Consider the following 69,575-nt stretch of genomic DNA (forward strand, 5'->3'; position numbering starts at 1 on the left):
AGTGTGGTGGAGACAGGGTTAATTGAGGAGTTAGCGTCAGGAATGTGCTGCCTGAGATTGTGCGGGAGACAGATTCAATCGCGGCATTATGGTCTGAAATGCGCTTCCTGAGATTGTGGGGGTGACAGGGTCAATCGCGGCATTAGGGTCTGGAATGCGCTGCCTGAGGGTTTGGTGGAGACAGGTTCAATCGAGGCGTTAGTGTCTGGAATGTGCTGCCTGAGAGTGTGGGGGTGCCAGGTTCAATCGAGGCGTTAGGGTCTGGAATGCGCTGCCTGAAAGTTTGGGGGAGACAGGTTCAATCGAGGTGTTAGGATCTGGAATGTGCTGCCTGAGAATGTCGGGGAGAAAGGTTCAATCGAGGTGTTAGGATCTGGAATGTGCTGCCTGAGAGTGTGGTGGAGACAGGTTCAATCGAAGAGTTAGGGTCTCGAATGCGCTGCCTCAGAGTGTTTTGGAAACAGGGTCAATCGAGTCGTTAGGGTTAGGAATGCGGTGCCGGAGAGTGTGGGGGAGACAGAGTCAATCGAGGCGTTAGGGTCTGGAATGCGCTGCCTGAGAGTGTGGGGGAGACAGGGTCAATCGAGGCGTTAGGGTCTGGAATGTTCCGCCTGAGAGTGTGGTGGAGGCAGCTTCAATCGAGGCGTTAGGGTCTGGAATGCACTGCCTGAGTGTGTTGTCGAGGCAGGTTCAATCGAGGAGTTAAGATCTGGAATGCGCTGCCTGAGAGTGTGGGGGAGACAGGGTCAATCGAGGCGTTAGCGACTGGAATGCGTTGCCTGAGAGTGTGTGGGAGACAGGTTCAATCGAGGCATTAGTTTGTGGAATGCGCTGCCTGAGAGTGTGGTGGAAACAGGGTCAATTGAGGCGTTAGGGTCTGGAATGCGTTGCCTGAGATTGTGGTGGAGGCAGGTTCAATCGAGGCGTTGGGATCTGGAATGCACTGCCTGAGAGTGTCGTGGAGACAGGTTCAATCGAGGCGTTAGGGTCTGGAATGCGCTGTCTGAGAGTGTGGGGGAGCCGATTCAATCGAGGCGTTAGTTTGTGGAACGCGCTGCCTGAGAGTGTGGTGGAAACAGGGTCAATCGAGGTGTTAGGGTCTGGAATGTGCTGCCTGAGAGTATGGGGGAGACAGGGTCAATCGAAGCGTTAGGATCTGGAATGTGCTGCCTGAGAGTCTGGGGGAGACAGGTTCAGTCGAGGCGTTAGGATCTGGAATGCGCTGCCTGAAAGGTTGGGGGAGACAGGTTCAATCGAGGCATTAGGATCTGGAATGCGCTGCCTGAGAGTGTGGTGGAGACAGGGTTAATTGAGGAGTTAGCGTCAGGAATGTGCTGCCTGAGATTGTGCGGGAGACAGATTCAATCGCGGCATTATGGTCTGAAATGCGCTTCCTGAGATTGTGGGGGTGACAGGGTCAATCGCGGCATTAGGGTCTGGAATGCGCTGCCTGAGGGTTTGGTGGAGACAGGTTCAATCGAGGCGTTAGTGTCTGGAATGTGCTGCCTGAGAGTGTGGGGGTGCCAGGTTCAATCGAGGCGTTAGGGTCTGGAATGCGCTGCCTGAAAGTTTGGGGGAGACAGGTTCAATCGAGGCGTTAGCGTCAGGAATGCGATGCCTGAGATTGTCGGGGAGAAAGATTCAATCGAGGCGTTAGGGTCGGCAATGCGCTTCCTGAGAGTGTGCGGGAGACAGGGTGAATCGAGGAGTTAGGGTCTGGAATTCTCTGCCTGAGAGTGTGGGGGAGACAGGGTCAATCGAGCTTTTAGCGTCTGGAATGCGCTGCCTGAGAGTGTGGTGCAGACATGGTCAATCGAGTCGTTATGGTCTGGAATGCGGTGCCTGAGAGTGTGGTGGAAACAGGGTCAATTGAGGCGTTAGGGTCTGGAATGCGTTGCCTGATAGTGTGGGGGTTCCAGGTTCAATCGAGGCGTTAGGGTCTGTAATGCGTTGCCTGAGAGTGTGGTGGAGACGGGGTCAATTGAGGAGTTAGGATCTGGAATGCACTGCCTGAGATTGTGGAGGAGACAGGTTCAATCGAGGCGTTAAGATCTGGAATGCGCTGCCTGAGAGTGTTGTGGAGACAGGGTCAATTGAGGCGTTAGGATCTGGAATGCGTTGCCTGAGAGTGTGGGGGAGACAGGGTCAATCGAGGCGTTAGCGTCTGGAATGCGTTGCCTGAGAGTGTGGTGGAGACAGGGTCAATCGAGGTGTTAGGGTCTGGAATGCGTTGCCTGAGAGTGTGGGGGAGACAGGGTCAATCGAGGTGTTAGGGTCTGGAATGCGTTGCCTGAGAGTGTTGTGGAGACTGGTTCAATCGAGGCTTTAGGATTTCGAATGCGCTGCCTGAGAGTGTGGGGGAGCCTGGTTCAATCGAGGCATTAGTTTGTGGAATGCGCTGCCTGAGAGTGTGGTGGAAACAGGGTCAATTGAGGCGTTAGGGTCTGGAATGCGCTGCCTGAGATTGTGGTGGAGGCAGGTTCAATCGAGGCGTTAGGATCTGGAATGCACTGCCTGAGAGTGTGGTGGAGACAGGTTCAATCGAGGCGTTAGGGTCTGGAATGCGCTGTCTGAGAGTGTGGGGGAGCCGATTCAATCGAGGCGTTAGTTTGTGGAATGCGCTGCCTGAGAGTGTGGTGGAAACAGGGTCAATCGAGGTGTTAGGGTCTAGAATGTGCTGCCTGAGAGTGTGGGGGAGACAGGGTCAATCGAAGCATTAGGATCTGGAATGTGCTGCCTGAGAGTCTGGGGGAGACAGATTCAATCGAGGCGTTAGGATCTGGAATGCGCTGCCTGAGAGTGTGGTGGAGACAGGGTCAATCGAGGCGTTAGGATCTGGAATGTGCTGCCTGAGAGTCTGGGGGAGACAGTTTCAATCGAGGCGTTAGGATCTGGAATGCGCTGCCTGAAAGGTTGGTGGAGACAGGTTCAATCGAGGCATTAGGGTCTGGAATGCGCTGCCTGAGAGTGTGGTGGAGACAGGGTTAATTGAGGAGTTAGCGTCAGGAATGCGCTGCCAGAGATTGTGGGGGAGACAGATTCAATCGCGGCATTATGGTCTGAAATGCGCTTCCTGAGATTGTGGGGGTGACAGGGTCAATCGAGGCATTAGGGTCTGGAATGCGCTGCCTGAGGGTTTGGTGGAGACAGGTTCAATCGAGGCGTTAGGGTCTGGAATGCGCTGCCTGAAAGTTTGGGGGAGACAGGTTCAATCGAGGCGTTAGCGTCAGGAATGCGATGCCTGAGATTGTCGGGGAGAAAGATTCAATCGAGGCGTTAGGGTCGGCAATGCGCTTCCTGAGAGTGTGCGGGAGACAGGGTCAATCGAGGCGTTAGGATCTAGAATGCGTTGCCTGAGAGTGTGGGGGGGACAGGGTCAATCGAGGAGTTAGGGTCTGGGATGCGCTGCCTGAGAGTGTGGTGGAGACAGGGTCAATCGAGGCGTTAGGCTCTGGAATGCTCAGCCTGAGAGTGCGGGGGAGACAGGGTCAATCGAGGCATTAGGGTCTGGAATGAGCTGCCTGAGAGTGTGGGCGAGGCAGGGTCAATCGAGGCGTTAGAATCTGGAAAGTGCTGTCTGAAAGTGTGGGGGAGAGAGGTTCAATCGAGGCGTTAGGATCTGGAATGCGCTGCCTGTGATTGTGGTGGAGGCAGGTTCAATCGAGGCGTTAGTTTGTGGAAAGCGCTGCCTGAGAGTGTGGGGGAGACAGGGTCAATTGAGGCGTTAGGGTCTGTAATGCTCTGCCTGAGACTGTGGTGGAGACAGGTTCAATGGCGGCATTAGGGTCTGGAATGCACTGCCGGAGACTGTGGGGGAGACTGGGTCAATCGAGGTGTTAGGGTCTGGAATGCGCTGCCTGAAATTGTGGGGGTGGCAGGTTCAATCGAGGCGTTAGGGTCTTTAATGCGCTGCCAGAGAGTGTGGTGGAAACAGGGTCAATTGAGGCGTTAGGGTCCAGAATGCGCTGCCTGAGAGTGTGGTCGAGGCAGGGTCAATCGTGGCGAAAGGGTCTGGAATGCACTGTCTGAGATTGTGTGGGAAACAGGGTCAATTGAGGCGTTAGTGTCTGGAATGCGCTTCCTGAGAGTGTGGGGGAGACAGGGAAAATCGAGGCGTTAGGGTCTGGAATGTGCTGCCTGAGAGTCTGGGGGAGACAGTTTCAATCGAGGCGTTAGGATCTGGAATGCGCTGCCTGAAAGGTTGGTGGAGACAGGTTCAATCGAGGCATTAGGGTCTGGAATGCGCTGCCTGAGAGTGTGGTGGAGACAGGGTTAATTGAGGAGTTAGCGTCAGGAATGCGCTGCCAGAGATTGTGGGGGAGACAGATTCAATCGCGGCATTATGGTCTGAAATGCGCTTCCTGAGATTGTGGGGGTGACAGGTTCAATCGAGGCATTAGGGTCTGGAATGCGCTGCCTGAGGGTTTGGTGGAGACAGGTTCAATCGAGGCGTTAGGGTCTGGAATGCGCTGCCTGAAAGTTTGGGGGAGACAGGTTCAATCGAGGCGTTAGGGTCTGGAATGCGCTGCCTGAAAGTTTGGGGGAGACAGGTTCAATCGAGGCGTTAGCGTCAGGAATGCGATGCCTGAGATTGTCGGGGAGAAAGATTCAATCGAGGCGTTAGGGTCGGCAATGCGCTTCCTGAGAGTGTGCGGGAGACAGGGTCAATCGAGGCGTTAGGATCTAGAATGCGTTGCCTGAGAGTGTGAGGGGGACAGGGTCAATCGAGGAGTTAGGGTCTGGGATGCGCTGCCTGAGAGTGTGGGGGAGACTGGGTCAATCGAGGAGTTAGGGTCTGGAATTCTCTGCCTGAGAGTGTGGTGGAGACAGGGTCAATCGAGGCGTTAGGATCTGGAATGCGTTGCCTGAGAGTGTGGTGGTGACAGGTTCAATCGCGGCATTAGGGTCTGGAATGCGCTGCCGGAGACTGTGGGGGAGACTGGGTCAATCGAGGCGTTAGGGTCTGGAATGCGCTGCCTGAGATTGTGGGGGAGGCAGGTTCAATCGAGGCGTTAGGGTCTGGATTGCGCTGCCTGAGAGTGTGGAGGAGACAGGGTCAATCGAGGCGTTAGGCTCTGGAATGCTTAGCCTGAGAGTGCGGGGGAGACAGGTTCAATCGAGGCATTAGTGTCTGGAATGCGCTGCCTGAGAGTGTGGTGGAAACAGGGTCAATCAAGGCGTTAGGGTCTGGAATGTGCTGCCTGAGAGTCTGGGGGAGACAAGGTCAATCGAGGCGTTAGGATCTGGAATGTGCTGCCTGAGAGTCTGGGGGAGACAGTTTCAATCGAGGCGTTAGGATCTGGAATGCGCTGCCTGAAAGGTTGGGGGAGACAGGTTCAATCGAGGCATTAGGGTCTGGAATGCGCTGCCTGAGAGTGTGGTGGAGACAGGGTGAATTGAGGAGTTAGCGTCAGGAATGCGCTGCCTGAAAGTTTGGGGGAGACAGGTTCAATCGAGGCGTTAGCGTCAGGAATGCGATGCCTGAGATTGTCGGGGAGAAAGATTCAATCGCGGCGTTAGGGTCGGCAATGCGCTTCCTGAGAGTGTGCGGGAGACAGGGTCAATCGAGGAGTAAGGGTCTGGAATGCGCTGCCTGAGAGTGTGGTGGAGACAGGGTCAATCGAGGCGTTAGGATCTGGAATGCGTTGCCTGAGAGTGTTGTGGAGACAGGTTCAATCGCGGCATTAGGGTCTGGAATGCGCTGCCGGAGACTGTGGGGGAGGCAGGTTCAATCGAGGCGTTAGGGTCTGGAATGCGCTGCCTGAGAGTGTGGTGGCGACAGGGTCAATCGTGGCGATAGGGACTGGATTGCGCTGCCTGAGAATGTAGAGGAGACAGGGTCAATCGAGGCGTTAGTTTGTGGAATGCGCTGCCTGAGAGTGTGGGGGAGACAGGGTCAATCAAGGCGTTAGGGTCTGGAATGCGCTGCCTGAGAGTGTGGTGCAGACATGGTCAATCGAGTCGTTATGGTCTGGAATGCGGTGCCTGAGAGTGTGGTGGAAACAGGGTCAATTGAGGCGTTAGGGTCTGGAATGCGTTGCCTGATAGTGTGGGGGTTCCAGGTTCAATCGAGGCGTTAGGGTCTGTAATGCGTTGCCTGAGAGTGTGGTGGAGACGGGGTCAATTGAGGAGTTAGGATCTGGAATGCGCTGCCTGAGATTGTGGAGGAGACAGGTTCAATCGAGGCGTTAAGATCTGGAATGCGCTGCCTGAGAGTGTTGTGGAGACAGGGTCAATTGAGGCGTTAGGATCTGGAATGCGTTGCCTGAGAGTGTGGGGGAGACAGGGTCAATCGAGGCGTTAGCGTCTGGAATGCGTTGCCTGAGAGTGTGGTGGAGACAGGGTCAATCGAGGTGTTAGGGTCTGGAATGCGTTGCCTGAGAGTGTGGGGGAGACTGGGTCAATCGAGGTGTTAGGGTCTGGAATGCGTTGCCTGAGAGTGTTGTGGAGACTGGTTCAATCGAGGCGTTAGGATTTCGAATGCGCTGCCTGAGAGAGTGGGGGAGCCTGGTTCAATCGAGGCATTAGTTTGTGGAATGCGCTGCCTGAGAGTGTGGTGGAAACAGGGTCAATTGAGGCGTTAGGGTCTGGAATGCGCTGCCTGAGATTGTGGTGGAGGCAGGTTCAATCGAGGCGTTAGGATCTGGAATGCACTGCCTGAGAGTGTGGTGGAGACAGGTTCAATCGAGGCGTTAGGGTCTGGAATGCGCTGTCTGAGAGTGTGGGGGAGCCGATTCAATCGAGGCGTTAGTTTGTGGAATGCGCTGCCTGAGAGTGTGGTGGAAACAGGGTCAATCGAGGCGTTAGGGTCTAGAATGTGCTGCCTGAGAGTGTGGGGGGGACAGGGTCAATCGAAGCATTAGGATCTGGAATGTGCTGCCTGAGAGTCTGGGGGAGACAGATTCAATCGAGGCGTTAGGATCTGGAATGCGCTGCCTGAGAGTGTGGTGGAGACAGGGTCAATTGAGGCGTTAGGATCTGGAATGTGCTGCCTGAGAGTCTGGGGGAGACAGTTTCAATCGAGGCGTTAGGATCTGGAATGCGCTGCCTGAAAGGTTGGTGGAGACAGGTTCAATCGAGGCATTAGGGTCTGGAATGCGCTGCCTGAGAGTGTGGTGGAGACAGGGTTAATTGAGGAGTTAGCGTCAGGAATGCGCTGCCTGAGATTGTGGGGGAGACAGATTCAATCGCGGCATTATGGTCTGAAATGCGCTTCCTGAGATTGTGGGGGTGACAGGGTCAATCGAGGCATTAGGGTCTGGAATGCGCTGCCTGAGGGTTTGGTGGAGACAGGTTCAATCGAGGCGTTAGGGTCTGGAATGCGCTGCCTGAAAGTTTGGGGGAGACAGGTTCAATCGAGGCGTTAGGGTCTGAAATGCGCTGCCTGAAAGTTTGGGGGAGACAGGTTCAATCGAGGCGTTAGCGTCAGGAATGCGATGCCTGAGATTGTCGGGGAGAAAGATTCAATCGAGGCGTTAGGGTCGGCAAGGCGCTTCCTGAGAGTGTGCGGGAGTCAGGGTCAATCGAGGCGTTAGGATCTAGAATGCTTTGCCTGAGAGTGTGGGGGAGACAGGGTCAATTGAGGAGTTAGGGTCTGGAATGCGCTGCCTGAGAGTGTGGGGGAGACTGGGTCAATCGAGGAGTTAGGGTCTGGAATTCTCTGCCTGAGAGTGTGGTGGAGACAGGGTCAATAGAGGCGTTAGGAACTGGAATGCGTTGCCTGAGAGTGTGGAGGAGACAGGGTCAATCGAGGCGTTTGGCTCTGGAATGCGCTGCCTGAGAGTGTGGGGGAGACAGGGTCAATCGAGGCATTAGGGTCTGGAATGAGCTGCCTGAGAGTGTGGGCGAGGCAGGGTCAATCGAGGCGTTAGAATCTGGAATGCGCTGCCTGTGGTTGTGGTGGAGGCAGGTTCAATCGAGGCGTTAGTTTGTGGAATGCGCTGCCTGAGAGTGTGGGGGAGACTGGGTCAATTGAGGCGTTAGGGTCTGGAATGCACAGCCTGAGAGTGTGGTGGAGACAGGTTCAATCGAGGCATTAGGGTCTGGAATGCGCTGTCTGAGAGTGTGGGGGAGCCGATTCAATCGAGGCGTTAGTTTGTGGAATGCGCTGCCTGAGAGTGTGGTGGAAACAGGGTCAATCAAGGCGTTAGGGTCTGGAATGTGCTGCCTGAGAGTCTGGGGGAGACAAGGTCAATCGAGGCGTTAGGATCTGGAATGTGCTGCCTGAGAGTCTGGGGGAGAGAGTTTCAATCGAGGCGTTAAGATCTGGAATGCGCTGCCTGAAAGGTTGGGGGAGACAGGTTCAATCGAGGCATTAGGGTCTGGAATGCGCTGCCTGAGTGTGTGGTGGAGACAGGGTGAATTGAGGAGTTAGCGTCAGGAATGTGCTGCCTGAAAGTTTGGGGGAGACAGGTTCAATCGAGGCGTTAGCGTCAGGAATGCGATGCCTGAGATTGTCGGGGAGAAAGATTCAATCGCGGCGTTAGGGTCGGCAATGCGCTTCCTGAGAGTGTGCGGGAGACAGGGTCAATCGAGGAGTAAGGGTCTGGAATGCGCTGCCTGAGAGTGTGGTGGAGACAGGGTCAATCGAGGCGTTAGGATCTGGAATGCGTTGCCTGAGAGTGTTGTGGAGACAGGTTCAATCGCGGCATTAGGGTCTGGAATGCGCTGCCGGAGACTGTGGGGGAGGCAGGTTCAATCGAGGCGTTAGGGTCTGGAATGCGCTGCCAGAGAGTGTGGTGGAAACAGGGTCAATTGAGGCGTTGGGGTCCCGAATGCGCTGCCTGAGAGTGTGGTCGAGGCAGGGTCAATCGTGGCGAAAGGGTCTGGAATGCGCTGTCTGAGATTGTGTGGGAAACAGGGTCAATTGAGGCGTTAGCGTCAGGAATGCGCTGCCTGAGATTGTGGGGGAGACAGGGTCAATCGAGGCGTTAGAATCTGGAGTGCGCTGCCTGAAACGTTGGGGGAGACAGGTTCAATCGAGACGTTAGGCTCTGGAATGCGCTGCCTGAGAGTGTGGTGGAGACAGGGTTAATTGAGGAGTCAGCGTCAGGAATGCGCTGCCTGAGATTGTGGGGGAGACAGGGTCAATCGAGGCATTAGCGTCAGGAATGCGCTGCCTGAGATTGTGGGGGAGAGAGGTTCAATCGAGGCGTTAGGGTCTGGAATGCGCTGCCTGAGAGTGTGGGGGAGACAGGTTCAATCGAGTCGTTACGGTCTGGAATGCGCCGCCTGTGATTGTGGTGGAGGCAGGTTCAATCGAGGCGTTAGGGTCTGGAATGCGCTGCCTGAGAGTGTGGTGGAGACAGGGTCAATCGTGGCGATAGGGACTGGATTGCGCTGCCTGAGAATGTAGAGGAGACAGGGTCAATCGAGGCGTTAGTTTGTGGAATGCGCTGCCTGAGAGTGTGGCGGAGACAGGGTCAATCAAGGCGTTAGGGTCTGGAATGCGCTGCCTGAGAGTGTGGTGCAGACATGGTCAATCGAGTCGTTACGGTCTGGAATGCGGTGCCTGAAAGTGTGGTGGAAACAGGGTCAATTGAGGCGTTAGGGTCTGGAATGCGTTGCCTGATAGTGTGGGGGTTCCAGGTTCAATCGAGGCATTAGGGTCTGTAATGCGTTGCCTGAGAGTGTGGTGGAGACGGGGTCAATTGAGGAGTTAGCGTCAGGAATGCGCTGCCTGAGATTGTGGGGGAGACAGATTCAATCGAGGCGTTAGGGTCTGGAATGCGCTGCCTGAAAGGTTGGGGGAGACAGGTTCAATCGAGGCGTTAGGGTCTGGAATGCGCTGCCTGAAAGGTTGGGGGAGACAGGTTCAATCGAGGCGTTAGGGTCTGTAATGCGTTGCCTGAGAGTGTGGTGGAGACGGGGTCAATATAGGAGTTAGCGTCAAGAATGCGCTTCCTGAGATTGTGCGGGAGACAGGGTCAATCGAGGCGTGAGGGTCTGGAATGCGCTGCCTGAGAGTGTGGTGGGGACAGGGTCAATCGAGTTGTTAGGATCTTGAATGCGTTGCCTGAGAGTGTGGGGGAGACAGGGTCAATCGAGGCGTTAGGGTCTGGAATGTGCTGCCTGAGAGTGTGGGGGAGACAGGGTCAATCGAGGCATTAGGATTTGGAATGCCCAGCTTGAGATTGTTGTGGAGACAGGTTCAATCGAGGCGTTAGGGTCTGGAATGTGCTGCCTGAGAGTTTGGGGGAGACAGGGTCAATCGAGGTGTTAGGGTCTGGAATGCGCTGCCTGAGGTTGTGGTGGAGACTGGTTCAATCGAGGCGTTAGGGTCTCGAACGCGCTGCCTGAAATGTTGGGGGAGACAGGGTCAATCGAGGTGTTAGGATCTGGAATGTGCTGCCTGAAAGTGTGGGGGACACAGGTTCAGTCGAGGCTTTAGTGTCTGGAAAGCGCTGCCTGAGAGTGTGGTTGGGACAGCGTCAATTGAGGCGTTAGGTTCTGGAATGTGCTGCCTGAGATTGTGGGGGAGACAGGGTCAATCGAGACGTTAGGATTTGGAATGCGCTGCCTGAGATTGTGGTGGAGGCAGGTTCAATCGAGGCGTTAGGATCTGCAATGTGCTGCCTGAGATTGTCGTGGAGACAGGTTCAGTTGAGGCGTTAGGATCTGGAATGCGCTGCCTGAGAGTGTGGTGGAGCCTGGTTCAATCGAGGCGTTAGTTTGTGGAATGCGCTGCCTGAGAGTGTGGTGGAAACAGGGTCAATTGAGGCATTAGGGTCTGGAATGCGCTGCCGGAGAGTGTGGGGGAGACAGGGTCAATCGAGGTGTTAGGATCTGGAATGCGCTGCCTGAGAGTTTGGTGGAGACAGGTTCAATCGAGGCGTTAGGTTCTGGAATGCGCTGCGTGAGATTGTGGGGGAGACAGGTTCAATCGAGGCGTTAGGATCTGGAATGCGCTGCCTGAGATTGTGTGGGAAACAGGGTCAATTGAGTCGTTAGTGTTTGGAATGCGCTTCCTGAGAGTGTGGAGGAGACAGGGAAAATCGAGGCGTTAGGGTCTGGAATGTGCTGCCTGAGAGTGTGGGGGAGACAGGGTCAATCGAGGCGTTAGGGTCTGGATTGCGCTGCCTGAGAGTGTGGTGGAGACGGGACAGTTGAGGAGTTAGCGTCAAGAATGCGCTTTCTGAGATTGTGCGGGAGACAGGGTCAATCGAGGCGTGAGGGTCTGGAATGCGCTGCCTGAGAGTGTGGTGGGGACAGGGTCAATTGAGGAGTTAGCGTCAAGAATGCGTTGCCTGAGAGTGTGGTGGAGACAGGGTCAATCGAGGCGTTAGGGTCTGGAATGTGCTGCCTGAGAGTGTGGGGGAGACAGGGTCAATCGAGGCATTAGGATTTGGAATGCCCAGCTTGAGATTGTTGTGGAGACAGGTTCAATCGAGGCGTTAGGGTCTGGAATGTGCTGCCTGAGAGTGTGGGGGAGACAGGGTCAATCGAGGTGTTAGGGTCTGAAATGCGCTGCCTGAGGTTGTGGTGGAGACTGGTTCAATCGAGGCGTTAGGGTCTCGAACGCGCTGCCTGAAATGGTGGGGGAGACAGGGTCAATCGAGGTGTTAGGATCTGGAATGTGCTGCCTGAGAGTATGGTTGGGACAGCGTCAATTGAGGCGTTAGGTTCTGGAATGCGCTGCCTGAAATGGTGGGGGACACAGGTTCAATCGAGGCTTTAGTGTCTGGAAAGCGCTGCCTGAGAGTATGGTTGGGACAGCGTCAATTGAGGCGTTAGGTTCTGGAATGCGCTGCCTGAGATTGTGGGGGAGACAGGATCAATCGAGACGTTAGGATTTGGAATGCGCTGCCTGAGATTGTGGTGGAGGCAGGTTCAATCGAGGCGTTAGGATCTGCAATGTGCTGCCTGAGATTGTCGTGGAGACAGGTTCAGTTGAGGCGTTAGGATCTGGAATGCGCTGACTGAGAGTGTGGGGGAGCCTGGTTCAATCGAGGCGTTAGTTTGTGGAATGCGCTGCCTGAGAGTGTGGTGGAAACAGGGTCAATTGAGGCATTAGGATCTGGAATGCGCTGCCGGAGGGTGTGGGGGAGACAGGGTCAATCGAGGCGTTAGGGTCTGGAATGCGCTGCCTGAGAGTGTGGTGGAGGCAGGTTCAATCGAGGTGTTAGGATCTGGAATGTGCTGCCTGAGAATGTCGGGGAGAAAGGTTCAATCGAGGTGTTAGGATCTGGAATGCGCTGTCTGAGATTGTGGTGGAGACAGGTTCAATTGAGCCGTTAGGATCTGGAATGCGCTGCCTGTGATTGTGTGGGAAACAGGGTCAATTGAGTCGTTAGTGTTTGGAATGCATTCCTGACAGTGTGGGGGAGACAGGGGAAATCGAGGCGTTAGGGTCTGGAATGTGCTGCCTGAGAGTGTGGGGGAGACAGGGTTAATCGAGGCGTTAGGGTCTGGAATGCGGTGCCTGAGAGTGTGGTGGAGACAGGGTCAATCGTGGCGTTAGGGTCTGGATTGCGCTACCTGAGAATGTAGGGAGACAGGGTCAATCGAGGCGTTATGGTCTGGAACGCGTTGCCTGAGAGTGTGGTGCAGACAGGGTCATTCGAGTCGTTACGGTCTGGAATGCGGTGCCTGAGAGTGTGGTGGAGACACGGTCGATCGAGGCGTTAGGGTCTGGAATGCGCTGCCTGAAACGTTGGGGGAGACAGGTTCAATCGAGGCGTTAGGGTCTGGACTGCGCTGCCTGAGGGTTTGGTGGAGACTAGTTTAATAGAGGCGTTAGGGTCTGGAATGAGCTGCCCGAGAGGGTGGGCGAGGCAGGGTCAATTGAGGCGTTAGGGTCTGGAATGCGCTGTCTGAGAGTGTGGGGGAGCCGATTCAATCGAGGCGTTAGTTTGTGGAATGCGCTGCCTGAGAGTGTGGTGGAAGCAGGTTCAATTTAGGCGTTAGGATCTGGAATGCGCTGCCTGAGAGTGTGGTGAAAACAGGGTCAATTGAGGCGTTAGGATTTGGAATGCGCTGCCTGAGAGTGTGGTGGAGACAGGTTCAATTGCGGCGTTAGGATCTGGAATGCGCTGCCTGAGAGTGTGGGGGCGACAGGGTCAATTGAAGCGTTAGGTTCTGGAATGTGCTGCCTGAGAGTGTGGGGGAGACAGGTTCAATCGTGGCGATAGCGACTGGATTGCGCTGCCTGAAACGTTGGGGGAGACAGGTTCAATCGAGATGTTAGGCTCGGGAATGCGCTGCCTGAGAGTGTAGTGGAGACGGGGTTAATTGAGGAGTTAGCATCAGGAATGCGCTGCCTGAGATTGTGGGGGACACAGGTTCAATCGAGGCTTTAGTGTCTGGAATGCGCTGCCTGTACTGTGGGGGAGACAGGGTCAATCGAGGAGTTAGGGTCTGGAATGTGCTGCCTGAGAGTGTCGTGGAGACAGGTTCAGTTGAGGTGTTAGGATCTGGAATGCGCTGCCTGAGAGTGTGGTGGGGACAGGGTCAATCGAGTTGTTAGGATCTTGAATGCGTTGCCTGAGAGTGTGGGGGAGACAGGGTCAATCGAGGCGTTAGGGTCTGGAATGTGCTGCCTGAGAGTGTGGGGGAGACAGGGTCAATCGAGGCATTAGGATTTGGAATGCCCAGCTTGAGATTGTTGTGGAGACAGGTTCAATCGAGGCGTTAGGGTCTGGAATGTGCTGCCTGAGAGTGTGGGGGAGACAGGGTCAATCGAGGTGTTAGGGTCTGGAATGCGCTGCCTGAGGTTGTGGTGGAGACTGGTTCAATCGAGGCGTTAGGGTCTCGAACGCGCTGCCTGAAATGGTGGGGGAGACAGGGTCAATCGAGGTGTTAGGATCTGGAATGTGCTGCCTGAAAGTGTGGGGGACACAGGTTCAATCGAGGCTTTAGTGTCTGGAAAGCGCTGCCTGAGAGTGTGGTTGGGACAGCGTCAATTGAGGCGTTAGGTTCTGGAATGCGCTGCCTGAGATTGTGGGGGAGACAGGGTCAATCGAGACGTTAAGATTTGGAATGCGCTGCCTGAGATTGTGGTGGAGGCAGGTTCAATCGAGGCGTTAGGATCTGCAATGTGCTGCCTGAGATTGTCGTGGAGACAGGTTCAGTTGAGGCGTTAGGATCTGGAATGCGCTGCCTGAGAGTGTGGGGGAGACAGGTTCAATCGAGGCGTTAGTTTGTGGAATGCGCTGCCTGAGAGTGTGGTGGAAACAGGGTCAATTGAGGCATTAGGGTCTGGAATGCGCTGCCGGAGAGTGTGGGGGAGACAGGGTCAATCGAGGTGTTAGGATCTGGAATGCGCTGCCTGAGAGTGTGGTGGAGACAGGTTCAATCGAGGCGTTAGGTTCTGGAATGCTCTGCGTGAGATTGTGGGGGAGACAAGGTCAATTGAGGCGTTAGGTACTGGAATGCGCTGTCTGAGATTGTGGTGGAGACAGGTTCAATCGAGGCGTTAGGATCTGGAATGCGCTGCCTGAGATTGTGTGGGAAACAGGGTCAATTGAGTCGTTAGTGTCTGGAATGCACTGCCTGAGAGTGTGGGGGAGACAGGGAAAATCGAGGTGTTAGGGTCTGGAATGTGCTGCCTGAGAGTGTGGGGGAGACAGGGTCAATCGAGGCGTTAGGGTCTGGATTGCGCTGCCTGAGAGTGTGGGGGAGACAGGGTTAATCGAGGCGTTAGGGTCTGGAATGCGGTGCCTGAGAGTGTGGTGGAGACGGGGTCAATTGAGGAGTTAGCGTCAAGAATGCACTTCCTGAGATTGTGCGGGAGACAGGGTCAATCGAGGCGTGAGGGTCTGGAATGCGCTGCCTGAGAGTGTGGTGGGGACAGGGTCAATCGAGTTGTTAGGATCTTGAATGCGTTGCCTGAGAGTGTGGGGGAGACAGGGTCAATCGAGGCGTTAGGGTCTGGAATGTGCTGCCTGAGAGTGTGGGGGAGACAGGGTCAATCGAGGCATTAGGATTTGGAATGCCCAGCTTGAGATTGTTGTGGAGACAGGTTCAATCGAGGCGTTACGGTCTGGAATGTGCTGCCTGAGAGTGTGGGGGAGACAGGGTCAATCGAGGTGTTAGGATCTGGAATGCGCTGCCTGAGGTTGTGGTGGAGACTGGTTCAATCGAGGCGTTAGGGTCTCGAACGCGCTGCCTGAAATTGTGGGGGAGACAGGGTCAATCGAGGTGTTAGGATCTGGAATGTGCTGCCTGAAAGTGTGGGGGACACAGGTTCAATCGAGGCTTTAGTGTCTGGAAAGCGCTGCCTGAGAGTGTGGTTGGGACAGCGTCAATTGAGGCGTTAGGTTCTGGAATGCGCTGCCTGAGATTGTGGGGGAGACAGGGTCATTCGAGACGTTAGGATTTGGAATGCGCTGCCTGAGATTGTGGTGGAGGCAGGTTCAATCGAGGCGTTAGGATCTGCAATGTGCTGCCTGAGATTGTCGTGGAGACAGGTTCAGTTGAGGCGTTAGGATCTGGAATGCGCTGCCTGAGAGTGTGGGGGAGCCTGGTTCAATCGAGGCGTTAGTTTGTGGAATGCGCTGCCTGAGAGTGTGGTGGAAACAGGGTCAATTGAGGCATTAGGGTCTGGAATGCGCTGCCGGAGAGTGTGGGGGAGACAGGGTCAATCGAGGTGTTAGGATCTGGAATGCGCTGCCTGAGAGTGTGGTGGAGACAGGTTCAATCGAGGCGTTAGTTTCTGGAATGCGCTGCGTGAGATTGTGGGGGAGACAAGGTCAATTGAGGCGTTAGGTACTGGAATGCGCTGTCTGAGATTGTGGTGGAGACAGGTTCAATCGAGGCGTTAGGATCTGGAATGCGCTGCCTGAGAGTGTGGGGGAGCCTGGTTCAATCGAGGCGTTAGTTTGTGGAATGCGCTGCCTGAGAGTGTGGTGGAAACAGGGTCAATTGAGGCATTAGGGTCTGGAATGCGCTGCCGGAGAGTGTGGGGGAGACAGGGTCAATCGAGGTGTTAGGATCTGGAATGCGCTGCGTGAGATTGTGGGGGAGACAAGGTCAATTGAGGCGTTAGGTACTGGAATGCGCTGTCTGAGATTGTGGTGGAGACAGGTTCAATCGAGGCGTTAGGATCTGGAATGCGCTGCCTGAGATTGTGTGGGAAACAGGGTCAATTGAGTCGTTAGTGTCTGGAATGCACTGCCTGAGAGTGTGGGGGAGACAGGGAAAATCGAGGCGTTAGGGTCTGGAATGTGCTGCCTGAGAGTGTGGGGGAGACAGGGTCAATCGAGGCGTTAGGGTCTGGATTGCGCTGCCTGAGAGTGTGGGGGAGACAGGGTTAATCGAGGCGTTAGGGTCTGGAATGCGGTGCCTGAGAGTGTGGTGGAGACGGGGTCAATTGAGGAGTTAGCGTCAAGAATGCACTTCCTGAGATTGTGCGGGAGACAGGGTCAATCGAGGCGTGAGGGTCTGGAATGCGCTGCCTGAGAGTGTGGTGGGGACAGGGTCAATCGAGTTGTTAGGATCTTGAATGCGTTGCCTGAGAGTGTGGGGGAGACAGGTTCAATCGAGGCGTTAGGGTCTGGAATGTGCTGCCTGAGAGTGTGGGGGAGACAGGGTCAATCGAGGTGTTAGGGTCTGGAATGCGCTGCCTGAGGTTGTGGTGGAGACTGGTTCAATCGAGGCGTTAGGGTCTCGAACGCGCTGCCTGAAATGGTGGGGGAGACAGGGTCAATCGAGGTGTTAGGATCTGGAATGTGCTGCCTGAAAGTGTGGGGGACACAGGTTCAATCGAGGCTTTAGTGTCTGGAAAGCGCTGCCTGAGAGTGTGGTTGGGACAGCGTCAATTGAGGCGTTAGGTTCTGGAATGCGCTGCCTGAGATTGTGGGGGAGACAGGGTCAATCGAGACGTTAGGATTTGGAATGCGCTGCCTGAGATTGTGGTGGAGGCAGGTTCAATCGAGGCGTTAGGATCTGCAATGTGCTGCCTGAGATTGTCGTGGAGACAGGTTCAGTTGAGGCGTTAGGATCTGGAATGCGCTGCCTGAGAGTGTGGGGGAACCTGGTTCAATCGAGGCGTTAGTTTGTGGAATGCGCTGCCTGAGAGTGTGGTGGAAACAGGGTCAATTGAGGCATTAGGGTCTGGAATGCGCTGCCGGAGAGTGTGGGGGAGACAGGGTCAATCGAGGTGTTAGGATCTGGAATGCACTGCCTGAGAGTGTGGTGGAGACAGGTTCAATCGAGGCGTTAGGTTCTGGAATGCGCTGCGTGAGATTGTGGGGGAGACAAGGTCAATTGAGGCGTTAGGTACTGGAATGCGCTGTCTGAGATTGTGGTGGAGACAGGTTCAATCGAGGCGTTAGGATCTGGAATGCGCTGCCTGAGATTGTGTGGGAAACAGGGTCAATTGAGTCGTTAGTGTTTGGAATGCACTTCCTGAGAGTGTGGGGGAGACAGGGAAAATCGAGGCGTTAGGGTCTGGAATGTGCTGCCTGAGAGTGTGGGGGAGACAGGGTCAATCGAGGCGTTAGGGTCTGGATTGCGCTGCCTGAGAGTGTGGGGGAGACAGGGTTAATCGAGGCGTTAGGGTCTGGAATGCGGTGCCTGAGAGTGTGGTGGAGTCAGGCTCAATCGTGGCGTTAGGGTCTGGATTGCGCTACCTGAGAATGTAGGGAGACAGGGTCAATCGAGGCGTTATGGTCTGGAACGCGTTGCCTGAGAGTGTGGTGCAGACAGGGTCATTCGAGTCGTTACGGTCTGGAATGCGGTGCCTGAGAGTGTGGTGGAGACACGGTCGATCGAGGCGTTAGGGTCTGGAATGCGCTGCCTGAAACGTTGGGGGAGACAGGTTCAATCGAGGCGTTAGGGTCTGGACTGCGCTGCCTGAGGGTTTGGTGGAGACTAGTTTAATAGAGGCGTTAGGGTCTGGAATGAGCTGCCCGAGAGGGTGGGCGAGGCAGGGTCAATTGAGGCGTTAGGGTTTGGAATGCGCTGTCTGAGAGTGTGGGGGAGCCGATTCAATCGAGGCGTTAGTTTGTGGAATGCGCTGCCTGAGAGTGTGGTGGAGGCAGGTTCAATTTAGGCGTTAGGATCTGGAATGCGCTGCCTGAGAGTGTGGTGAAAACAGGGTCAATTGAGGCGTTAGGATCTGGAATGCGCTGCCTGAGAGTGTGGGGGCGACAGGGTCAATTGAAGCGTTAGGTTCTGGAATGTGCTGCCTGAGAGTGTGGGGGAGACAGGTTCAATCATGGCGATAGCGACTGCATTGCGCTGCCTGAAACGTTGGGGGAGACAGGTTCAATCGAGACGTTAGGCTCGGGAATGCGCTGCCTGAGAGTGTAGTGGAGACGGGGTTAATTGAGGAGTTAGCATCAGGAATGCGCTGCCTGAGATTGTGGGGAACACAGGTTCAATCGAGGCTTTAGTGTCTGGAATGCGCTGCCTGTACTGTGGGGGAGACAGGGTCAATCGAGGCGTTAGGGTCTGGAATGTGCTGCCTGAGAGTGTCGTGGAGACAGGTTCAGTTGAGGTGTTAGGATCTGGAATGCGCTGCCTGAGAGTGTGGTGGAAACAGGGTCAATTGAAGCATTAGGGTCTTGAATGCGCTGCCGGAGAGTGCGGGGGAGATAGGGTCAATCGAGGTGTTAGGATCTGGAATGCGCTGCCTGAGAGTGTGGTGGAGACAGGTTCAATCGAGGCGTTAGGAACTGGAATGCGCTGCCTGAGATTGTGTGGGAAACAGGGAAAATCGAGGCGTTAGGGTCTGGATTGAGCTGCCTGAGAGTGTGGGGGAGACAGGGTTAATCGAGGCGTTAGGGTCTGGATTGCGGTGCCTGAGAGTGTGGTGGAGACAGGGTCAATCGTGGCGATAGGGTCTGGATTGCGCTACCTGAGAATGTAGGGAGACAGGGTCAATCGAGGCGTTACGGTCTGGAATGCGGTGCCTGAGAGTGTGGTGGAGGCAGGTTCAATCGAGGCGTTAGGGTCTGGCATGCGCTGCCTGAAACGTTGGGGGAGACAGGTTCAATCGAGGCGTTAGCGTCTAGAATGCGCTGCCTGAGAGTGTGGGGGAGACATATTCAATCGCGGCGTAAGGGTCTGAAATGCGCTTCCTGAGATTGTGGGGGAGACAGGGTCAATCGAGGCATTAGGGTCTGGACTGTGCTGCCTGAGGGTTTGGTAGAGACTAGTTCAATAGAGGCGTTAGGGTCTGGAATGAGCTGCCTGAGAGTGTGGGCGAGGCAGGGTCAATCGAGGCGTTAGGGTCTGGAATGTGCTGTCTGAGAGTGTGGGGGAGCCGATTCAATCGAGGTGTTAGTTTGTGGAATGCGCTGCCTGAGAGTGTGGTGGAAACAGGGTCAATTGATGCGTTAGGGTCTGGAATGCGCTGCCTGAGAGTGTGGGGGAGACTGTGTCAATCGAGGCGTTAGTGTCTGGAATGCGTTGCCTGAGAGTGTGGGGGTGCCAGGTTCAATCGAGGTGTTAGGGTCTGGAATGCGCTGCCTGAAAGGTTGGGGGAGACAGGTTCAATCGAGGCGTTAGGGTCTGTAATGCGTTGCCTGAGAGTGTGGTGGAGACGGGGTCAATTGAGGAGTTAGCGTCAGGATTGCGCTGCCTGAGATTGTGGGGGAGACAGATTCAATCGAGGCGTTAGGGTCTGGAATGCGCTTCCTGAGATTGTGCGGGAGACAGGGTCAATCGAGGCATTAGGTTTTGGAATGTGCTGCCTGAGAGTCTGGTTGAGACAGGGTCAATCGAGGTTTAAGGGTCTGGAATGCGCTGCCTGAGAGTGTGGTGGGGACAGGGTCAATCGAGGCGTTAGGGTCTGGAATGTGCTGCCTGAGAGTGTGGTGGAGACAGGGTCAATCGAGGCGTTATGGTCTGGAATGTGCTGCCTGAGAGTGTGGGGGAGACAGGGTCAATCGAGGCAGTAGGATCTGAAATGCCCGGCTTGAGATTGTGGTGGTGACAGGTTCAATCGAGGCGTTAGGGTCTGGAATGTGCTGCCTGAGAGTGTGGTGGAGACAGGGTCAATCGAGGCGTTAGGGTCTCGAACGCGCTGCCTGAAATGGTGGGGGAGACAGGGTCAATCGAGGTGTTAGGATCTGGAATGTGCTGCCTGAAAGTGTGGGGGAGACAGGGTCAATCGTGGCTTTATGGTCTGGAATGAGCTGCTTGAGATTATGGTGGAAACAGGGTCAATCGAGGTGTTGGGGTCTGGAATGCGCTGTTTGAGTGTGTGGGGAAGACAGGGTCAATCTAGACGTTAGGATATGGAATGTGCTGCCTGAGAGTGTGGGGGAGCTTGGTTCAATTGAGGCGTTAGTTTCTGGATTGCGTTGCCTGAGAGTGTGGTGGAAACAGGGTTTATCGAGGCGTTAGGGTGTGGAATGTGCTGCCTGAGAGTGTGGTTGGGACAGGGTCAATTGAGGCGTTAGGTTTTCGAATGCGCTGCCTGAGATTGTGGTGGAGACAGGGTCAATCGAGACGTTAGGATCTGGAATGCGCTGCCTGAGAGTGTGGGAGCGACAGGGTCAATTGAAGCGTTAGGTTCTGGAATGTGCTGCCTGAGAGTGTGATGAAAACAGGGTCAATTGAGGCGTTAGGGTCTGGAATGCGCTGCCTGAGAGTGTGGTGGAGACAGGGTCAATCGAGGCGTTAGGGTCTGGAATGCGCTCCCTGAGAGTGTGGGGGAGACGGGGTCAATTGATGAGTTAGCGTCAGGAATGCCCTGCCTGAGATTGTGGGGGAGTCAGATTCATTCGCAGCGTTAGGGTCTGGAATGCGCTTCCTGAGAGTGTGGGGGAGACAGGGTCAATCGAGGCGTTAGGATCTGGAATGTGCTGCCTGAATGTGTTGGGGAGAGAGGTTTCATCGAGGCTTTAGTGTCTGGAATGTGCTGCCTGAGAGTGTGGTGGAGGCAGGTTCAATCAAGACGTTAGGGTCTGGAATGAGCTGCCTGAGATTGTGGTGGAGGCAGGTTCAATCGAGGCGTTAGGATCTGGAATGCGCTGCCGGAGAGTGTGGGGGAGTCAGGGTCAATCGAGGCGTTAGGATCTGGAATGCGCTGCCTGAGATTGTGTGGGAAACAGGGTCAATTGAGTCGTTAGTGTTTGGAATGCGCTTCCTGAGAGTGTGGTGGAGACAGGGTCAATCGTGGCGTTAGGGTCTGGAATGTGCTGCCTGAGAGTGTGGTGGAGACAGGATCAATCGAGGCGTTAGGATTTCGAATGCGCTGCCTGAGAGTGTGGTGGAGACAGGGTCAATTGAGGCGTTAGTGTCTGGAATGCGCTGCCTGAAAGTTTGGGGGAGACTGATTCAATCGAGGTGTTAGTGTCTGGAATACGCTTCCTGAGAGTTTGGGGGAGACAGGGTCGATCGAGGTGTTAGGATCTGGACTGCGCTGCCTGAGTGTGTGGTGGAGACAGCGACAATGGAGGCGTTAGGGTCTGGAATGTGCTGCCTGAGAGTGTAGGGGAAACAGGATCAATCGAGGCGTTAGGATTTCGAATGCGCTGCCTGAGAGTGTGGTGGAAACAGGGTCAATTGAGGCGTTAGGGTTTGGAATGCTCTGCCTGAGAGTGTGGTGGAGGCAGGTTCAATCGAGGCGTTAGGGTCTGGAATGTGCTGCCTGAGAGTGTGGTGGAGACAGGGTCAATCGAGCTTTTAGCGTCTGGAATGTGGTGCCTGAGAGTGTGGGGGAGACAGGTTCAATCGAAACGTTAGGGTCTGGAATGCGCTGCCTGAGAGTGTGGTGGAGGCAGGTTCAATCGAGGTGTTAGGATCTGGAATGTGCTGCCTGAGAGTGTTGGTGAGACATGTTCAATCGAAGCATTAGGGTCTGGAATGCGCTGCCTCAGAGTGTTTTGGAAACAGGGTCAATCGAGTCGTTAGGGTTAGGAATGCGGTGCCTGAGTGTGTGGGGGAGACAGGGTCAATCAAGGTGTTAGGGTCTAGAATGCACTGCCTGAGAGTGTGGGAGACAGGGTCAATCGAGGCGTTAGGGTCTGGAATGCGCTGCCTGAGAGTGTGGTGGAGACAGGGTCAATCGAGCTGTTAGGATCTGGAATGTGCTGCCTGAAAGTGTAGGGGACACAGGTTCAATCGATGCTTTAGGGTCTGGAATGCGCCTCCTGAGAGTCTGGTGGAGACAGGTTCAATCGAGGCGTTAGGATCTGGAATGTGCTGCCTGAGAGTGTGGGGGAGACAGGCTCTATCGAGGTGTTAGGGTCTGGAATGTGCTTCCTGAGATTGTGGTGGAGGCAGGTTCAATCGAGACGTTTGGGTCTGGAATGCGCTGCCTGAGAGTGTTGGGGAGACAGGTTCGATCGAGGCGTTAGGATCTGGAATGTGCTGCCTGAAAGTGTGGGGGAGAGAGGTTCAATCGAGGCGTTAGGGTCTGGAATGAGCTGCTTGAGATTGTGGTGGAGAAAGGTTCAATCGAGGCGTTAGGGTATGGAATGCGATACCTGAGATTGTGGTGCAGACAGGGTCAATTGAGGTGTTAGGACCTGGAATGCGCTGCCTGAGAGTGTGGGCGAGGCAGGGTCAATTGTGGCGAAAGTGTCTGGAATGCGGTGTCTGAGATTGTGTGGGAAACAGGGTCAATTGAGGCGTTAGTGTCTGGAATGCGCTTCCTGAGAGTGTGGGGGAGGCAGGGAAAATCGAGGCGTTAGGGTCTGGAATGCGCTGCCTGAGAGTGTGGGGGAGACAGGGTCAATCGAGGTGTTAGTGTCTGGAATTCGCTGCCTGAGAGTGTGGTGGAGACAGGGTCAATCGAGGCGTTAGGGTCTGCAATGCGCTGCCTGACAGTGTTGGGGAGACAGGGTCAATCGAGGTGTTAGGGTCTGGAATGCGCTGCCTGAAACGTTGTGGAAGACAGGTTCAATCGCGACGTTAGGCTCTGGAATGCGCTGCCTGAGAGTGTGGTGGAGACTGGGTTAATTGAGGAGTTAGCGTCAGGAATGCGCTGCCTGAGATTGTGGGGGAGACAGGGTCAATCGAGGCATTAGGGTCTGGAATGCGCTGCCTGAGGGTTTGGTGGAGACTAGTTCAATAGAGGCGTTAGTGTCTGGAATGAGCTGACTGAGAGTGTGTGCGAGGCAGGGTCAATCGAGGCGTTAGAATCTGTAATGCGCTGCCTGAGATTGTCGGGGAGAAAGATTCAATCGAGGCGTTAGGGTCTGCAATGCGCTTCCTGAGAGTGTGGGGGAGACAGGGTCAATTGAGGCATTAGGGTCTGGAATGCGCTGCCAGAGAGTGTGGTGGAAACAGGGTCAATTGAGGCGTTAGTGTCTGGAATGCGCTTCCTGAGAGTGTGGGGGAGACAGGGAAAATCGAGGCGTTAGGGTCTGGAATGTGCTGCCTGAGAGTGTGGTGGAGACAGGGTCAATCGAGGTTTTAGGGTCTGGAATGCGCTGCCTGAGATTGTGGGGGAGACAGGTTCAATCTAGGCGTTAGTTTGTGGAATGCGCTGCCTGAGAGTGTGGTGGAGACAGGGTCAATCGAGCTTTTAGCGTCTGGAATGTGGTGCCTGAGATTGTGGGGGAGACAGGGTCAATCGAGGCATTAGGGTCTGGAATGCGCTGCCTGAGGGTTTGGTGGAGACTTGTTCAATAGTGGCGTTAGGGTCTAGAATGAGCTGCCTGAGTGTGTGGGCGAGGCAGGGTCAATCGAGGCGATAGGATCTGGAATGCACTGCCTGAAAGTGTGGTGGAGGCAGGTTCAATTGAGGCGTCAGGATCTGGAATGCACTGCCTGAGAGTGTGGTGGAGACAGGTTCAATCGAGGCGTTAGGGTCTGGAATGTGCTGCCTGAGAGTGTGGTGGAGACAGGTTCAATCGAGGCGTTAGGGTCTGGAATGTGCTGCCTGAGATTGTGGTGGAGACAGGTTCAATTGAGGCGTTAGCGTCTGGAATGCGCTGTCTGAGAGTGTGGGGGAGCCGATTCAATCGAGGCGTTAGTTTGTGGAATGCGCTGCCTGAGAGTGTGGTGGAAACAGGGTCAATTGATGCGCTAGGGTCTGGAATGTTCTGCCTGAGAGTGTGGGGGAGACAGGGTCAATTGAGGCGTTAGTTTGTGGAATGCGCTGCCTGAGAGTGTGGGGGAGACAGGGTCAATCGAGGCATTAGTTTGTGGAATGCGCTGCATGAGAGTGTGGGGGAGACAGGGTCAATCGTGACGATAGGGACTGGATTGCGCTGCCTGAGCGTGTAGAGGAGACAGAGTCAATCGAGGCGTTAGGGTCTGGAATGCGTTGCCTGAGAGTGTGGGGGAGACAGGGTCAATCAAGGCGATAGTGTCTGGAATGCACTGCCTGAAAGTGTGGTGGAGGCAGGTTCAATTGAGGCGTCAGGATCTGGAATGCACTGCCTGAGAGTGTGGTGGAGACAGGTTCAATCGAGGCGTTAGGGTCTGGAATGTGCTGCCTGAGAGTGTGGTGGAGACAGGTTCAATCGAGGCGTTAGGGTCTGGAATGTGCTGCCTGAGATTGTGGTGGAGACAGGTTCAATTGAGGCGTTAGCGTCTGGAATGCGCTGTCTGAGAGTGTGGGGGAGCCGATTCAATCGAGGCGTTAGTTTGTGGAATGCGCTGCCTGAGAGTGTGGTGGAAACAGGGTCAATTGATGCGCTAGGGTCTGGAATGTTCTGCCTGAGAGTGTGGGGGAGACAGGGTCAATTGAGGCGTTAGTTTGTGGAATGCGCTGCCTGAGAGTGTGGGGGAGACAGGGTCAATCGAGGCATTAGTTTGTGGAATGCGCTGCATGAGAGTGTGGGGGAGACAGGGTCAATCGTGACGATAGGGACTGGATTGCGCTGCCTGAGCGTGTAGAGGAGACAGAGTCAATCGAGGCGTTAGGGTCTGGAATGCGTTGCCTGAGAGTGTGGGGGAGACAGGGTCAATCAAGGCGATAGTGTCTGGAATGCGCTGCCTGAGGGTTTGGTGGAGACTTGTTCAATAGTGGGGTTAGGGTCTGGAATGAGCTGCCTGAGAGTGTGGGCGAGGCAGGGTCAATCGAGGCGTTAGAATCTGGAATGTGCTTTCTGAAAGTGTGGGGGAGAGAGGTTCAATCAAGGTGTTAGGGTCTGGAATGCGCTGCCTGAGATTGTGGTGGAGGCAGGTTCAATTGAGGCATTAGGATCTGGAATGCGCTGCCTGAGAGTGTGGTGGAGACAGGTTCAATCTAGGCGTTAGGGTCTGGAATGCGCTGCCTGAGATTGTGGTGGAGACAGGTTCAATCTAGGCGTTAGGGTCTGGAATGCGCTGTCTGAGAGTGTGGGGGAGCCGATTCAATCGAGGCGTTAGTTTGTGGAATGCGCTGCCTGAGAGTGTGGTGGAAACAGGGTCAATTGATGCGTTAGGGTCTGGAATGCGCTGCCTGAGAGTGTGGGGGAGACTGGGTCAATCGAGGCGTTAGGGTGTGGAATGCGCTGCCTGAGAGTGTGGTGGAGACTGGGTCAATTGAGGCGTTAGCGTCAGGAATGCGCTGCCTGAGATTGTGGGGGAGACAGATTCAATCAAGGCGTTAGGGCCTGGAATGCACTTCCTGAGATTGTGCGGGAGACAGGGTCAATTGAGGCATTAGGTTCTGGAATGTGCTGCCTGAGAGTCTGGTGGAGACAGGGTCAATCGAGGCATTAGGATTTGAAATGCTCAGCTTGAGATTGTGGTGGAGACAGCGTCAATCGAGGTGTTAGGGTCTGGAATGCGCTGCCTGAGGTTGTGGTGGAGACTGGTTCAATCGAGGCGTTAGGGTCTCGAACGCGCTGCCTGAGAGTGTGGTGGAGACAGGTTCAATCGAGGCGTTAGGATCTGGAATGCGCTGCGTGAGATTGTGGGGGAGACAAGGTCAATTTAGGCGTTAGGTACTGGAATGCGCTGCCTGAGATTGTGGTGGAGACAGGTTCAATCGAGGCGTTAGGATCTGGAATGCGCTGCTTGAGATTGTGTGGGAAACAGGGTCAATTGAGTCGTTAGTGTTTGGAATGCGCTTCCTGAGAGTGTGGGGGAGACAGGGTTAATCGAGGCGTTAGGGTCTGGAATGCGCTGCCTGAGAGTGTGGTGGAGACAGGTTCAATCGAGGCGATTGGGTCTGGATTGCGCTGCCTGAGAGTGTGGGGGAGACAGGGTTAATCGGGGCGTTAGGGTCTGGAATGCGCTGCCTGAGAGTGTGGTGGAGACTGGGTCAATCGAGGTGTTAGGGTCTGGAATGTGCTGCCTGAGAGTGTGGGGGTGCCAGTTTCATTCGAGGTGTTAGGGTCTGGAATGCGCTGCCTGAGAGTGTGCGGGTGCCAGTTTCATTCGAGGTGTTAGGGTCTGGAATGCGCTGCCTGAGAGTGTGGGGGTGCCAGTTTCATTCGAGGCGTTAGGGTGTGGAATGCACTGCCTGAGAGTGTGGTGGAGACAGGGTCAATTGAGGCGTTAGTGTCTGGAATGCGCTGCCTGAGAGTGTGGGGGAGACAGTGTCAATCAAGGCGTTAGGGTCTGGAATGCGCTGCCTGAAAGGTTGGGGGAGACTGATTCAATCGAGGTGTTAGTGTCTGGAATGCGCTTCCTGAGAGTTTGGGGGAGACAGGGTCGATCGAGGTGTTAGGATCTGGACTGCGCTGCCTGAGTGTGTGGTGGAGACAGCGACAATGGAGGCGTTAGGGTCTGGAATGTGCTGCCTGAGAGTGTAGGGGAAACTGGATCAATCGAGGCGTTAGGATTTCGAATGCGCTGCCTGAGTGTGTGGTGGAGACAGCGACAATGGAGGTGTTAGTGTCTGGAATGCGCTGCCTGAGAGTGTCGTGGAGACGCGGTCAATTGAGGCTTTATGGTCTGGAACGAGCTGCTTGAGATTGTGGTGGAAACAGGGTCAATCGAGGTGTTGGGGTCTGGAACGCACTGCCTGAGAGTGTGGTGGAAACAGGGTTTATTGAGGCGTTAGGGTCTGGAATGCACTGCCTGAGAGTGTGGTTGGGACAGGGTCAATTGAGGCGTTAGGTTTTCGAATGCGCTGCCTGAGATTGTGGTGGAAACAGGGTCAATCGAGGCGTTAGGGTCTGGAATGCGCTGCCTGAGAGTGTGGGGGAGCCTGGTTCAATCGAGGCGTAAGTTTTTGAAATGCACTGCCTGAGAGTGTGGGGGAGCCATGTTCAATTGAGGTGTTAGGGTCTGGAATGTGCTGCCTGAGATTGTGAGGGAGATAGGGTCAATCGAGGCATTAGGGTCTGGAATGCGCTGCCTGAGGTTTTGGTGGAGACTTGTTCAATAGTGGCGTTAGGGTCTGGAATGAGCTGCCTGAGAGTGTGGGCGAGGCAGGGTCAATCGAGGCGTTAGAATCTGGAATGTGCTTTCTGAAAGTGTGGGGGAGAGAGGTTCAATCGAGGCGTTAGGGTCTGGAATGCGCTGCCTGTGATTGTGGTGGAGGCAGGTTCAATTGAGGCGTTAGGATCTGGAATGCGCTGCCTGAGAGTGTGGGGGAGCCTGGTTCAATCGAGGCGTAAGTTTTTGAAATGCACTGCCTGAGAGTGTGGGGGAGCCATGTTCAATTGAGGTGTTAGGGTCTGGAATGTGCTGCCTGAGATTGTGAGGGAGATAGGGTCAATCGAGGCATTAGGGTCTGGAATGCGCTGCCTGAGGTTTTGGTGGAGACTTGTTCAATAGTGGCGTTAGGGTCTGGAATGAGCTGCCTGAGAGTGTGGGCGAGGCAGGGTCAATCGAGGCGTTAGAATCTGGAATGTGCTTTCTGAAAGTGTGGGGGAGAGAGGTTCAATCGAGGCGTTAGGATCTGGAATGCGCTGCCTGAGAGTGTGGGGGAGACAGGGTCAGTCGAGACGTTAGGATTTGGAATGCGCTGCCTGAGATTGTGGTGGAGGCAGGTTCAATCGAGGCGTTAGGATCTGGAATGCGCTGCCTGAGAGTGTGATGAAAACAGGGTCAATTGAGGCGTTAGTGTCTGGAATGCACTGCCTGAGTGTGTGGGGGAGACAGGGTCAATCGAGGCGTTAGGGTCTGGAATGTGCTGCCTGAGAATGTGGGGGAGAGAGGTTCAATCGAGGCGTTAGGATCTGGAATGTGCTGCCTGAGAGTGTGGTGGAGACAGGGTCAATCGAGGTGTTAGGGTCTGGAATGCGCTGCCTGTGATTGTGGTGGAGGCAGGTTCAATTGAGGCGTTAGGGTCTGGAATGCGCTGCCTGAGAGTGTGGTGGAGACAGGGTCAATCGAGCTGTTAGGATCTGGAATGTGCTGCCTGAAAGTGTAGGGGACACAGGTTCAATCGATGCTTTAGGGTCTGGAATGCGCCTCCTGAGAGTGTTGGGGAGACAGGTTCGATCGAGGCGTTAGGATCTGGAATGTGCTGCCTGAAAGTGTGGGGGAGAGAGGTTCAATCGAGGCGTTAGGGTCTGGAATGAGCTGCTTGAGATTGTGGTGGAGAAAGGTTCAATCGAGGCGTTAGGGTATGGAATGCGATACCTGAGAGTGTGGTGCAGACAGGGTCAATTGAGGTGTTAGGATCTGGAATGCGCTGCCTGAGAGTGTGGGCGAGGCAGGGTCAATTGTGGCGAAAGTGTCTGGAATGCGGTGTCTGAGATTGTGTGGGAAACAGGGTCAATTGAGGCGTTAGTGTCTGGAATGCGCTTCCTGAGAGTGTGGGGGAGGCAGGGAAAATCGAGGCGTTAGGGTCTGGAATGCGCTGCCTGAGAGTGTGGGGGAGACAGGGTCAATCGAGGTGTTAGTGTCTGGAATTCGCTGCCTGAGAGTGTGGTGGAGACAGGGTCAATCGAGGCGTTAGGGTCTGCAATGCGCTGCCTGACAGTGTTGGGGAGACAGGGTCAATCGAGGTGTTAGGGTCTGGAATGCGCTGCCTGAAATGTTGTGGGAGACAGGTTCAATCGCGACGTTAGGCTCTGGAATGCGCTGCCTGAGAGTGTGGTGGAGACTGGGTTAATTGAGGAGTTAGCGTCAGGAATGCGCTGCCTGAGATTGTGGGGGAGACAGGGTCAATCGAGGCATTAGGGTCTGGAATGCGCTGCCTGAGGGTTTGGTGGAGACTAGTTCAATAGAGGCGTTAGTGTCTGGAATGAGCTGACTGAGAGTGTGTGCGAGGCAGGGTCAATCGAGGCGTTAGAATCTGTAATGTGCTGCCTGAGAGTGTGGTGGAGACAGGGTCAATCGAGGTGTTAGGGTCTGGAATGCGCTGCCTGAGAGTGTGGGGGTGCCAGTTTCATTCGAGGCATTAGGGTGTGGAATGCGCTGCCAGAGAGTGTGGTGGAAACAGGGTCAATTGAGGCGTTAGTGTCTGGAATGCGCTTCCTGAGAGTGTGGGGGAGACAGGGAAAATCGAGGCGTTAGGGTCTGGAATGTGCTGCCTGAGAGTGTGGTGGAGACAGGGTCAATCGAGGTTTTAGGGTCTGGAATGCGCTGCCTGAGATTGTGGGGGAGACAGGTTCAATCTAGGCGTTAGGGTCTGGAATGCACTGTCTGAGAGTGTGGGGGAGCCGATTCAATCGAGGCGTTAGTTTGTGGAAAGCGCTTCCTGAGAGTGTGGTGGAGACAGGGTCAATCGGGCTTTTAGCGTCTGGAATGTGGTGCCTGAGATTGTGGGGGAGACAGGGTCAATCGAGGCATTAGGGTCTGGAATGCGCTGCCTGAGGGTTTGGTGGAGACTTGTTCAATAGTGGCGTTAGGGTCTGGAATGCACTGCCTGAGAGTGTGGTGGAGGCAGGTTCAATTGAGGCGTCAGGATCTGGAATGCGCTGCCTGAGAGTGTGGTGGAGACAGGTTCAATCGAGGCGTTAGGGTCTGGAATGTGCTGCCTGAGAGTGTGGTGGAGACAGGTTCAATCGAGGCGCTAGGGTCTGGAATGTGCTGCCTGAGATTGTGGTGGAGACAGGTTCAATTGAGGCGTTAGCGTCTGGAATGCGCTGCCTGAGAGTGTGGGGTGCCGATTCAATCGAGGCGTTAGTTTGTGGAATGCGCTGCCTGAGAGTGTGGTGGAAACAGGGTCAATTGATGCGCTAGGGTCTGGAATGTGCTGCCTGAGAGTGTGGGGGAGACAGGGTCAATTGAGGCGTTAGTTTGTGGAATGCGCTGCCTGAGAGTGTGGGGGAGACAGGGTCAATCGAGGCGTTAGTTTGTGGAATGCGCTGCATGAGAGTGTGGGGGAGACAGGGTCAATCGTGACGATAGGGACTGGATTGCGCTGCCTGAGTGTGTAGAGGAGACAGGGTCAATCGAGGCATTAGGGTCTGGAATGCGTTGCCTGAGATTGTGGGGGAGACAGGGTCAATCAAGGCGATAGTGTCTGGAATGCGCTGCCTGAGGGTTTGGTGGAGACTTGTTCAATAGTGGGGTCAGGGTCTGGAATGAGCTGCCTGAGAGTGTGGGCGAGGCAGGGTCAATCGAGGCGTTAGAATCTGGAATGTGCTTTCTGAAAGTGTGGGGGAGAGAGGTTCAATCGAGGTGTTAGGGTCTGGAATGCGCTGCCTGAGATTGTGGTGGAGGCAGGTTCAATTGAGGCATTAGGATCTGGAATGCGCTGCCTGAGAGTGTGGTGGAGACAGGTTCAATCTAGGCATTAGGGTCTGGAATGCGCTGCCTGAGATTGTGGTGGAGACAGGTTCAATCTAGGCGTTAGGGTCTGGAATGCGCTGTCTGAGAGTGTGGGGGAGCCGATTCAATCGAGGCGTTAGTTTGTGGAATGCGCTGCCTGAGAGTGTGGTGGAAACAGGGTCAATTGATGCGTTAGGGTCTGGAATGCGCTGCCTGAGAGTGTGGGGGAGACAGGGTCAATCGAGGCGTTAGGGTGTGGAATGCGCTGCCTGAGAGTGTGGTGGAGACTGGGTCAATTGAGGTGTTAGGTTCTGGAATGTGCTGCCTGAGAGTCTGGTGGAGACAGGGTCAATCGAGTTGTTAGGATCTTGAATGCGTTGCCTGAGAGTGTGGGGGAGACAGGGTCAATCGAGGCGTTAGGATTTGGAATGCCCAGCTTGAGATTGTGGTGGAGACAGAGTCAATCGAGGTGTTAGGGTCTGGAATGCGCTGCCTGAGGTTGTGGTGGAGACTGGTTCAATCGAGGCGTTAGGGTCTCGAACGCGCTGCCTGAGAGTGTGGTGGAGACAGGTTCAATCGAGGCGTTAGGATCTTGAATGCGCTGCGTGAGATTGTGGGGGAGACAAGGTCAATTTAGGCGTTAGGTACTGGAATGCGCTGCCTGAGATTGTGGTGGAGACAGGTTCAATCGAGGCGTTAGGATCTGGAATGCGCTGCCTGAGATTGTGTGGGAAACAGGGTCAATTGAGTCGTTAGTGTTTGGAATGCACTTCCTGAGAGTGTGGGGGAGACAGGGTTAATCGAGGCGTTAGGGTCTGGAATGCGCTGCCTGAGAGTGTGGTGGAGACAGGTTCAATCGAGGCGATTGGGTCTGGATTGCGCTGCCTGAGAGTGTGGGGGAGACAGGGTTAATCGAGGCGTTAGGGTCTGGAATGCGCTGCCTGGGAGTGTGGTGGAAACTGGGTCAATCGAGGTGTTAGGGTCTGGAATGTGCTGCCTGAGAGTGTGGGGGTGCCAGTTTCATTCGAGGTGTTAGGGTCTGGAATGCGCTGCCTGAGAGTGTGCGGGTGCCAGTTTCATTCGAGGTGTTAGGGTCTGGAATGCGCTGCCTGAGAGTGTGGGGGTGCCAGTTTCATTCGAGGCGTTAGGGTGTGGAATGCACTGCCTGAGAGTGTGGTGGAGACGGGGTCAATTGAGGAGTTAGCGTCAGGAATGCGCTGCCTGAGATTGTCGGGGAGAAAGATTCAATCGAGGCGTTAGGGTCTGGATTGCGCTGCCTGAGATTGTGGGGGAGACAGGGTCAATTGAGGCGTTAGGGTCTGGCATGCGCTGCCTGAAAGGTTGGGGGAGACAGGGTCAATCGATGCGTTAGTGTCTGGAATGCGCTGCCTGAGAGTGTGGGGGTGCCAGGTTCAATCGAGGCATTAGGGTCTGGAATGCGCTGCCTGAAAGGTTGGGGGAGACAGGTTCAATCGAGGCGTTAGGGTCTGGCATGCACTGCCTGAAAGGTTGGGGGAGACAGGTTCAATCGAGGCGTTAGGATCTGAAATGCGCTTCCTGAGATTGTGGGGGAGACAGGGTCAATCGAGGCGTTAGGGTCTGGCATGCGCTGCCTGAAAGGTTGGGGGAGACAGGGTCAATCGATGCGTTAGTGTCTGGAATGCGCTGCCTGAGAGTGTGGGGGTGCCAGGTTCAATCGAGGCATTGGGGTCTGGAATGCGCTGCCTGAAAGGTTTGGGGAGACAGGTTCAATCGAGGCGTTAGGGTCTGGCATGCGCTGCCTGAAAGGTTGGGGGAGACAGGTTCAATCGAGGCGTTAGGATCTGAAATGCGCTTCCTGAGATTGTGGGGGAGACAGGGTCAATCGAGGCATTAGGGTCTGGACTGCGCTGCCTGAGGGTTTGGTGGAGACTAGTTCAATAGAGGCGTTAGGGTCTGGAATGCACTGCCTGAGAGTGTGGGCGAGGCAGGGTCAATCGAGGCATTAGGGTCTGGAATGCGCTGTCTGAGAGTGTGGGGGAGCCGATTCAATCGAGGCGTTAGTTTGTGGAATGCGCTGCCTGAGAGTGTGGTGGAAAAAGGGTCAATTGATGCGTTAGGGTCTGGAATGTGCTGCCTGAGAGTGTGGTGGAAACAGGGTCATCGTGGCGTTAGGGTCTGGAATGCGTTGCCTGAGAGTGTGGTGGAAACAGGATCATCGAGGCGTTAGGGTCTGGAATGCGTTGCCTGAGAGTGTGGGGGTGCTAGGTTCAATCGAGGCGTTAGGGTCTGGAATGCGCTGCCTGAAAGGTTGGGGGAGACAGGTTCAATCGAGGCGTTAGGGTCTGTAATGCGTTGCCTGAGAGTGTGGTGGAGACGGGGTCAATTGAGGTGTTAGCGTCAGGAATGCGCTTCCTGAGATTGTGCGGGACACAGGGTCAATCGATTCATTAGGTTTCGGGATGTGCTCCCTGAGAGTCTGGTGGAGACAGGGTCAATCGAAGTTTTAGGGTATGGAATGCGCTGCCTGAGAATGTGGTGGGGACAGGGTCAATCGAGTTGTTAGGATCTTGAATGCGTTGCCTGAGAGTGTGGGGGAGACAGGGTCAGTCGAGGCATTAGGATCTGGAATGCCCGGCTCGAGATTGTGGTGGAGACAGGTTCAGTCGAGGCATTAGGATCTGGAATGCTCTGCCTTACAGTGTGGTGGAGGCAGGTTCAATCGAGGCGTTAGGGTCTGGAATGCGCTGCCTTAGAGTGTGGTGGAGGCAGGTTCAATCGAGGTGTTAGTGTCTGGAATGCGCTGCCTGAGAGTGTCGTGGAGACGCGGTCAATTGAGGCTTTATGGTCTGGAACGAGCTGCTTGAGATTGTGGTGGAAACAGATTCAATCGAGGTGTTGGGGTCTGGAATGCACTGCCTGAGAGTGTGGTGGAAACAGGGTTTATTGAGGCGTTAGGGTCTGGAATGCGCTGCCTGAGAGTGTGGTTGGGACAGGGTCAATTGAGGCGTTAGGTTTTCGAATGCGCTGCCTGAGATTGTGGTGGAAACAGGGTCAATCGAGGCGTTAGGGTCTGGAATGCGCTGCCTGAGAGTGTGGGGGAGCCTGGTTCAATCGAGGCGTAAGTTTTTGAAATGCACTGCCTGAGAGTGTGGGGGAGCCAGGTTCAATTGAGGTGTTAGGGTCTGGAATGTGCTGCCTGAGATTGTGAGGGAGATAGGGTCAATCGAGGCATTAGGGTCTGGAATGCGCTGCCTGAGGTTTTGGTGGAGACTTGTTCAATAGTGGCGTTAGGGTCTGGAATGAGCTGCCTGAGAATGTGGGCGAGGCAGGGTCAATCGAGGCGTTAGAATCTGGAATGTGCTTTCTGAAAGTGTGGGGGAGAGAGGTTCAATCGAGGCGTTAGGATCTGGAATGCGCTGCCTGAGAGTGTGGGGGAGACAGGGTCAGTCGAGACGTTAGGATTTGGAATGCGCTGCCTGAGATTGTGGTGGAGGCAGGTTCAATCGAGGCGTTAGGATCTGGAATGCGCTGCCTGAGAGTGTGGGGGCGACAGGGTCAATTGAAGCGTTAGGTTCTGGAATGCGCTTCCTGAGAGTGTGATGAAAACAGGGTCAATTGAGGCGTTAGTGTCTGGAATGCGCTGCCTGAGAGTGTGGGGGAGACAGGGTCAATCGAGGCGTTAGGGTCTGGAATGTGCTGCCTGAGAGTGTGGGGGAGAGAGGTTCAATCGAGGCGTTAGGATCTGGAATGTGCTGCCTGAGAGTGTGGTGGAGACAGGGTCAATCGAGGCGTTAGGGTCTGGAATGCGCTGCCTGTGATTGTGGTGGAGGCAGGTTCAATTGAGGCGTTAGGATCTGGAATGTGCTGCCTGAAAGTGTAGGGGACACAGGTTCAATCGAGGCTTTAGGGTCTGGAATGCGCCTCCTGAGAGTCTGGTGGAGACAGTTTCAATCGAGGCGTTAGGATCTGGAATGCGCTGCCTGAGAGTGTGGGGGAGACAGGCTCTATCGAGGTGTTAGGGTCTGGAATGTGCTTCCTGAGATTGTGGTGGAGGCAGGTTCAATCGAGACGTTTGGGTCTGGAATGCGCTGCCTGAGAGTGTTGGGGAAACAGGTTCGATCGAGGCGTTAGGATCTGGAATGTGCTGCCTGAAAGTGTGGGGGAGAGAGGTTCATTCGAGGCGTTAGGGTCTGGAATGAGCTGCTTGAGATTGTGGTGGAGAAAGGTTCAATCGAGGCGTTAGGGTATGGAATGCGATACCTGAGAGTGTGGTGCAGACAGGGTCAATTGAGGTGTTAGGATCTGGAATGCGCTGCCTGAGAGTGTGGGCGAGGCAGGGTCAATTGTGGCGAAAGTGTCTGGAATGCAGTGTCTGAGATTGTGTGGGAAACAGGGTCAATTGAGGCATTAGTGTCTGGAATGCGCTTCCTGAGAGTGTGGGGGAGGCAGGGAAAATCGTGGCGTTAGGGTCTGGAATGCGCTGCCTGAGAGTGTGGTGGAGACAGGGTCAATCGAGGCGTTAGTGTCTGGAATTCGCTGCCTGAGAGTGTGGTGGAGACAGGGTCAATCGAGGCGTTAGGGTCTGCAATGCGCTGCCTGACAGTGTTGGGGAGACAGGGACAATCGAGGTGTTAGGGTCTGGAATGCGCTGCCTGAGGGTTTGGTGGAGACTAGTTCAATAGAGGCGTTAGTGTCTGGAATGAGCTGACTGAGAGTGTGTGCGAGGCAGGGTCAATCGAGGTGTTAGAATCTGTAATGTGCTGCCTGAGAGTGTGGTGGAGACAGGGTCAATCGAGGTGTTAGGGTCTGGAATGCGCTGCCTGAGAGTGTGGGGGTGCCAGTTTCATTCGAGGCGTTAGGGTGTGGAATGCACTGCCTGAGAGTGTGGTGGAGACGGGGTCAATTGAGGAGTTAGCGTCAGGAATGCGCTGCCTGAGATTGTCGGGGAGAAAGATTCAATCGAGGCGTTAGGGTCTGCAATGCGCTTCCTGAGAGTGTGGGGGAGACAGGGTCAATCGAGGCATTAGGGTGTGGAATGCGCTGCCAGAGAGTGTGGTGGAAACAGTGTCAATTGAGGCGTTAGTGTCTGGAATGCGCTTCCTGAGAGTGTGGGGGAGACAGGGAAAATCGAGGCGTTAGGGTCTGGAATGTGCTGCCTGAGAGTGTGGTGGAGACAGGGTCAATCGAGGTTTTAGGGTCTGGAATGCGCTGCCTGAGATTGTGGGGGAGACAGGTTCAATCTAGGCGTTAGGGTCTGGAATGCACTGTCTGAGAGTGTGGGGGAGCCGATTCAATCGAGGCGTTAGTTTGTGGAATGCGCTGCCTGAGAGTGTGGTGGAGACAGGGTCAATCGAGCTTTTAGCGTCTGGAATGTGGTGCCTGAGATTGTGGGGGAGACAGGGTCAATCGAGGCATTAGGGTCTGGAATGCGCTGCCTGAGGGTTTGGTGGAGACTTGTTCAATAGTGGCGTTAGGGTCTGGAATGAGCTGCCTGAGATTGTAGTGGAGACAGGTCTAATCGAGGCGTTAGGGTCTGGAATGAGCTGCCTGAGAGTGTGGTGGAGACAGGGTCAATCGAGGCATTAGGGTCTGCAATGTGCTGCCTGAGAGTGTGGTGGAGACAGGGTCAATCGAGGCGTTAGGACCTGGAATGTGCTGCCTGAGATTGTAGCGGAGACAGGTCTAATCGAGGCGTTAGTGCCTGCAATGCGCTGCCTGAGAGTGTGGTGGAGACTGGTTCAATCTCGGCGTTAGTGTCTGGAATGCGCTGCCTGAGAGTGTCGTGGAGACGCGGTCAATTGAGGCTTTATGGTCTGGAATGAGCTGCTTGAGATTGTGGTGGAAACAGGGTCAATCGAGGTGTTGGGGTCTGGAATGCGCTGATTGAGTGTGTGGGGAAGACAGGGTCAATCTAGACGTTAGGATATGGAATGCGCTGCCTGAGAGTGTGGGGGAAATAGGGTTTATCGAGGCGTTAGTGTCTGGAATGTGTTGACTGAGAGTGTGGTGGAAACAGGGTTTATCGAGGCGTTAGTGTCTGGAATGCGCTGCCTGAGAGTGTGATGAAAACAGGGTCAATTGAGGCGTTAGGGTCTGGAATGCGCTGCCTGAGATTGTGGGGGAGACTGGGTCAATCGAGGCGTTAGGATTTGGAATGCGCTGCCTGAGATTGTGGTGGAGGCAGGTTCAATCGAGGCGTTAGGATCTGGAATGTGCTGCCTGAGACTGTGGTGGAGACAGGGTCAATCGAGGCGTTAGGATCTGGAATGTGCTGCCTGAGAGTGTGGTGGAGACAGGGTCAATTGAGGTGTTAGGGTCTGGAATGCGCTGCCTGAGAGTGTGGGGGAGCCTGGTTCAATCGAGGCGTTAGTTTGTGGAATGCGTTGCCTGAGAGTGTGGGGGAGACAGGGTAAATCGAGGTGTTAGGATCTGGAATGCGCTGCGTGAGATTGTGGGGGAGACAAGCTCAATTGAGGCGTTAGGTACTGGAATGCGCTGCCTGAGATTGTGGTGGAGACAGGTTCAATCGAGGCGTTAGGATCTGGAATGGCCTGAGATTGTGTGGGAAACAGGGTCAATTGAGTCGTTAGTGTTTGGAATGCGCTTCCTGAGAGTGTGGGGGAGACAGGGAAAATCGAGGCGTTAGTGTCTGGAATGTGCTGCCTGAGAGTGTGGGGGAGACAGGGTTAATCGAGGCGTTAGGGTCTGGAATGCGCTGCCTGAAAGGTTGGGGGAGACAGGTTCAATCGAGGCATTAGGGTCTGGAATGCGCTGCCTGAGATTGTGGGGGAGACAGATTCAATCGCGGCGTTAGGGTCTGAAATGCGCTTCCTGATATTGTGGGGGAGGCAGGGTCAATCAAGGCATTAGTGTCTGGACTGTGCTGCCTGAGGGTTTAGTGGAGACTAGTTCAATAGAGGCGTTAGGGTCTCGAAAGAGCTGCCTGAGAGTGTGGGCGAGGCAGGGTCAATCGAGGCGTTAGGGTCTGGAATGCGCTGTCTGAGAGTGTGGGGGAGCCGATTCAATCGAGGCGTTAGGATCTGGAATGCGCTGCCTGAGATTGTGGGGGAGCCAGGTTCAATCGATGTGTTAGGTTCTGGAATGCGCTGCCTGAGAGTGTGGGGGAGACAGGGTCAATCGAGGCGTTAGCGTCTGGAATGCGCTGCCTGAGAGCGTGGTGGAGACAGGGTCAATCGAGGTGTTAGGGTCTGGAATGCGATGCCTGAGAGTGTGGGCGAGGCAGTGCCAATCGAGGCGTTAGGGTCTGGAATGTGCTGCCTGACAGTGTCGTGGAGACGGGGTCAATTGAGGCTTTAGGGTCTGGAATGAGCTGCTTGAGATTCTAGTGGAGAAAGGTTCAATCGAGGCGTTGGGGTCTGGAATGCGATACCTGAGATTGTGGTGCAGACAGTGTCAATTGAGGCGTTAGTGTCTGGAATTTGCTGCCTGAGAATGTGGTGGAGGCAGGTTCAATCGAAGCGTTAGGATCTGGAATGTGCTGCCTGAGAGTGTGGGGCAGACAGGGTCAATTGAGGCGTTAGGCTTTGGAATTCGCTGCCTGAGAGTGTGGTGGGGACAGGGTCAATCGAGGTGTTAGGATCTGGAATGCGTTGCCTGAGAGTGTGGTGGAGACAGGGTCAATCGAGGCGTTAGGATTAGGAATGCCCCACTTGAGATTGTGGTGGAGACTGGTTCAATCGGGACGTTAGGGTCTGGAATGCGCTGCCTGAAAGGGTGGGGGAGACACGGTCAATCGAGTTGTTAGGATCTGGAATGTGCTGCCTGAAAGTGTGGGGGAGACAGGTACGATCGAGGCGTTAGGGTCTGGAATGCGGTGCCTGAGAGTGTGGTGGAGACAGGTTCAATTGAGGCGTTAGGGTCTGGAATGCACTGCCAGAAAGTGTGGTGGAGACAGGGTCAATTGAGGTGTTAGGGTCTGGAATGCGCTGCCTGAGAGTGTGGTGGAGACAGGTTCAATCGAGGCATTAGGGTCTGGACTGCGCTGCCTGAGAGTGTGGTAGAAGCAGGGTCAATCAAGTCGTTAGGGTCTGGAATGTGCTGCCTGAGAATGTCGGGGAGATCGGTTCAATCGAGGTTTTTGGATCTGCAATGTGCTGCCTGAGAGTGTGGTGGAGACAGGTTCAATCGAGGCGTTAGGATCTGGAATGAGCTGCCTGAGAGTGTGTGGGATACAGGTTCAATCGAGGCGTTAGGATCTGGAATGCGCTGCCTGAGAGTGTGGTGGAGACAGGGTCAATCGAGGTGTTAGGGTCTGGAATGTGCTGCCTGAGAGTGAGGTGGAGACAGGTTCAATCGAAGCATTAGGATCTGGAATGCGCTGCCTGAGAGTGTGGTGCAGACAGGTTCAATCGAGGTGTTAGGATCTGGAATGTGCTGCCTGAGAGTGTGGGGGAGCCTGGTTCAATCGAGGCGTTAGTTTGTTGAATGCGCTGCCTGAGAGTGTGGTGGAAACAGGGTCAATCGAGGCGTTAGGATCTGGAATGCGCTGCCTGAGATTGTGGTGGAGGCAGGTTCAATCGAGGCGTTAGGGTCTGGAATGCCCTGCCTGAGAGTGTGGTTGAGCCTGGTTCAATCGAGGCGTTAGTTTGTGGAATGCGCTGCCTGAGAGTGTGGTGGAAACAGGGTCAATCGAGGCATTAGGATCTGGAATTCGCTGCCTGAGAGTGTGGGGGTGACTGGTTCAATCGAGGCGTTAGGGTCTGGAATGCGCTGCCTGGGAGTGTGGGCGAGGCAGTGCCAATCGAGGCGTTAGGGTCTGGATTGTGCTGCCTGAGAGTGTCTTGGAGCCGGGGTCAATTGAGGCGTTAGGGTCTGGAATGCGCTGCCTGAGTGTGTGGGAGAGACAGGGTCAATCGGGGTGTTAGGATCTGGAATGCGCTGCCTGAATGGGTGGGGGAGACAGGGTCAATCGAGGTGTTAGGGTCCAGAATGCGCTGCTTGAGAGTGTGGGCGAGGCAGTGCCAATCGAGGCGTTAGGGTCTGGAATGTGCTGCCTGAGAGTGTCGTGGAGATGGGGTCAATTGAGGCTTTAGGGTCTGGAATGAGCTGCTTGAGATTCTGGTGGAGAAAGGTTCAATCGAGGCGTTAGGGTATGGAATGCTATATCTGAGATTGTGGTGCAGACAGTGTCAATTGAGGCATTAGTGTCTGGAATGTGCTGCCTTAGAGTGTGGTGGAGGCAGGTACAATCGAAGCGTTAAGATCTAGAATGTGCTGCCTGAGAGTGTGGTTGGGACAGGGTCAATTGAGGCATTAGAATCAGGAAGGCGCTGCCTGAGATTGTTGGGGATACAGGGTCAATCGAAGCGTTAGGATCTGGAATGCGTTGCCTGAGATTGTGGTGGAGGCAGGTTCAATCGAGGCATTAGGGTCTGGAATGGGCTGCCTGACAGTGTGGGGGAGCCTGGTTCAATCGAGGCTTTAGTTTGAGGAATGCGCTGCCTGAGAGTGTGGTGGAGACAGGGTCAATTGAGGCGTTAGGGTCTGGAATGCGCTGCCTGAGTGTGTGGGAGAGACAGGGTCAATCGGGGTGTTAGGATCTGGAATGCGCTGCCTGAATGGGTGGGGGAGACAGGGTCAATCGAGGTGTTAGGGTCTAGAATGCGCTGCTTGAGAGTGTGGGCGAGGCAGTGCCAATCGAGGCGTTAGGGTCTGGAATGTGCTGCCTGAGAGGGTCGTGGAGATGGGGTCAATTGAGGCTTTAGGGTCTGGAATGAGCTGCTTGAGATTCTGGTGGAGAAAGGTTCAATTGAGGCGTTAGTGTCTGGAATTTGCTGCCTGTGAGTGTGGTGGAGGCAGGTTCAATCGAAGCGTTAGGATCTGGAATGTGCTGCCTGAGAGTGTGGGGCAGACAGGGTCAATTGAGGCGTTAGGCTTTGGAATTCGCTGCCTGAGAGTGTGGTGGGGACAGGGTCAATCGAGGTGTTAGGATCTGGAATGCGTTGCCTGAGAGTGTGGTGGAGACAGGGTCAATCGAGGCGTTAGGATTAGGAATGCCCCACTTGAGATTGTGGTGGAGACTGGTTCAATCGGGACGTTAGGGTCTGGAATGCGCTGCCTGAAAGGGTGGGGGAGACACGGTCAATCGAGTTGTTAGGATCTGGAATGTGCTGCCTGAAAGTGTGGGGGACACAGGTACGATCGAGGCGTTAGGGTCTGGAATGCGGTGCCTGAGAGTGTGGTGGAGACAGGTTCAATTGAGGCGTTAGGGTCTGGAATGCACTGCCAGAAAGTGTGGTGGAGACAGGGTCAATTGAGGTGTTAGGGTCTGGAATGCGCTGCCTGAGAGTGTGGTGGAGACAGGTTCAATCGAGGCATTAGGGTCTGGACTGCGCTGCCTGAGAGTGTGGTAGAAGCAGGGTCAATCAAGTCGTTAGGGTCTGGAATGTGCTGCCTGAGAATGTCGGGGAGATCGGTTCAATCGAGGTTTTTGGATCTGCAATGTGCTGCCTGAGAGTGTGGTGGAGACAGGTTCAATCGAGGCGTTAGGATCTGGAATGAGCTGCCTGAGAGTGTGTGGGATACAGGTTCAATCGAGGCGTTAGGATCTGGAATGCGCTGCCTGAGAGTGTGGTGGAGACAGGGTCAATCGAGGTGTTAGGGTCTGGAATGTGCTGCCTGAGAGTGAGGTGGAGACAGGTTCAATCGAAGCATTAGGATCTGGAATGCGCTGCCTGAGAGTGTGGTGCAGACAGGTTCAATCGAGGTGTTAGGATCTGGAATGTGCTGCCTGAGAGTGTGGGGGAGCCTGGTTCAATCGAGGCGTTAGTTTGTTGAATGCGCTGCCTGAGAGTGTGGTGGAAACAGGGTCAATCGAGGCGTTAGGATCTGGAATGCGCTGCCTGAGATTGTGGTGGAGGCAGGTTCAATCGAGGCGTTAGGGTCTGGAATGCCCTGCCTGAGAGTGTGGTTGAGCCTGGTTCAATCGAGGCGTTAGTTTGTGGAATGCGCTGCCTGAGAGTGTGGTGGAAACAGGGTCAATCGAGGCATTAGGATCTGGAATTCGCTGCCTGAGAGTGTGGGGGTGACTGGTTCAATCGAGGCGTTAGGGTCTGGAATGCGCTGCCTGGGAGTGTGGGCGAGGCAGTGCCAATCGAGGCGTTAGGGTCTGGATTGTGCTGCCTGAGAGTGTCTTGGAGCCGGGGTCAATTGAGGCGTTAGGGTCTGGAATGCGCTGCCTGAGTGTGTGGGAGAGACAGGGTCAATCGGGGTGTTAGGATCTGGAATGCGCTGCCTGAATGGGTGGGGGAGACAGGGTCAATCGAGGTGTTAGGGTCCAGAATGCGCTGCTTGAGAGTGTGGGCGAGGCAGTGCCAATCGAGGCGTTAGGGTCTGGAATGTGCTGCCTGAGAGTGTCGTGGAGATGGGGTCAATTGAGGCTTTAGGGTCTGGAATGAGCTGCTTGAGATTCTGGTGGAGAAAGGTTCAATCGAGGCGTTAGGGTATGGAATGCTATATCTGAGATTGTGGTGCAGACAGTGTCAATTGAGGCATTAGTGTCTGGAATGTGCTGCCTTAGAGTGTGGTGGAGGCAGGTACAATCGAAGCGTTAAGATCTAGAATGTGCTGCCTGAGAGTGTGGTTGGGACAGGGTCAATTGAGGCATTAGAATCAGGAAGGCGCTGCCTGAGATTGTTGGGGATACAGGGTCAATCGAAGCGTTAGGATCTGGAATGCGTTGCCTGAGATTGTGGTGGAGGCAGGTTCAATCGAGGCATTAGGGTCTGGAATGGGCTGCCTGACAGTGTGGGGGAGCCTGGTTCAATCGAGGCTTTAGTTTGAGGAATGCGCTGCCTGAGAGTGTGGTGGAGACAGGGTCAATTGAGGCGTTAGGGTCTGGAATGCGCTGCCTGAGTGTGTGGGAGAGACAGGGTCAATCGGGGTGTTAGGATCTGGAATGCGCTGCCTGAATGGGTGGGGGAGACAGGGTCAATCGAGGTGTTAGGGTCTAGAATGCGCTGCTTGAGAGTGTGGGCGAGGCAGTGCCAATCGAGGCGTTAGGGTCTGGAATGTGCTGCCTGAGAGGGTCGTGGAGATGGGGTCAATTGAGGCTTTAGGGTCTGGAATGAGCTGCTTGAGATTCTGGTGGAGAAAGGTTCAATTGAGGCGTTAGTGTCTGGAATTTGCTGCCTGTGAGTGTGGTGGAGGCAGGTTCAATCGAAGCGTTAGGATCTAGAATGCGCTGCCTGAGAGTGTGGTTGGGACAGGGTCAATTGAGGCGTTAGGATCTGGAAGGCGCTGCCTGAGATTGTTGGGGAGACAGGGTCAATCGAAGCGTTAGGATCTGGAATGCGCTGCCTGAGAGTGTGGTGGAAACAGGGTCAATTGAGGCATTAGGGTCTGGAATGCGCTGCCTGTGAGTGTGGGAGAGACAGGGTCAATCGAGGCATTAGGGTCTGGAATGCGCTGCCTGAGACTGAGGGGGAGACAGGTTCAATCGAGGAGTTAGGGTCTGGAATGCGGTGCCTGAGAGTGTGGGGGAGACTGGTTCAATCAAGGTGTTAGGTTCTGGAATGCGGTGCCTGAGAGTGTGGGGGAGACTGGTTCAATCGAGGCGTTAGGGTCTGGAATGAGCTGCCTGAGATTGTGGTGGAGTCAGGTTCAGTCGAGGCGTTAGGGTCTGGAATGTGATACCTGATAGTGTGGTGGAGACAGGGTCAATTGAGTTGTTAGGTTCTGGAATGGGCTGCCTGAGAGTGTGGTGGAGACAGGTTCAATCGAGGAGTTAGGGTCTGGAATGCGGTGCCTGAGAGTGTGGGGGAGACTGGTTCAATCAAGGTGTTAGGTTCTGGAATGCGGTGCCTGAGAGTGTGGGGGAGACTGGTTCAATCGAGGCGTTAGGGTCTGGAATGCGCTGCTTGAGAGTGTTGGGGAGACAGGGTCAATCGAGGCGTTAGGGTCCGGAATGAGCTGCCTGAGATTGTGGTGGAGTCAGGTTCAGTCGAGGCGTTAGGGTCTGGAATGTGATACCTGATAGTGTGGTGGAGACAGGGTCAATTGAGTTGTTAGGTTCTGGAATGGGCTGCCTGAGAGTGTGGGGGAGACAGGTTCAATCGATGTGTTAGGGTCTGGAATGCGCTGCCTGAGAGTGTGGTGGAGACAGGGTCAATCGAGGCGTTAGGGTCTGGAATGCGCTGCCTGAAAGGGTGGGGGAGACAGGGTCAGTTGCGGTGTTAGGATCTGGAATGCGCTGCCTGAAAGTGTGGTGGAGACAGGGTCAGTCGAGGCGTTAGGGTCTGGAATGTGCTGCCTGAGAGTGTGGGGGAGCCTGGTTCAATCGAGGCGTTAGTTTGTGGAATGCGCTGCCTGAGAGTGTGGTGGAGACAGGGTCAATCGAGGCGTTAGGGTCTGGAATGCGCTGCCTGAAAGGGTGGGGGAGACAGGGTCAATTGAGGTGTTAGGGTCTAGAATACGCTGCCTGAGAGTGTGGTGGAGACAGGGTCAATCGAGGCGTTAGGGTCTGGAATGCGCTGCCTGAGAGTGTGGGCAAGGCAGTGCCAATCGAGGCGTTAGGTTCTGGAATGTGCTGCCTGAGAGTATCGTGGAGACGGGGTCAATTGAGGCTTCAGGGTCTGGAATGAGCTGCTTGAGATTCTGGTGGAGAAAGGTTCAATCAAGGCGTTAGGGTCTGGAATGTGCTGCCTGAGAGTGTGGGTGAGACAGGGTCAATCGAGGTGTTTGGATCTGGAATGAGCTGCCTGAGATTGTGGTGGAGTCAGGTTCAATCGAGACGTTAGGGTCTGGAATGCGATACCTGATAGTGTGGTGGATTCAGGGTCAATTAAGTCGTTAGGTTCTGGAATGCGCTGCCTGAGAGTGTGGGCGACGCGGGGTCAATTGAGGAGCGAGCGTCAGGAATGTGCTGCCTGAGAGTGTGGTGGAGGCAGATTCAATCGAGGCGTTAGGGTCTGGAATGTGCTGCCTGAGAGTGTGGTGGAGACAGGTTCAATCGAGGCGTTAGGGTCTGGAATGCGCTGCCTGAGAGTGTGGGGGAGACAGGTCAATCGAGGCGTTAGGGTCTGGAATGCGCTGCCTGAGAGTGTGGGCGAGGCGGGGTCAATTGAGGAGCGAGCGTCAGGAATGCGCTGCCTGAGAGTGTGGTTGAAACAGGGTCAATCGAGGCTTTAAGGTCTGGAATGCGGTGCCTGAGAGTGTGGTTGAAACAGGGTCAATCGAGGCTTTAAGGTCTGGAATGCGGTGCCTGAGAGTGAGGTTGGGACAGGGTCAATCGGGGTGTTAGGATATGGGACGCGCTGCCTGAGAGTGTGGGGGAGACAGGGTCAATCGAGGCGTTAGGGTCTGGAATGCGCTGCCTGAGAGTGTGGTGGAGACAGGGTCAATCGAGGCATTAGGATCTGGAATGAGCTGCCTGAAAGTGTGGGGGTGCCAGGTTCAATCGAGGTGTTAGGGTCTGGAATGAGCTGCTTGAGATTCTGGTGGAGAAAGGTTCAATCGAGGTGTTAGGGTCTGGAATGCGATTCCTGAGACTGTGGTGCAGACAGTGTCAATTGAGGCGTTAGTGTCTGGAATTTGCTGCCTGAGATTGTGGTGGAGGCAGGTTCAATCGAGGCATTAGGGTCTGGAATGCGCTGCCTGAGAGTGTGGTGGAGGCAGGGTCAATTGAGGCGTTAGGATCTGGAAGGCGTTGCCTGAGATTGTGGGGGAGACAGGGTCAATCGAAGCGTTAGGATCTGGAATGCGCTGCCTGAGTGTGTGGGGGAGACAGGTTCAATCGAGGCATTAGGGTCTGGAATGCGCTGCCTGAGATTGTGGTGGAGGCAGGTTCAATCGAGGCGTTAGGGTCAGGAATGCGCAGCCTGAGAGTGTGGGGGAGACAGGGTCAATCGAGGCGTTAGTTTGTGGATTGAGCTGCCTGAGAGTGTGGTGGAGGCAGGTTGAATCGAGGCGTTAGTTTGTGGATTGAGCTGCCTGAAAGTGTGGTGGAAACAGGATCAATCGAGGCGTTAGGTTCTGGAATGCGCTGCCTGAGAGTGTGGTGGAGGCAGGTTCAATCGAGGCGTTAGGGTCTGGAATGTGCTGCCTGAGAGTGTCGGGGAGACAGGTTCAATCGATGTGTTAGGGTCTAGAATGCGCTGCCTGAGGGTGTGGTGGAGACAGGGTCAATCGAGGCGTTAGGATCTGGAATGCGCTGCCTGAGAAAGTGGTGGAAACAGGGTCAATCGAGGCGTTAGGTTCTGGAATGCGCTGCCTGAGACTGATGGGGAGAAAGGTTCAATCGAGGCATTAGGATCTGGAATGCACTGCCTGAGAGTGTGGGGGAGACAGGTTCAATCGAGGCTTTAGGGTCTGGAATGAGCTGCCTGAGAGTGGGGGGAGACTGGTTCAATCGAGGCGTTATGGTCTGGAATGCGCTTCCTGAGAGTGTGGTGGAGACAGGGTCAATCGAGGCGTTAGGGTCTGGAATGCGGTGCATGAGAGCGTGTTGGAGACAGGTTCAATTGAGGCGTTAGGATCTGGAATGCGCTGCCTGAGAGTGTGGTGGAGACAGGGTCAATCGAGATGTTAGGATCTGGAATGTGCTGCCTGAGATTGTGTAGGAGACAGTGTAAATCGAGGCGTTAGGATCTGGAATGTGCTGCCTGAAATTGTGTAGGAGACAGTGTCAATCGAGGCGTTAGGTTCTGGAATGTGCTGCCTGAGAGTGTGGGGGAGACAGGGTCAATCGAGGCGTTAGGGTCTGGAATGTGCTGCCTGAGAGTGTGGTGGAGACAGGTTCAATCGAGGCGTTAGGGTCTGGAATGCGCTGCCTGAGAGTGTGGGGGTGCCAGGTTCAATCGAGGCGTTAGGGTCTAGAATGCGCTGCCTGAAAGGGTGGGTGAGACATGGTCAATCGAGGTGTTGGGGTCTGGAATGTGGTGCATGAGTGTTGGGGAGACAGGGTCAATCGAGGTGCTTGGATCTGGAATGCGCTGCCTGAGAGTGTGAGTGAGACAGGGTCAATCGAGGCGTTAGGGTCTGGAATGTGCTGCCTGAGAGTGTGGGTGAGACAGGGTCAATCGAGGCGTTAGGGTCTGGAATGTGCTGCATGAGATTGTGGTGGAGTCAGGTTCAGTCGAGGCGTTAGGGTCTGGAATGCAATACCTGATAGTGTGTTGGACACAGGGTCAATTGAGTCGTTAGGTTCTGGAATGCGCTGCCTGAGAGTGTGGGGGAGACAGGTTCAATCGATGTGTTAGGGTCTAGAATGCGCTGCCTGAGAGTGTGGGCGAGGCAGTGCCAATCGAGGCGTCAGGTTCTGGAATGTGCTGCCTGAGAGTGTCTTGGAGACGGGGTCAATTGAGGCGTTAGGGTCTGGAATGAGCTGCTTGAGATTCTGGTGGAGAAAGGTTCAATCGAGGCGTTAGGGTATGGAATGCGATACCTGAGATTGTGGTGCAGACAGTGTCAATTGAGGCGTTAGTGTCTGGAATTTGCTGCCTGAGAGTGTGGTGGAGGCAGGTTCAATCGAAGCGTTAAGATCTAGAATGCGCTGCCTGAGAGTGTGGTTGGGACAGGGTCAATCGAGGCGTTAGGATCTGGAAGGCACTGCCTGAGATTGTGGGGGAGACAGGGTCAATCGAAGCGTTAGGATCTGGAATGCGCTGCCTGAGATTGTGGTGGAGGCAGGTTCAATCGAGGTGTTCGGATCTGGAATGCGCTGCCTGAGAGTGTGGTGGAGACAGGTTCAATCGAGGCATTAGGGTCTGGAATGTGCTGCCTGAGAGTGTGGGGGAGCCTGGTTCAATCGAGGCGTTAGTTTGTGGAATGCGCTGCCTGAGAGTGTGGTGGAAACAGGGTCAATCGAGGCGTTAGGGTCTGGAATGCGCTGCCTGAGAGTGTCAGGGAGACAGGGTCAATCGAGGTGTTTGGGTCTGTAATGCGCTGCCTGAGAGTGTGGTGGAGACAGGGTCAATCGAGGTGTTTGGGTCTGTAATGCGCTGCCTGAGAGTGTGGTGGAGACAGGGTCAATCGAGGCGTTAGGGTCTGGAATGCGTTGGCTGAGAATGTGGGGGAGACAGAGTCAATTGAGTCGTTTGGGTCTGGAATGCGCTCCCTGAGAGTGTGGGGGTGACACGTTCAATCGAGGCGTTAGGATCTGGAATGCGATACCTGAGAGTGTGGTTGGGACAGGATCAATCGAGGCGTTAGGGTCTGGAATGCGCTGCATGAGAGTGTTGGGGAGACAGTGTCAATTGAGGCGTTAGCGTCTGGAATGTGCTGCCTGAGAGTGTGGAGGAGACAGGGTCTATCGAGGCATTAGGGTCTGGAATGAGCTGCCTGAGATTGTGGTGGAGTCAGGTTCAGTCGAGGCGTTAGGATCTGCAATGCGATACCTGATAGTGTGGTGGAATCAGGGTCAATTGAGTCGTTAGGGACTGGAATGCGCTGCCTGAGAGTGTGGTGGAGACAAGGTCAATCGAGGTGTTAGGATCTGGAATGCGCTGCCTGAGAGTGTTCGGGAGACAGGGTCAATCGAGGTGTTTGGGTCTGTAATGTGCTGCCTGAGAGTGTGGTGGAGACAGGTTCAATAGAGGCGTTAGGGTCTGGAATGTGCTGCCTGAGAGTGTGGTGGAGACAGGGTCAATCGAGGTGTTCGGATCTGGAATGCGCTGCCTGAGGGTGTGGTGGAGACAGGGTCAATCGAGGCGTTAGGGTCTGGAATGCGTTGGCTGAGAATGTGGGGGAGACAGAGTCAATTGAGTCGTTTGGGTCTGGAATGCGCTCCCTGAGAGTGTGGGGATGACACGTTCAATCGAGGCGTTAGGGTCTGGAATGCGATACCTGAGATTGTGGTGCATACAGTGTTAATCGAGGCGTTAGTGTCTGGAATTTGCTGCCTGAGAGTGTGGTGGAGGCAGGTTCAATCGAAGCGTTAGGATCTAGAGTGTGCTGCCTGAGAGTGTGGTTGGGACAGGGTCAATCGAGGCATTAGGATCTGGAAGGCGCTGCCTGAGATTGTGGGGGAGGCAGGGTCAATCGAAGCGTTAGGATCTGGAATGCGCTGCCTGAGATTGTGGTGGAGGCAGGTTCAATCGAGGTGTTCGGATGTGGAATGCGCTGCCTGAGAGTGTGCTGGAGACAGGTTCAATCGAGGCATTAGGGTCTGGAATGTGCTGCCTGAGAGTGTGGGGGAGCCTGGTTCAATCGAGGCGTTAGTTTGTGGAATGCGCTGCCTGAGAGTGTGGTGGAAACAGGGTCAATCGAGGCGTTAGGGTCTGGAATGCTCTGCCTGAGAGTGTCGGGGAGACAGGGTCAATCGAGGTGTTTGGATCTGTAATGCGCTGCCTGAGAGTGTGGTGGAGACAGGGTCAATCGAGGTGTTTGGGTCTGTAATGCGCTGCCTGAGAGTGTGGTGGAGACAGGGTCAATCGAGGTGTTTGGGTCTGTAATGCGCTGCCTGAGAGTGTGGTGGAGACAGGGTCAATCGAGGCGTTAGGGTCTGGAATGCGTTGGCTGAGAATGTGGGGGAGACAGAGTCAGTTGAGTCGTTTGGGTCTGGAATGCGCTCCCTGAGAGTGTGGGGGTGACACGTTCAATCGAGGCGTTAGGATCTGGAATGCGATACCTGAGAGTGTGGTTGGGACAGGATCAATCGAGGCGTTAGGGTCTGGAATGCGCTGCCTGAGAGTGTGGTGGAGACAGGGTCAATCGAGGTGTTAGGGTCTGGAATGCGCTGCCTGAGATTGTGGTGGAGACAGGTTCAATCGAGGCATTAGGGTCTGGAATGTGCTGCCTGAGAGTGTGGGGGAGCCTGGTTCAATCGAGGCGTTAGTTTGTGGAATGCGCTGCCTGAGATTGTGGTGGAAACAGGGTCAATTGAGGCGTTAGTTTGTGGAATGCGCTGCCTGAGATTGTGGTGGAAACAGGGTCAATTGAGGCGTTAGGGTCTGGAATGCGCTGCCTGAGAGTGTGGAGGAGACAGGGTCTATCGAGGCATTAGGGTCTGGAATGAGCTGCCTGAGATTGTGGTGGAGTCAGGTTCAGTCGAGGCGTTAGGGTCTGCAATACGATACCTGATAGTGTGGTGGAATCAGGGTCAATTGAGTCGTTAGGGTCTGGAATGCGCTGCCTGAGAGTGTGGTGGAGACAAGGTCAATCGAGGTGTTAGGATCTGGAATGCGCTGCCTGAGAGTGTTCGGGAGACAGGGTCAATCGAGGTGTTTGGGTCTGTAATGCGCTCCCTGAGAGTGTGGGGGTGACACGTTCAATCGAGGCGTTAGGGTCTGGAATGCGATACCTGAGAGTGTGGTTGGGACAGGGTCAATCAAGGCGTTAGGGTCTGGAATGCGCTGCCTGAGAGTGTGGTTGAGACAGGGTTAATTGAGGAGTTAGCGTCAGGAATGCGCTATCTGAGATTGTGGGGGAGACAGATTCAATCGAGACCTTAGGATCTGGAATGCGCTGCCTGAGAGTGTGGGGGAGACAGGGTCAATCGAGGTGTTTGGGTCTGTAATGTGCTGCCTGAGAGTGTGGTGGAGGCAGGTTCAATCGAGGTGTTCGGATCTGGAATGCGCTGCCTGAGAGTGTGGGGAATACAGGTTCAATCGAGGCATTAGGGTCTGGAATGCGTTGCCTGAGAGTGTGGGGGAGCCTGGTTCAATCCTGGCGTTAGTTTGTGGAATGCGCTGCCTGAGATTGTGGTGGAAACAGGGTCAATTGAGGCGTTATGGCCTGGAATGCACTGCATGAGAGTGTTGGGGAGACAGTGTCAATTGAGGCGTTAGCGTCTGGAATGTGCTGCCTGAGAGTGTGGGGGAGACAGGGTCTATCGAAGCATTAGGGTCTGGAATGTGTTGCCTGAGAGTGTGGGGGAGACAGGGCCAATCGAGGCATTACGGTCTGGAATGAGCTGCTTGAGATTCTGGTGGAGACAGGTTCAGTCGAGGCGTTAGGGTCTGGAATGCGCTGCCTGAAAGGGTGGGTGAGACATGGTCAATCGAGGTGTTGGGGTCTAGAATGCGCTGCCTGAGAATGTGGGCGAGGGAATGCCAATCGAGGCGTTAGTGTCTGGAATGTGCTGCCTGTGAGTGTCGTTGAAACTGGGTCAATTGAGGCGTTAGGGTCTGGAATGCGCTGCCTGAGAGTGTGGGGGAGACTGGTTCAATCGAGGCGATAGGGTCTGGAATGTGCTGCCTGTGAGTGTGTGGGAGACAGGGTCAATCGATGTGTTAGGGTCTGGAATGTGCTGCCTGTGAGTGTGGGGGAGACAGGGTCAATCGATGTGTTAGGGTCTGGAATGCGCTGCCTGAGAGTGTGGGGGAGACAGGGTCAATCGAGGTGTTAGGGTCTGGAATGTGCTGCCTGAGAGTGTGGTGCAGACAGGTTCAATAGAGGCGTTAGGGTCTGGAATGTGCTGCCTGAGAGTGTGGTGGAGTCAGGGTCAATCGAGGCGTTCGGATCTGGAATGCGCTGCCTGAGGGTGTGGTGGAGACAGGGTCAATCGAGGCGTTAGGGTCTGGTATGCGTTGGCTGAGAATGTGGTTGAGACAGAGTCAATTGAGTCGTTTGGGTCTGGAATGCGCTCCCTGAGAGTGTGGGGGAGGCAGGGTCAATCGAAGCGTTAGGATCTGGAATGCGCTGCCTGAGATCGTGGTGGAGGCAGGTTCAATCGAGGTGTTCGGATGTGGAATGCGCTGCCTGAGAGTGTGGTGGAGACAGGTTCAATCGAGTCATTAGGGTCTGGAATGTGCTGCCTGAGAGTGTGGGGGAGCCTGGTTCAATCGAGGCGTTAGTTTGTGGAATGCGCTGCCTGAGAGTGTGGTGGAGACAGGGTCAATCGAGGCGTTAGGGTCTGGAATGCGTTGGCTGAGAATGTGGTGGAGACAGAGTCAGTTGAGTCGTTTGGGTCTGGAATGCGCTCCCTGAGAGTGTGGGGGTGACACGTTCAATCGAGGCGTTAGGATCTGGAATGCGATACCTGAGAGTGTGATTGGGACAGGATCAATCGAGGCGTTAGGGTCTGGAATGCGCTGCCTGAGAGTGTGGTGGAGACAGGGTCAATCGAGGTATTAGGGTCTGGAATGCGCTGCCTGAGATTGTGGTGGAGACAGGTTCAATCGAGGCATTAGGGTCTGGAATGTGCTGCCTGAGAGTGTGGGGGAGCCTGGTTCACTCGAGGCGTTAGTTTGTGGAATGCGCTGCCTGAGATTGTGGTGGAAACAGGGTCAATTGAGGCGTTAGGGTCTGGAATGCGCTGCCTGAGATTGTGGTGGAAACAGGGTCAATTGAGGCGTTAGCGTCTGGAATGTGCTGCCTGAGAGTGTGGAGGAGACAGGGTCAATCGAGGCGTTAGGGTCTGGAATGCGTTGGCTGAGAATGTGGTGGAGACAGAGTCAGTTGAGTCGTTTGGGTCTGGAATGCGCTCCCTGAGAGTGTGGGGGTGACACGTTCAATCGAGGCGTTAGGATCTGGAATGCGATACCTGAGAGTGTGGTTGGGACAGGATCAATCGAGGCGTTAGGGTCTGGAATGTGCTGCCTGAGAGTGTGGAGGAGACAGGGTCTATCGAGGCATTAGGGTCTGGAATGAGCTGCCTGAGATTGTGGTGGAGTCAGGTTCAGTCGAGGCGTTAGGGTCTGCAATGCGATACCTGATAGTGTGGTGGAATCAGGGTCAATTGAGTCGTTAGGGTCTGGAATGCGCTGCCTGAGAGTGTGGTGGAGACAAGGTCAATCGAGGTGTTAGGATCTGGAATGCGCTGCCTGAGAGTGTTCGGGAGACAGGGTCAATCGAGGTGTTTGGGTCTGTAATGTGCTGCCTGAGAGTGTGGTGGCGACAGGTTCAATAGAGGCGTTAGGGTCTGGAATGTGCTGCCTGAGAGTGTGGTGGAGACAGGGTCAATCGAGGCGTTCGGATCTGGAATGCGCTGCCTGAGGGTGTGGTGGAGACAGGGTCAATCGAGGCATTAGGGTCTGGAATGCGTTGGCTGAGAATGTGGGGGAGACAGAGTCAATTGAGTCGTTTGGGTCTGGAATGCGCTCCCTGAGAGTGTGGGGGTGACACGTTCAATCGAGGCGTTAGGGTCTGGAATGCGATACCTGAGAGTGTGGTTGGGACAGGGTCAATCAAGGCGTTAGGGTCTGGAATGCGCTGCCTGTGAGTGTGGTTGAGACAGGGTTAATTGAGGAGTTAGCGTCAGGAATGCGCTGCCTGAGATTGTGGGGGAGACAGATTCAATCGAGACCTTAGGATCTGGAATGCGCTGCCTGAGAGTGTGGGGGAGACAGGGTCAATCGAGGTGTTTGGGTCCGTAATGTGCTGCCTGAGAGTGTGGTGGAGGCAGGTTCAATCGAGGTGTTCGGATCTGGAATGCGCTGCCTGAGAGTGTGGGGAATACAGGTTCAGTCGAGGCATTAGGGTCTGGAATGCGTTGCCTGAGAGTGTGGGGGAGCCTGGTTCAATCAAGGCGTTAGTTTGTGGAATGCGCTGCCTGAGATTGTGGTGGAAACAGGGTCAATTGAGGCGTTATGGTCTGGAATGCGCTGCATGAGAGTGTTGGGGAGACAGTGTCAATTGAGGCGTTAGCGTCTGGAATGTGCTGCCTGAGAGTGTGGGGAAGACAGGGTCTATCGAAGCATTAGGGTCTGGAATGTGTTGCCTGAGAGTTTGGGGGAGACAGGGTCAATCGATGTGTTAGGGTCTGGAATGCGCTGCCTGAGAGTGTGGGGGAGACAGGGCCAATCGAGGCGTTAGGGTCTGGAATGAGCTGCCTGAGATTCTGGTGGAGACAGGTTCAATCGAGGCGTTAGGGTCTGGAATGCGCTCCCTGAGAGTGTGGGGGAGACACGTTCAATCGAGGTGTTAGTGTCTGGAATGTGCTGCCTGAGAGTGTGGTGGAGACAGGGTCAATCGAGGCGTTAGGGTCTGGAATGCGCTGCCTGAAAGGGTGGGTGAGACATGGTCAATCGAGGTGTTGGGGTCTAGAATGCGCTGCCTGAGAATGTGGGCGAGGGAATGCCAATCGAGGCGTTAGTGTCTGGAATGTGCTGCCTGTGAGTGTCGTTGAAACTGGGTCAATTGAGGCGTTAGGTTCTGGAATGCGCTGCCTGAGAGTGTGGGGGAGACTGGTTCAATCGAGGCGATAGGGTCTGGAATGTGCTGCCTGTGAGTGTGGGGGAGACAGGGTCAATCGATGTGTTAGGGTCTGGAATGTGCTGCCTGTGAGTGTGGGGGAGACAGGGTCAATCGATGTGTTAGGGTCTGGAATGCGCTGCCTGAGAGTGTGGGGGAGACAGGGTCAATCGAGGTGTTAGGGTCTGGAATGTGCTGCCTGAGAGTGTGGTGCAGACAGGGTCAATCGATGTGTTAGGGTCTGGAATGCGCTGCCTGAGAGTGTGGTGGAGACAGGTTCAATCGCGGCGATAGGGTCTGGAATGTGCTGCTTTAGAGTGTGGTGGAGACAGGGTCAATCGAGGCGTTAGGGTCTGGAATGTGCTGCCTGTGAGTGTGGGGGAGACAGGGTCAATCGAGGCGTTAGGGTCTGGAATGCGCTGCCTGAGAGTGTGGGGAAGACAGGGTCAATCGAGGTGTTTGGGTCCGTAATGTGCTGCCTGAGAGTGTGGTGGAGGCAGGTTCAATCGAGGTGTTCGGATCTGGAATGCGCTGCCTGAGAGTGTGGGGAATACAGGTTCAGTCGAGGCATTAGGGTCTGGAATGCGTTGCCTGAGAGTGTGGGGGAGCCTGGTTCAATCAAGGCGTTAGTTTGTGGAATGCGCTGCCTGAGATTGTGGTGGAAACAGGGTCAATTGAGGCGTTATGGTCTGGAATGCGCTGCATGAGAGTGTTGGGGAGACAGTGTCAATTGAGGCGTTAGCGTCTGGAATGTGCTGCCTGAGAGTGTGGGGAAGACAGGGTCTATCGAAGCATTAGGGTCTGGAATGTGTTGCCTGAGAGTTTGGGGGAGACAGGGTCAATCGATGTGTTAGGGTCTGGAATGCGCTGCCTGAGAGTGTGGGGGAGACAGGGCCAATCGAGGTGTTAGGGTCTGGAATGAGCTGCCTGAGATTCTGGTGGAGACAGGTTCAATCGAGGCGTTAGGGTCTGGAATGCGCTCCCTGAGAGTGTGGGGGAGACACGTTCAATCGAGGTGTTAGTGTCTGGAATGTGCTGCCTGAGAGTGTGGTGGAGACAGGGTCAATCGAGGCGTTAGGGTCTGGAATGCGCTGCCTGAAAGGGTGGGTGAGACATGGTCAATCGAGGTGTTGGGGTCTAGAATGCGCTGCCTGAGAATGTGGGCGAGGGAATGCCAATCGAGGCGTTAGTGTCTGGAATGTGCTGCCTGTGAGTGTCGTTGAAACTGGGTCAATTGAGGCGTTAGGTTCTGGAATGCGCTGCCTGAGAGTGTGGGGGAGACTGGTTCAATCGAGGCGATAGGGTCTGGAATGTGCCGCCTGTGAGTGTGGGGGAGACAGGGTCAATTGATGTGTTAGGGTCTGGAATGTGCTGCCTGTGAGTGTGGGGGAGACAGGGTCAATCGATGTGTTAGGGTCTGGAATGCGCTGCCTGAGAGTGTGGGGGAGACAGGGTCAATCGAGGTGTTAGGGTCTGGAATGTGCTGCCTGAGAGTGTGGTGCAGACAGGGTCAATCGATGTGTTAGGGTCTGGAATGCGCTGCCTGAGAGTGTGGTGGAGACAGGTTCAATCGCGGCGATAGGGTCTGGAATGTGCTGCTTTAGAGTGTGGTGGAGACAGGGTCAATCGAGGCGTTAGGGTCTGGAATGTGCTGCCTGTGAGTGTGGGGGAGACAGGGTCAATCGAGGCGTTAGGGTCTGGAATGCGCTGCCTGAGAGTGTGGGGAAGACAAGTTCAATCGAGGCGTTAGGGTCTGGAATGTGCTGCCTGTGAGTGTGGGGGAGACAGGGTCAATCGATGTGTTAGGATCTGGAATGTGCTGCCTGAAAGGGTGGGTGAGACATGGTCAATCGAGGTGTTGGGGTCTAGAATGCGCTGCCTGAGAATGTGGGCGAGGGAATGCCAATCGAGGCGTCAGGTTCTGGAATGTGCTGCCTGTGAGTGTCGTTGAAACTGGGTCAATTGAGGCGTTAGGGCCTGGAATGAGCGGCTTGAGATTCTGGTGGAGAATGGTTCAATCGCGGCGTTAGGGTATGGAATGCGATTCCTGAGATTGTGGTGCAGACAGTGTCAATTGAGGCGTTAGGATCCACAATGCGCTGCCTGAGAGTGTGGTGGAGACAGGGTCAATTGAACCGTTAGGATCTGGAATGTGCTGCCTGAGAGTGTGGTGGAGACAGGGTCAATCGAGGCGTTCGGATCTGGAATGCGCTGCCTGAGGGTGTGGTGGAGACAGGGTCAATCGAGGCGTTAGGGTCTGGTATGCGTTGGCTGAGAATGTGGTGGAGACAGAGTCAATTGAGTCGTTTGGGTCTGGAATGCGCTCCCTGAGAGTGTGGGGGTGACACGTTCAATCGAGGCGTTAGGGTCTGGAATGCGATACCTGAGATTGTGGTGCATACAGTGTTAATCGAGGCGTTAGTGTCTGGAATTTGCTGCCTGAGAGTGTGGTGGAGGCAGGTTCAATCGAAGCGTTAGGATCTAGAGTGCGCTGCCTGAGAGTGTGGTTGGGACAGGGTCAATCGAGGCGTTAGGATCTGGAAGGCGCTGCCTGAGATTGTGGGGGAGGCAGGGTCAATCGAAGCGTTAGGATCTGGAATGCGCTGCCTGAGATTGTGGTGGAGGCAGGTTCAATCGAGGTGTTCGGATGTGGAATGCGCTGCCTGAGAGTGTGGTGGAGACAGGTTCAATCGAGTCATTAGGGTCTGGAATGTGCTGCCTGAGAGTGTGGGGGAGCCTGGTTCAATCGAGGCGTTAGTTTGTGGAATGCGCTGCCTGAGAGTGTGGTGGAGACAGGGTCAATCGAGGTGTTTGGGTCTGTAATGCGCTGCCTGAGAGTGTGGTGGAGACAGGGTCAATCGAGGCGTTAGGGTCTGGAATGCGTTGGCTGAGAATGTGGTGGAGACAGAGTCAGTTGAGTCGTTTGGGTCTGGAATGCGCTCCCTGAGAGTGTGGGGGTGACACGTTCAATCGAGGCGTTAGGATCTGGAATGCGATACCTGAGAGTGTGGTTGGGACAGGATCAATCGAGGCGTTAGGGTCTGGAATGCGCTGCCTGAGAGTGTGGTGGAGACAGGGTCAATCGAGGTATTAGGGTCTGGAATGCGCTGCCTGAGATTGTGGTGGAGACAGGTTCAATCGAGGCATTAGGGTCTGGAATGTGCTGCCTGAGAGTGTGGGGGAGCCTGGTTCAATCGAGGCGTTAGTTTGTGGAATGCGCTGCCTGAGATTGTGGTGGAAACAGGGTCAATTGAGGCGTTAGGGTCTGGAATGAGCTGCCTGAGATTGTGGTGGAAACAGGATCAATTGAGGCGTTAGCGTCTGGAATGTGCTGCCTGAGAGTGTGGAGGAGACAGGGTCTATCGCGGCATTAGGGTCTGGAATGAGCTGCCTGAGATTGTGGTGGAGGCAGGTTCAATCGAGGCATTAGGGTCTGGAATGCGCTGCCTGAGAGTGTGGGGGAGACAGGGTCAATCGATGTGTTAGGGTCTGGAATGCGCTGCCTGAGAGTGTGGGGGAGACTTGTTCAATCGAGGCGATAGGGTCTGGAATGTGCTGTTTGTGAGTGTGGGGGAGACAGGGTCAATCGAGGCGTTAGGGTCTGGAATGCGCTGCCTGAGAGTGTGGGGAAGACAAGTTCAATCGAGGCGTTAGGGTCTGGAATGTGCTGCCTGTGAGTGTGGGGGAGACAGGGTCAATCGATGTGTTAGGGTCTGGAATGCGCTGCCTGAAAGGGTGGGTGAGACATGGTCAGTCGAGGTGTTGGGGTCTAGAATGCGCTGCCTGAGAATGTGGGCGAGGGAATGCCAATCGAGGCGTCAGGTTCTGGAATGTGCTGCCTGTGAGTGTCGTTGAAACTGGGTCAGTTGAGGCGTTAGGGTCTGGAATGAACGGCTTGAGATTCTGGTGGAGAATGGTTCAATCGAGGCGTTAGGGTATGGAATGCGATTCCTGAGATTGTGGTGCAGATAGTGTCAATTGAGGTGTTAGTGTCTGGAATTTGCTGCCTGAGAGTGTGGTGGAGGCAGGTTCAATCGAAGCGTTAGGATCTAGAATGCGCTGCCTGAGAGTGTTGTGGAGACAGGGTCAATCAAGTCCTTAGGATCTGGAATGTGCTGCCTGAGAGTGTGGTGGAGACAGGGTCAATCGAGGCTTTAGGGTCTGGAATGCGATACCTGAGAGTGTGGGGTAGACAGGGTCAATCAATGCGTTCAGCAAACAATGTGCAGGGGTATGTTGCAAAAGGCAGGTAAATTGCACGATGTCATAATGCTGTTTGGCGAGCCAGTGCAGACATAATGGGCCGAATGGCCTCCTTCTGTTTAGTTAAGATTCTGTGATTCTGTATTCCCCATGACTGTGTGCTTTACAATGTGTCATCGGGAAGTGTTCGTAACAGCGATCCCCCGTGACTCTGTGCTTTATGATGCATCAGGAAGAGATTGTAGCAATGAACAGTCACGACTGTGTGCTTTATGGTGTGTCGGGAAGAGATCGTAGCAGCGATCCACTGTGACTGTGTGCTTTATGGTGTGTCATGAAGATCGTAGCAGCGATCCCCTGTGACTGTGTGCTTTATGGAGTGTCGTGAAGAGATCGTAGCAGCGATCCACTGTGACTGTGTGCTTTATGGTGTGTCGGGAAGCAATCGTAGCAGCGAACACTCATGACTGTGTGCTTTATGTTGTGTCGGGAAGAGATCGTAGCAGCGAACTCTCATGACTGTGTGCTTTACAATGTGTCGGGAAGATATTGTAGCAGCGATCCCCCATGTCTGTGTGCTTTATGGTGCGTCAGGAAGAGATCGTAGCTGCGATCCCCTGTGACTGTGTGCTTTATGGTGCGTCAGGAAGAGATCATAGCTGCGATCCCCTGTGACTGCATGCTTTACGATGCATCAGGAAGAGATTGTAGCAGTGAACACTCATGACTGTGTGCTTTATGGTGTGTCAGGAAGATATTGTAGCAGCGATCCCCCATGTCTGTGTGCTTTATGGTGTGTCGGGAAGAGATCGTAGCAGCGATCGCCCATGACTATGTGCTTTATGGTGTGTCAGGAAGAGATTGTAGCAGCGATCCCCCATGACTGTGTGCTTTACGATGTGTCAGGAAGCGATCGTAGCAGCGATCCCCTGTGACTGTGTGCTTTACGATGTGTCAGAGGGAGATCATAGCGGCGACCCCCCCATGACTGTGTGCTTTACCATGTGTCAGGGGCAGATCGTAGCGGCGAACCCCCCATGACTGTGTGCTTTACCATGTGTCGGGGCAGATCGTAGCGGCGACCCCCCCATGACTGTGTGCTTTACCATGTGTCAGGGGCAGATCGTAGCGGCAATCCCCTGTGACTGTGTGCTTTACGATGTGTCAGGGGGAGACCCCTCCCCACTCATGTGTTTGATGATGTGTTGAGAAGAGATTGTAGCGGAGCATGCCCCCTGACCAGTTCCTTTACGATGTGTCGGTGCAGGTACAATGACAGAGGAGCTGTTGTCCACGAGGCTCCGCGACCAGCAGGAGAGGCCAGAGGTCGTTGGTGGGGAGACAGAACTGGTGGAGGCTGGAGGAGATAGCGGATCCCCCGAGCTGCTGGACAAGCTGCGAGCGCTGGAGGTAAAGAGTCCCATCGCTGTCCGAGACCACCTGTTGGGGCGGTGGGGGTGGGGTTTCCAACATTGTGCCTGACATATCTCCGTCTGGGCGCCCATCACAGACTGCGCTCAGGACGCGGTCTCTGAAGCAGAGTGAGTCAATGCCCAGCAGCAGGAGGGCGGGCGCAATCGCAGACACACAATAACACACACACTGTCCAGACCGAGTGCTAAATCCCATCATTATCCCCTCCCCCCACCTCACAGCTCATTCACTGCTCAGTCCAACCTGGCCTGGGGAGGTGGGGGAGGTAGTGTCTATGCTCCAGGGAGGGAGGGTTAGTGAGAGGCAGGGATGTGGAGGGAGGCAGATTCGGAGGGGGATTGGGAGGGAGGGAGAGGCAGAAACAGAGAAGAGACAGAGCGTGAGTGAGCGGGACAGAGAGAGAGAGAGTGATACAGAGTCGGGAAGAAAGACAGAGAGAGAGTGAGTGGGACAGAGAGAGAGAGTGATACAGAGTCGGGAAGAAAGACAGAGAGAGAGTGAGTGGGACAGAGAGAGAGACAGAGTGAGAAAGAGAAACAATGATAGGGAGAGAGAATGCATAAGACAGAGAGGAGAGAGAGGGAGTGAGAGAGACAGAGGGAGTGATAGACAGTGAAAGAGAGAGTGAGAGAGAGAATGAGAGATAGAGTCAGAAAGCGTCACGGACAGAGAGACAGAGGGAGATAAAGATAATGAGAGAGAGAGAGAGATGAGGTGATCTGACAGAGGTCTTTAAAGTTATGAGGGGTTTTCGATAGGGTCGACGTAGAGAAGATGTGTCGGGGTTGGGGGTGTGGGGAGTGGGAAAGACCAGAACTCGGGGGCCATCGATATAAGATGGGTCACTAAGAAATCCAATCAGGGGGATTTCAAGAGAAACTTCTTTACTCAGGGAGCGGGGAGAATGTGGGACTCGCTCCCGCGGGGAGAATGTGGGACTCACTTCCATTGGGAGTGGTTGAGGTGAATAACATTGATGTATTGAAGTTGGGGGAGAAGCTGGATAAACACATGAGGGGGAAAGGAATGGACGGATATGGTGATGTCGGGGGGGAGATGAAGTAGGGGGCAGGAGGAGGCTGGTGTGGAGCTGATGGGCTGTATAGCCTGTGCTGTTTGGTTTTATGTAACCGGGTTGGTGAGAGGCAGCCTGGCTCGGAGGGTGTGAGTGATCCCTGAAGGATTGAAATGCTGTGAACGTCTGATTTCAGGATGAGAACATTGTCCTGACCTTGGTGAACGACAGCCAGAGGAAAGCCTATGAGAACTGCCTGGACGAGGTGAGTGTCGATCCGAGGGTTATCCCAGCCCCGTAGTCAGCAGACGGGATGAGGGGCTGAGTTACAGAACCCCCTTCGGGCCCAGGGGGTCTGCGGTGAGGTGGGCTGAAGATGATTAGTGGAGATGGAGGTGGGGGGGGCGGGGTGGGTGGTGTGGGTAAGGCTGGTGGTGCAGGGACAAGCAGGAGGGGGTGAAGAGAAAGCGGACAGGTTATCGCTGACCCACGAGCGAGAGCATGTAAGAACAGTGAAGTGTTTCCAAAGTAACGTCACGGTTGTAAAATGGGAAACTCAGCGGCCAATGTGCACACAGCAAGATCCCACACACCAAGAAGTGCGGGATGGTCAGATAATCCTTTTTCTTAAACTTTGCCAAACATCATACCTGAATGACAGACGGTGCGACAATGCGGCGCTCCCTCAGCGCTGACTCTCTGACAGTGCGGCGCTCCCTCAGCGCTGACCCTCCGACAGTGCGGCGCTCCCTCACCGCTGACCCTCCGACATTGCGGCGCTCCCTCAGCGCTGACCCTCCCACAGTGCGGCTCTCCCTCAGCACTGACCCTCTGACTGTGCGGCGCTCCCTCAGCACTGACCCTCCGACAGCGCGGCACTCCCTCAGCATTGATCCTCCGACAGTGCGGCACTCCCTCAGCACTGACCCTCCGACAGTGCAGCGCTCCCTCAGCACTGACCCTCCGACAGTGCAGCACTCCCTTAGCATTGACCCTCCAACAGTGCGGCTCTCCCTCATCACTGACCCTCCCACAATGTGGCGCTCCCTCAGCACTGACCCTCTGACAGTGCGGCGCTCCCTCAGCATTGACCCTCCGACAGTGCGGCTCTCCCTCAGCACTGACCCTCCCACAGTGCGGCACTCCCTCAGTGCTGACCCTCCGACAGTGCGGCGCTCCCTCAGCACTGACCCTCTGACAGTGCTGCGCTCCCTCAGCACTGACCCTCCGACAGTGCGGTGCTCCCTCAGCACTGACCCTCCCACAGTGTGGCTCTCCCTCAGCACTGACCCTCCGACAGTGCGGCGCTCCCTCAGCGCTGACCCTCCGACAGTGCGGCACTCCCTCAGTGCTGACCCTCCGACAGTGTGGCTCTCCCTCAGCGCTGACCCTCTGACAGTGCAGCTCTCCCTCAGCACTGACCCTCCCACAGTGCGGCTCTCCCTCAGCGCTGACCCTCCGACAGTGCAGCGCTCCCTCAGCACTGACACTCCGACAGTGCGCTACTTTAGGAAGAATATCGAGGGTCTCGGAGGGAGATTTACATGAAGGGAGCAGAGGGGATGAGGGGACTTCAGTTCACGTGGAGGGACTGGAGAAGCTGGGATTGTTCTCCTTAGAGCAGAGAAGGTTAAGGGTGGGGGGAGATTGAATCGAGATGTTCAGAATCACGAAGGGAGGGGTTTTGGGGTAGAGTAGAGAGGGAGAGACTGTTTCCAGTGGTGGGAGGGTCGGTAACCAGAGGGGACACAGATTGAAGAGATTTGATTTGCGATGACGAGGACAGTGGTGCCTCAGCAGTTGAATAGTGCAGTGAGGAACTAAAATATTCCAGAGAGCTGGAGAGCCGTGATTTGGTCACTTTAGCTTCTCTCGATACTGGGCTAAGGCACTGGTGAGATCTGTGTTAACCTGGGCAGAGTGATGGGTGGGGGACATGTTGGGAGGGGTGTGGTGGGTGGGGGACATGTTGGGAGGGGTGTGATGAGCGGGGGACATGTTGGGAGGGGTGTGGTGGGTGGGGGACATGTTGGGAGGCGTGTGGTGGGTGGGGGACATGTTGGGAGGGGTGTGGTGGGTGGGGGACATGTTGGGAGGGGTGTGGTGGGTGGGGGACATGTTGGGAGGGGTGTGGTGGGTGGGGGACATGTTGGGAGGGGTGTGGTGGGTGGGGGACATGTTGGGAGGGGTGTGGTGGGTGGGGGACATGTTGGGAGGGGTGTGATGAGTGGGGGACATGTTGGGAGGGGTGTGATGAGTGGGGGACATGTTGGGAGGGGTGTGATGAGCGGGGGACATGTTGGGAGGGGTGTGATGAGCGGGGGACATGTTGGGAGGGGTGTGGTGGGTGGGGGACATGTTGGGAGGGGTGTGGTGGGTGGGGACATGTTGGGAGGGGTGTGGTGGGTGGGGGACATGTTGGGAGGGGTGTGGTGGGTGGGGGACATGTTGGGAGGGGTGTGGTGGGTGGGGGACATGTTGGGAGGGGTGTGGTGGGTGGGGGACATGTTGGGAGGGGTGTGGTGGGTGGGGGGACATGTTGGGAGGGGTGTGGTGGGTGGGGGACATGTTGGGAGGGGTGTGGTGGGGGGGGGACATGTTGGGAGGGGTGTGGTGGGTGGGGGACATGTTGGGAGGGGTGTGGTGGGTGGGGGACATGTTGGGAGGGGTGTGGTGGGGGGGGGACATGTTGGGAGGCGTGTGCCATGTTACGTGTTGGCCAATCACAGCTCGCATGTCTGAATGGACACAGGATTACCCTGGTCACATTGTAGTTACTGCGCAGAGAAACAGGGAAAGCTTCTAATCCCCTTCCCCATTCCCCCCACCCCCTATTCCCCCTCCCCCTATTCACCCTCCCCCTAATTCCACTCAGCCTAATCCCCCTCCCCCTATTCACCCTCCCTTGAACCCCCTCCCGCTAACACCCCTCCGCCGAACCCCTCTTCCCATAATCCCCCTCCCCATAATCCCCCGTCCGCTAACACCCCTCCCCCAATCCCACTCCCCATTATCCCCCTCCCCCTAATCCCCCTCCCCCTAATCGCCCTCCCCCTAATCCCCCTCCCCCTAATACCCCTCCCCCTAATCCCCTTCCCCCAGTACACCTCCCCCCTCCCCTAATCCCCCTTCCACTTATCCCCATTCCCTATTCCTCCTCCCCCAATCCCCTCCCTTTAACCCCTCTCCCCCATTCCCCCTCCACCTAATTCCACTCCCCCATTTCCAGTCCCCCTAACCCACCTCCTGTAATACCCCTCTCACCCCTAATCCCCCACCCCCGAATCCGCCACCCCTTATTCCCCATCCCCCTCCCCCAATCCCCCTCCCCCAATCCTTCTATCCAAATCCCCCTCACCCTATTCCCCATCCCTCTAACCACTATCCCCCCTCCTCCATTCCCCGAACGCCTATTCCCCCAACCCCTATTCCCCACTGGCTATTCTCCTTCCCCCTATTCCCCCTCCCCTAATCCCCCCTCACTCCCCCTATACTGATATCCCCCTCCACCTAATCCCCCTAATTCCCCTCTCCCATTCAACCTATTCACCCTCTTCCACTATAACTCATCTCTCCCTCCCCGATCCCCCTCTCACACTCTCCCTACCGCCCCTCACACACTCTCCCTCTCACCCTCCCCCTGACCCCCCTCTCACACTCTCCCTACCGCCCCTCACACACTCTCCCTCTCTCCCTCCCCCTGACGCCCCTCTCACACTCTCCCTACTGCCCCTCACACACTCTCCCTCTCTCCCTCCCCCTGACGCCCCTCTCACACTCTCCCTACCGCCCCTCACACACTCTCCCTCTCTCCCTCCCCCGATCCCTCTCTCACACTCTCCCTACCGCCCCTCGCACCCTCTCACCCTCCCGCTGATCCCCTTCTCACTCTCTCCCTACCGCCCCTCATACACTCTCCCTCTCACCCTAACCATGAGCCCCCGCACACACTCTCCCTACCGCCCCTCACACACTCTCGCTCCCTCCCTCCCCCTGATCCCTCTCTCACACTCTCCCTACCGCCTCTCACACTCTCCCTACCGCCCCTCACACACTCTCCCTCCCTCCCTCCCCCTGATCCCTCTCTCACACTCTCCCTACCGCCCCTCACACACTCTCCCTCCCTCCCTCCCCCTGATCCCTCTCTCACACTCTCCCTACCGCCCCTCACACTCTCCCTACCGTCCCTCACACTCTCCCTACCGCCCCTCACACTCTACCTACCAACCCTCAAACACTCTCCCTCACTCCCTCCCCGATCCCTCTCTCACACTCTCCCTACTGCCCCTCACGCACTCTCCCTCCATTCTTCCCCCTGATCCCCCTCACACACTCTCCCTCTCTCCCTCTCCCTGATCCACCCTCACACACTCCCTACCGCCACTCACACACTCTCCCTCTCTCCCTCTCCCTGATCCACCCTCACACACTCCCTACCGCCACTCACACACTCTCCTTCTCTCCCTCCCCCTCTTCCCCCTCACACTCTCCCTACCGCCCCTCACACACTCTCCCTCCCTCCCTCCCCCGATCCCCCTCTCACACTCTCCCTACTGCCCCTCACGCACTCTCCCTCCATTCCTCCCCCTGATCCCCCTCTCACACTCTCCCTACCGCCCCTCACGAACTCTCCCTCCCTCTGATCCCCCTCTCACACTCTCCCTACCGCCCCTCACACACTCTCCCTCTCTCCTTCCTCCTGATCCCCCTCTCACACTCTCCCTACCGCCCCTCACGCACTCTCCCCCTCTGATCCCCCTCTCACACTCTCCCTACCGCCCCTCACGAACTCTCCCTCCCTCTGATACCCCTCTCACACTCTCCCTACTGCCCCTCACACACTCTCCCTCTCTCCCTCTCCCTGATCCCCCCTCACACTCTCCCTACCGCCCCTCACACACTCTCCTTCTCCCCCTCCCACGATCCCCCTCTCACAGTCTCCATACCACCCCTCACACACTCTCCCATTCTCTCCCTCCCGCTGATCCCCCCCTCACACTCTCCCTACCGCCCCTCACAAGCTCTCCCTACCACCCCTCACACACTCTCCCTCTCTCCCTCCCCCGATCCCCCCTCACACTCTCCCTACCGCCCCTCACACACTCTCCCTACCGCCCCCCACACACTCTCCCTCCTCCTGATGCCCCTCTCACACTCTCCCTACCGCCCCTCACACACTCTCCCTCTCTCCCTCCCCCTGATCCCCCCTCACACTCTCCCTACCGCCCCTCACACACTCTCCCTACTGCCCCTCACACACTCTCCCTCACTCCCTCCCACGATCCCCCCTCGCACGCTCTCCCTACTGCCCCTCACACACTCTCCCTCTCTCCCTCCCCCTGACCCCTCTCACACTCTCCCTACCGCCCCTCACACACTCTCCCTCTCTCCCTCCCCCTGATTCCCCTCGCACACTCTCCCTACTGCCACTCACACTCTCCCTCCCTCCCTCCCCCTGATCCCCCCTCACACTCTCCCTACCGCCCCTCACACTCTCCCTACCGCCCCTCACACTCTCCCTACCGACCCTCACACACTCTCCCTCCCTCCCCCTGATCCCCCCTCACATTCTCCCTACCCCCCTCACACACTCTCCCTACCGCCCCTCACGCACTCTCCCCCTCTGATCCCCCTCTCACACTCTCCCTACCGCCCCTCACGCACTCTCCCCCTCTGATCCCCCTCTCACACTCTCCCTACCGCCCCTCACATTCTCACCCCCTCTCCCTCCCCCTGATCCACCCTCACACACTCCCTACCGCCACTCACACACTCTCCTTCTCTCCCTCCCCCTCTTCCCCCTCACACTCTCCCTACTGCCCCTCACACACTCTCCCTCTCTCCCTCCCCCTGATCCCCCTCTCACACTCTCCCTACCGCCCCTCACACACTCTCCCTACCGCCCCTCACACAGTCTCCCACTCTCCCTCCCCAGATCCCCCCTCACACTCTCGATACCGCCCTCACACACTCTCCCCCTCCCTCCCTACCCTTGATACCCCTCTCACACTCTCCCTACTGCCCCTCACACTCTCTCCCTCTGTCCCTCCCCCGATCCCCCTCCCACACTCTCCCTACCACCCCTCACACATTCTCCCTCTCTCCCTCCTCCTGATCCTCCCCTCACACTCCCCCTACCGCCCCTCCCACACTCTCCCTCTCTCTCCCTCTCCCTGATCCCCCCTCACACTCTCCCTACCGCCCCTCACACACTCTTGCTCTATCTCCCTCCCCCTGATCCCCCTCTCACTCTCACCCTCTCTCTCCCTCTCCCTGATCCCCCCTCACACACACTCCCTACCGCCCCTCACACACTCTCCTTCTCCCCCCCCACGATCCCCCTCTCACAGTCTGCATACCACCCCTCACAAGCTCTCCCTACCACCCCTCACACACTCTCCCACTCTCTCCCTCCCGCTGATCCCCCTCTCACACTCTCCCTACCGCCCCTCACAAGCTCTCCCTACCACCCCTCACACACTCTCCCTTTCTCTCCCTCCCGCTGATCCCACTCACACTCTCCCTACCGCCCCTCACGCACTCTCCCTACCGCCCCTCACACACTCTCCCACTCTCTCCCTCCCGCTGATCCCCCCTCACACTCTCCCTACCGCCCCCCACACACTCTCCCTCCTCCTGATGCCCCCTCACACTCTCCCTACCGCCCCTCACACACTCTCCCTACTGCCCCTCACACACTCTCCCTCACTCCCTCCCCCTGATCCCCCCTCACACTCTCCCTACCGCCCCTCACAGACTCTCCCTACTGCCCCTCACACACTCTCCCTCACTCCCTCCCCTGATCCCCCCTCGCACGCTCTCCCTACTGCCACTCACACACTCTCCCTCTCTCCCTCCCCCTGATTCCCCTCTCACACTCTCCCTACCGCCACTCACATTCTCCCTCCCTCCCTCCCCCGATCCCCCCTCACACTCTCCCTACCACCCCTCACACTCTCCCTACCGCCCCTCACACTCTCCCTACCGACCCTCACACACTCTCCCTCCCTCCCCGATCCCTCCTCACATTCTCCCTACCCCCCTCACACACTCTCCCTACTGCCACTCACACTCTCCCTCCCTCCCTCCCCCTGATCCCCCTCTCACACTCTCCCTACCGCCCCTCACACACTCTCCCCCTCTGATCCCCCTCTCACACTCTCCCTACCGCCCCTCACGCACTCTCCCTACCGCCCCTCACACACTCTCCCACTCTCTCCCTCCCGCTGATCCCCCTCTCACACTCTCCCTACCGCCCCTCACACACTCTCCCTACCACCCCTCACACACTCTCCCTACCGCCCCCCACACACTCTCCCTCCTCCTGATGCCCCTCTCACACACTCCCTACCGCCCCTCACACACACTCCCTCTCTCCCTCCCCCTGATCCCCCTCTCACACTCTCCCTACTCCCTTCACACACTCTCCTTCTCTCCCTCCCCCTGATCCCCCCTCACAGTCTCCCTACCGCCCCCCACACACTCTCCCTCCTCCTGATGCCCCTCTCACACTCTCCCTACTGCCCCTCACACACTCTCCCTCTCTCCCTCCCCCTGATCCCCCTCTCACACTCTCCCTACCGCCCCTCACACACTCTCCCTACCGCCCCTCACACACTCTCCCTCTCTCCCTCCCCCTGATCCCCCCTCACACTCTCCCTACCGCCCCTCACACACTCTCATCCCTCCCTCCCCGATCCTCCTCTCACACTCTCTCTACCGCCCCTCACACTCTCCCTACCGCCCCTCTCACACTCTCCCTCTCTCCCTCCCCCTGATCACCCCTCACACTCTCCCTACCGCCCCTCACACGCTCTCCCTCTCTCCCTCCCCTGATCCGCCCTCACACTCTCCCTACCGCCCCTCACAAACTTTCCCTACCGCCCCTCACAAACTCTCCCTTTCTCTCCCTCCCGCTGATCCCACTCACAGTCTCCCTACCGCCCCTCACAAGCTCTCCCTACCACCCCTCACACACTCTCCCTCTCTCCCTCCCCCGATCCCCCCTCACACTCTCCCTACCACCCCTCACACACTCTCCCTACCGCCCCCCACACACTCTCCCTACCGCCCCCCACACACTCTCCCTCCTCCTGATGCCCCTCTCACACTCTCCCTACCGCCCCTCACACACTCTCCCTCTCTCCCTCCCCCTGATCCCCCTCTCACACTCTCCCTACTCCCTTCACACACTCTCCCTCTCTCCCTCCCCCTGATCCCCCCTCACAGTCTCCCTACCGCCCCTCACACACTCTCCCTACTGCCCCTCACACACTCTCCCCTCACTCCCTCCCCCGATCCCCCCTCGCACGCTCTCCCTACTGCCCCTCACACACTCTCCCTCTCTCCCTCCCCCTGACCCCTCTCACACTCTCCCTACTGCCCCTCACACACTCTCCCCTCACTCCCTCCCCCGATCCCCCCTCGCACGCTCTCCCTACTGCCCCTCACACACTCTCCCTCTCTCCCTCCCCCGATCCCCCCTCGCACACTCTCCCTACTGCCCCTCACACACTCTCCCTCACTCCCTCCCCCGATCCCCCCTCGCACACTCTCCCTACTGCCCCTCACACACTCTCCCTCACTCCCTCCCCGATCCCCCCTCGCACACTCTCCCTACCGCCCCTCACACACTCTCCCTCATTCCCTCACCCACACACTCTCCCTCTCTCCCTCGCCCTGATCCCCCTCTCACACTCTCCCTACCGCGACTCACACATTCCCTACCGCCCCTCACACACTTTCCCTCTCTCCCTCCCCCACACACTCTCTCTCTCTCCCTCCCCTGATCTCCCTCTCACACTCTCCCTACCGCCCCGCACACAATCTCCCTACCGCCCCTCACGCACTCTCCCTCTCTCTCCCTCCCCCCTCTCCCTCTCTCACACCCTCTCTCCCTCTCCTCCCTCTCATTCTCTGCCCATTTCTGCTCCCACTCTCTCCCACACTCTCCTCTCTCTTTCTCTCTCCTGCTTTCCAACTTGCCCCCCTTCCCTCCCTCCATCTCTAACCACTCTTTCTCTCTCCCCTGCTGTCTCTCCCTCCCTCCTCCTCTCTCTCTCTCTCCCTCTCTCTCTTTCCCCCTCTCTCTAGCCTCTCTCTTCCCCATTCCTCTCTTCCCCTACTTCTCCTCTCTCTCTCTCCCCCTCTTTCTCCCCCTCAGTCTTTCCCCTCTCTCCTTCTCCTCTCTTTCTATCCCTCTCTTCCTTTACTCCCTGTCTCATCCTTGCTTTTCTTCTCATGCCCCCTCTCTCCTCCACTCCCTTCACTCCCTCTCCCTCTCTCTCTCTCCCTCTCTCTCCTTCTCTCTTTCCCTCGACCCCCTCTCTCTCTCCCTCTCTCTCTCCCTCTACCCCCTCCCTCTCCCTCTCTCTCTCTCCCTCTCTCTCCTTCTCTCTCTCCC

Source organism: Carcharodon carcharias, assembly GCF_017639515.1.
Source record: "Carcharodon carcharias isolate sCarCar2 chromosome X unlocalized genomic scaffold, sCarCar2.pri SUPER_X_unloc_2, whole genome shotgun sequence".
In the NCBI taxonomy this organism is placed as follows: domain Eukaryota; kingdom Metazoa; phylum Chordata; class Chondrichthyes; order Lamniformes; family Lamnidae; genus Carcharodon; species Carcharodon carcharias.